The 71,316-nt window shown below is 42.3% G+C and overlaps 2 protein-coding genes across 8 annotated transcripts; one reads left to right on the forward strand and one right to left on the reverse strand.

Moving 5' to 3' along the window:
- Window positions 1-8,253: 8,253 nt before the first annotated feature.
- Hnrnpa3 (heterogeneous nuclear ribonucleoprotein A3) lies at window positions 8,254-18,604 on the forward strand. Of its 3 annotated transcripts, none has more exons than XM_052182753.1 (11): window positions 8,254-8,359; window positions 10,575-10,697; window positions 10,777-10,923; window positions 11,002-11,212; window positions 11,596-11,685; window positions 11,771-11,866; window positions 11,955-12,035; window positions 12,908-13,051; window positions 14,333-14,455; window positions 14,535-14,602; window positions 14,698-15,417. In XM_052182753.1, exons 1-10 carry the CDS (start codon window positions 8,354-8,356, stop codon window positions 14,585-14,587), a joined length of 1,074 nt encoding a protein of 357 aa, XP_052038713.1. In that variant the 5' UTR covers window positions 8,254-8,353; the 3' UTR covers window positions 14,588-14,602; window positions 14,698-15,417. The 3 variants fall into 3 exon arrangements, with proteins under 3 accessions (XP_052038713.1, XP_052038712.1, XP_052038711.1); XM_052182752.1 differs by lacking the exon at window positions 14,698-15,417 and adding an exon at window positions 17,295-18,604 and having other exon boundaries at window positions 8,291-8,425; XM_052182751.1 differs by having other exon boundaries at window positions 8,292-8,425.
- A 5,834-nt stretch (window positions 18,605-24,438) lies between these two features.
- On the reverse strand, window positions 24,439-51,078 carry Nfe2l2 (NFE2 like bZIP transcription factor 2). 5 transcript variants are annotated; one of them, XM_052182747.1, is made up of 5 exons: window positions 50,829-51,043; window positions 28,076-28,342; window positions 27,394-27,483; window positions 26,478-26,645; window positions 24,439-26,110 (listed from the first exon to the last, which is right to left on the reverse strand). In XM_052182747.1, exons 1-5 carry the CDS (start codon window positions 50,871-50,873, stop codon window positions 24,887-24,889), a joined length of 1,794 nt encoding a protein of 597 aa, XP_052038707.1. In that variant the 5' UTR covers window positions 50,874-51,043; the 3' UTR covers window positions 24,439-24,886. The 5 variants fall into 5 exon arrangements, with proteins under 5 accessions (XP_052038707.1, XP_052038705.1, XP_052038709.1 ...); XM_052182745.1 differs by having other exon boundaries at window positions 26,478-26,666; window positions 50,829-51,042; XM_052182749.1 differs by lacking the exon at window positions 50,829-51,043 and adding an exon at window positions 49,829-49,924 and having other exon boundaries at window positions 26,478-26,666.
- Window positions 51,079-71,316: the final 20,238 nt, after the last annotated feature.

The raw sequence follows: 71,316 nt of genomic DNA on the forward strand, positions 1-71,316 counted from the left end.
AACGTACATAAACACTTTTAACTAAGGGTAGGGTCACCTCCATCTTTTAAATAGAATTGGAAATAAGAAACCACACCGTTCCTACATTGTTATCTTTGTTGCTTAGATAATTCAAACTCACAACACAGCAAAGAGTACAGAATCTAATGCTGGAATTGACGGAAAGCCAAGAAGGGAAGGCGGCTGCCTTAGCTGCTCTGGGAATCACTCAACTTGAGAAAAACAAGTTCTAGAAGGGACAAGAAAAAGATTTAATTTTAGTTATGTTTTCAAAATACATTCCACTATCTAGAAATTTGGCCTTTAACAGTTTTTAGAGACAGTCCTTGCCTCTACCGTCACATTAGAAGAGTCTTGGGAGGAATGTGACATTCTTGGCACCTAGAATGCCTGCTGGCATTGGCCTGCTTGCTGTCCTTTGCACGGCTCTGCAAGCAGCTCCTCTCACTTGGGAAAGGTGTACGGTCATAAAAATATGTACAAGACTGACTGACGTGTTTGTCACAGATTTTAGCTTCAGACATATTTTGGGTAGGGGCTGTCTGTTTTTGGTTGGTTTGTTGGGTGGGGTTGGGGGGACCTACTTGAGGTTTGCTAATAAAGACATGGAAAAATCTGTAGAGTGTGATGCTGTTGGCTTTTGTGCTGTGGTAGTCCTTCAGCTAGCCAGCTAAACTTAAGCCAACTTCCCTGCCACGTGTCCCCACCATGTGGCTCTCTCTCTTTACTTCCTGGTTCTGGTTCTGTTCCTGTCCATGCTTCTGGCCTCTGCCCTTCTGCCCAGTTTTTCTACTACTACATTTTTTTTTTTTATCAAAAAACACATTACTTTTTTCTTTCTTTCTTTCTTTTTTACCCCCAAGACAGGGTTTCTCTGTGTAGCCTTGGCTGTCCTGGAACTCACTCTGTATACCAGGCTGGCCTCAAACTCAGAAATCCGCCTGCCTCTGTCTATGACCTTCTGTGACCTCCATGGCAGCTTGCTTTTTGACGTTGTAATCTCAGAGAATCCTCTTTGGGGGCTGCTGAGGAAGTGACAAACATTTATGTATCCTGCAGCACTTGGCTTTGCTGGCAAAGCACATAATGATTAAGAGTACAGGGGCAGCCGGGCGTGGTGGCGCACCCCTGTAATCCCAGCACTTGGGAGGCAGAGGCAGGCAGATTTCTGAGTTCGAGGCCAGCCTGGTCTACAGAGTGAGTTCCAGGACAGCCAGGACTACACAGAAAAACCCTGTCTCAAAAAACCAAAAAAAAAAAAAAAGTACAGGGGCACAGTTTTATAGCCAGTTGATTCAAAATGTGTGGGGGTAAGTTACCTCAACAGGTTTGCTTTGATGTGGTTTTATTCAGTTGTTTTGTTTTGTGGTTTTGTTTGTTTATTTGTTTTTTGAAATGTGGCCTCTCTATGTAGCCCTAGCTGTCCTAGAATTCACTATGCAGATGGGGCTGGTTTAGATCTCACAGGGATCCTCCTGTCTATGCTTCCCAAATGCTGGAATTAAGGGTGTGTGCCACCACACCCAACTTTCAGCACTTTTTTCTAATAGTGACATGTCTTATTCAAGACAGCACTTCAATATTTGATGACAATATTGTAGAAATAAATCATTTGCTATCAAATAACATGAAGAGTGAAACATAAAAGCTTTCTACCATAAAAATTTCACTCCACACCAGGCAGTGGTGGCACATGCCTTTAATCCCAACACTTGGGAGGCAGAAGCAGGTGGATTTCTGAGTCTGAGGCCAACCTGGACTACAGAGTGAGTTTCAGGTCAGCCATGGCTACACAGAGACACCCTGTCTTGAAAAACAAAAAATAAAAACACACACAAAAAAATTCAGTCCAGCAGTGATGGCTAATACCTTTAATCCAAGCACTCAAGAGGGAGACAGAGGCACATTACAACAACAATATGAAATAATGGACAGGTATGGAACAAAATGGCTACTGCTATGCTTCAGGGACAGACTTCAACAGCTATATTTAATATCAAATTTATTATTTAATGCTTTGCTGATACTAAAGAGAATCAGCTCAAAGTTGATTGTTTCCTATAGCAGAAAGCATACACACTTGGCCACCCAAGTATAAATTAAAATGAAAATGTAAACAAAGTGAAAATGTATCTTAACCAGATATTCAGGGAATGATTATGGTATGTCTTAGTTTGGTTACTGTTGTTGTGATAAAATATATTGACATAAAGCAACTTAGGTGAGGCTGGGTAGTGATGGGCCTTTGATCCCAGCACTTGGGAGGCAGAGGCAGGCAGATTTCTGAGTTCGAGGTCAGCCTGGTCTACAGAGTGAGTTCAAGGACAGCCAGGGCTGTACAGAGAAACCCTGTCTCGAAAAAACAAAAAACAAAAACAAAAACAAAAACAAAAAAAACAAAAACAAAAACAAAAAAAAAAAAGAGTGAGTCTGAGGTCCCCTTGGTCAATCCACTCAACTTCCCTTAGGTTACTTATCTAAAAGGAATGAGAATATTAACAGAATTTACCTCTTAAAGTGGTTATAAGAGTTAGATTTGGGGGGGGGGGGTAGCTCAATCGTACAATAGGGTGCTGTTGAGTATACACAAGCTCTGAGCTATGACTGAGGCATCCTAATGACTGCTGTAGACCAGACTCTAGAGCCGACGCATGCGTCTGTACACCAGGTGCCCAGGATTTATGTACACAGGCTGGTGCTGTCTATAAAGGAGAACAGGGCTGAATGGATAAAGTTCCTGATGTGCTGAACTCCATGAAATAGTCTTCGAGTTTGTTAAGATTATGTCACGGCAGTTTCTTTTCTCTCTCTCTCTCTCTTTTTTTGTTTTTGTTTTTTTTGTTTTTTTTGTTTTTTTTTTTTTTGGATTTGTTTTTTCTGAGACAGGGTTTCTCTGTATAGCCCTGGCTGTCCTGGAACTCACTCTGTAGACCAGGCTGGCTTCAAACTCAGAAATCCGCCTGCCTCTGCCTCCCAGAGTGCTGGGATCACAGGCGTGCACCACCACCGCCCGGCTGACAGTACCCTTTTAATGACATTTAGATTGTTTGTTGTCAGTGCAAATAAATTCTGAAAGCTAGAGTTTTGATATAAATTTAAGATACAATTTTTGGGGCAGGGTTTCAAGTAGCCCAGGCTGGCCTTGAATTTACCATGTAGCCAGGAATGATCTCTTTATCTTTACCGCACAAGTACTAGGATTATAGGTGTGCTGATACATGTCTGGCTCAATGTAGAATATTAATATAAAATTCCAATTGGGTTTAAAACCCATTTGCATTGTCATATGAAATGACATTACATTTGTCAATAAAAGAAAGAGTTGTTTGATTCTTTAGATATAATTATAATTGTAAATTTGAATGGCTATGTAAAATGGTTTTAAATATTTTATTACCCACTTATGTGATCACAGTCCCTCAATGATAATGAGTATTCAGAATATGAGGAACTCATCATTAAAAAGTCTGAATCAAAAGCTGCATAAAGCCATTTCAACCATAAAACCCAATACTAAAATATAGTCACAGGATGAAGTTCAAAGTGATCATTAAAAAAAATGGGAATTTTTATTTGAAAGTTTTATGCAAATTCCATGGGTAATAGAGTCCCTAATAATTTGCATCTTATTTTTTAATCACAATTATATATAAAGAAAATGTTATGGAAAATTTAAATCAGCCATCACTTAGATGGCTCCAAATCTCTTGCGCTTACTCTAGTTTGCTTTAAAAAAAAAAGAGATTTTCTAAGGTTCAGGGTCACCCTCAGTTACACAACGAGTTCAAGACCATAACTCTTGGCTGCATAAAATCTTATCTTAAACTATATTTGTTGTTAATTACTTTCTAGGTTAGGCTTGGTGGCACATACCCTTAATATCAGCACTCTAGAGGGACTGGGAGATGGATCTTTTTTAGTTCTAGGCCAATTTGGTCTACATAATGAGAGCCTGTCTCAAAAACAAAAACAAAACAAAAACAAAAAAACCTTTTTTCTATACCTTGTGAAATGTTGAAAGAACCTTACATAAAGTCTATAGGTGGGCTGGAGAGATGGCTCAGTGGCTAAAAGCACTGAGTGTTCTTCCGGAGGTCCTGAGTTCAAATCCCAGAAACTGCATGGTGGCTCACAATGAGATCCAATGCCCTCTTTTGGAGTGTCTGAAGACATCTACAGTGTACTTACATAATAAATAAATAAATCTTTAAAAAAAAAAAGTCTATAGGTCAACCATCCCACCCTAGCATCCCTAAATTCTGGCTCTACACCCAACCTTACACACCTTCATTTCAAAGTTAGGGCTACAAGGATGGACAGAAGACAAAGTCTGACAAGGTTTGAGTGTGTGTTTTATAAAATCAAGAGCTGAAGCAGGGCTACTTATGTCTAGGATATATTGGGCCCTATACTGGAGGCACTTTTAGGGAAAAAAAAAAAGAAAAAAGGCAGAAAAGTGATGGGCATGATAGGTCACTCAGAGCAGAGCTGTTTTGTTGGACTTCAGTGGGAGATGTGCCTAGCCCAGCAGAGACTTGATGTGCTAGGGTGAGTTGGTACCCAGTGGGGGCCTCCCCCTTCTCAGAGAAGGGGAGAAGTGGGAGAACTGGGAGATGAGAAGGAACTTTGATCAGAATGTAAAGTGAATAAATAAAGGAGAAAAAACATTGTCCTTCTTGTTATCTCAGAATGTTAATGAGTCCATTAAAGTCACCTTGTAAGGAGGAACCCAAGTATAACACACAAAAACACAAGTTCTACCTTTTCTATCAGGCAGAAATGAAAAACAACCAGTGGCACTCATATAAAAAGGAAATTCATTCCTTAACACACAAACCCACAAATCTGACCTTTCTGCTCTATCAGGCAGAAAGAAGAAACAACCAGAAAGTGGCGTTCATACAAGAAAGCAACAAACAAAAAGGCCTCTTCCCTAAACACAAACCCCACAAATCTGACCTTTCCACTCTATCAGGCAGAAACGGGAAAGAACTAGAAGGTGTTTGTCATACACAAGAAAAGAAACTCATCCCTTCCTCCTAGGCAAGAAGAGACAAAAGCAATCAAACTGGTGCAGTGCCCTTAGCCCTCTGAGCCCACGCCCACTCCACTGGGGCTCAGGGCTTCTGGCCCTGTGTGGCCATGATCCCCTGAAACATATATGTTAACTGCATCTTGGCCACAGATAGAAATTCAAGGCCTTCCCCCTCCCCATCAACAGATTTTCAGATGTGGTACCACTCAGAGTTTACGAACAAAGAACAGCACAGACCACGCTCTGTAGAACCAAATAACAGTGCAGACTAGGTGGACAGATTTAGCGTACACACAGGAAACAGAAAGCTTATCATAGCACTACAAACACATATATAGGCAGACCTAGACTGGATTTGCCAGCATCACCCTCTAGATTGGTGGTTCTGAAAGACATGAGGAACCTCTAGGCCCATGCACCAAAATGTAGTACCAAGGAAGTATTCAAGAACCCGGAAAGACCAGTCAGGAGCAGATCCAATGCAATCACACCAGAGCCTTTATTCACAAGCTCAAGCTTGGGGCTTGACACACTGCAGACCCGCAGGACAGTTCTGTCAGAGAGAAGCCCCCAACACTCATTAAGACAAGGTTTTATAGAAAATGGCAAGCCAGCAGCGTGTGTTTCTAGTCTGGAAAGTATCTAATTGGGGTGATACCACGGCCTTTAGCATAATAGGCTGGTGCTAGGAGCCAAACCATAAACTTGACTTGTTTTCTTTTTAATTGGAGGTTATTAGGCAGGGGTGGGCTTGTAACCTGGAGGTGTAGATTTGTTGGGCAATAACCTGGAAACCGGTGCTAGTCACTGGATTTGTTGGGGAACTCACCTAGAGAGGCAGGTCTTTGTTGGGGGAAGCCTGGAAACTGAAGCCAGGTAGTGGCCTGTTAGGTTAAGTTTAAACTTAGGTCAGGTTTTTCTAAGATGGACTCTAAACCCAAAAATTTGGTCTCTCAAAACTATCTTGGAAAAACCAAGGATCAAGAGAGAGAGAGAGAAAGAGAGAGAGAAAGAGAGAGAGAGAGAGAGAGAGAGAGAGAGAGAGAGAGAGAGAGAGAGAGAGGTGAGAGAGAGGTGTCCGAGCACGGGCCAGAGAGCAAGGCAGCCAAAGGTTGGCTGCAGTTTCTGCTTCACTTCCTGCCCTGATTTCCTCCAGTGACCATGACCACCTGGAGGTATCCTCTTCTAAGTTGGTTTTCGTCAGGGCGTTTATTACAGCAGCAGAAAGCAACTAAAACCAGGGTGTTATGTAGCCCAGGGTGGTCTCACACCCCAAGGACGTTGTAGCTGTGAATGTCCTTGAGCTTTTTTGAGACAGGGTCTCTGTGTCCTAGAGCTAGCTGCAGATCAGGCTGGCCTGGTACTCCCAGAGATCCTTTTGCATCTGCCTCCCGATTGCTATTATTGAAGTCCTGAGGCACCACACTTAGCTGCCCTGATTTTTTTTCCCTATCTCCCACCTCCACTCCCCAAGCTCTCTGGGTTTGAGGGAATAGGAGCTGTGTCAAGGGCCAGGTTTGCAGAGATGAGGGACCCAGGCCAAGGTCTCATGACTGAGTGCTGGGATTAAAGGTGTGTGCCACCTTCTGAAACCATTTCTAATCTTTCACAGGGAGGGACAGATAAATTGCAAAGGAGTTTGTTATGCAGAATGTTAAAATATGCAATTAGTTGCAGGAAAAGGAGGCTCGTCAATTGTGCTTCTCCTCTCCCCAACCCCCTCCCAATAACTTTTAGAGATCTCTGCTTTTCTTCTTTTTCTTTTGAGAGAGGGTCTCACTGGGTCCCCGAAACTCCACATAGGCCAGAGAAGCATCGGCCTCGGCCTTCAGAGTAGGCTAGCGGTATCCCATACTATGCCTGGCAAATCTGTAGATTGTTAATTTACAGTTGTTATGGTGAGAAGGCTAGGCTAATTCCGAAACAAGCTTCAAATTAGCAGCAGTTAGGGAGACTAGGCCTAAAAACCCAGGCTTCAGGCAGCTAGTTAGAAACTGCCCCACCACCTGGCCAGAAACAAGGACAATGGGTCAGCAGTTTCCAGCCAACCCCCACGCCCCAGTAATGGACTTTCCTTAGAGATAGTGTAAGACACAGCCTACCTACCCTAGGATGCCTCAGCAACAGTTTCCGGCCACCACACCCTAGTAATGAATGGTTCTGGAATACCTAGAGAAAGAGTAAGAAAAAGCCCACCTACACCAGGATTCCACTAAGGTGCTTTAAATTGGGCCTTCCAGCTCGTTTCAGGCTCCATTCAGGTCCATTGGGTAATGAGACCCAAGCATGCTGAACTTCTGCAGGATAAGACACTCTTTGGGTTTACATGAGTCCGGGGTGTCATTTTTCATCGAAATGATGGACCCTTACAATGGGTGTTTCAAGACTACCTAATCCTATGTTCGTTTTTATTTGATAAACTAAAGCCCAAATAATTACGAATCCCTTTGCTAAGCAAAAGAAAAAGAAAAAAAAAAAGATTCGTCTTATTTCGTTCATATGCTGCACAATAAAACTTGAAACGGATGACCACATTAAATAAACAAATCTCTAACCACCAGGAAAGTGGCCTATGTGGCCAGAAGCCTTTTAGAAACTTTGGAAACCGTTCATTTCTCTACATTCTGTTCCCAAGAGGTTCTGCTTCTTCCTCTCAGACTGTCTTTAAATGTGCAAACTGCCTAAGGTGAAAATCTCTTTGACTCGGCCGCATTTTGCGGCCAGTGAGACGTGCCCGGCTGCAACTTGCAGTGTGGGTCTCCCAAGGCGGCGGCGCAGTCGCATTTTCCAAACGTCGGCTCTTAACATTTAGGCACCCGCGAGGGAGGCGAAGGGGCCAATCGGCTTTCTTAGAACCTTAAGTTTCAAGTCGGAAAAGCCTGACTTTCCATCTGACACTGGAGTGGGGTGAACTCGGAAATGGAGCCCAACAAGCGCGCGGGGGAGGGGCGAGAGACGCTAGAAGAAAGGGAAAGGCCTTTCTCTAGGCTGACGCGCGGTCACGCGGCTTTCTCCCGACGTGGGCGCTTGCCATTGGTCGAGCTGCAGCCGACGTAATCGTAGCTGCCGGGCGCGAATCGCGGCGAGGGCGGTGCTACGTTGGAAGTTGGCGAGCGCGCGCGCTCCCGCTGGCGACCCAATCCCCGCTTTCCACTTTCGGCCCGCCAACCCACTCGACCAGTCGCGCTCCGCTTCGACATGACTCCGCCCCCGATGGGCGGGCGGCGCGCGGATAGCACATCACGTGATTACTAGCCCCGCCTCTTCCTCTCGGTCCCATATTGAACTCGAGTTGGAAGAGGCGAGTCCGGTCTCAAAATGGAGGTAAAACCGCCGCCCGGTCGCCCCCAGCCTGACTCCGGCCGTCGCCGCCGCCGCCGGGGGGAGGAGGTATTAGGGGGAGAGCGGGGGGTTGCTGGGTAGTTGCCGGCATGGGGGGGCTTTGGCTCGATGGGAGTGGGGAGGCCGGGGGAAACCGGGACGATCGTCCCGCGCTTTGCGCTGAGGGCGGTGGGAGGGGGGAGGGGAGCGGGCCGGGTGGCCTCATCCAGCCCCTTCGTCGGCCTGGTCCTCTCGGTCGGCCGCACTAGCAGCCCTCGAAGACGCGGCACGGCCGGGGAGTGGGTCCGCGGCCGGGTGAGGAGCCCTCGGGCTGCGCGGCCTGACTAGCGAGGCCGCGGGCGGCATGGCGGGCCTCCGCGGGAGCGGTTGGGAGGAGGCGGTGGGGGAGGGGAGGAGCACATCCGGGCGAGCGAGCAGGCGGGCGGCGGCCACATTGACATTGATCCGACGCCGCGTTACGAAATGGCGCATTGGCCCGCAATGGCCGCCGCCTGGCTACGCCGCCAAGAGGGAGTGCGCGGGATTGGAGGGAACGGCGGGAGGCGGCTGGGCATTTCTGCCGCAGATGGCCTCCAGGCTCCGGGCGGGGTGCTTTCCGCTGGGGTGCTGCCGACGCGGATCTAGGCCTTGGCGGGCCTTCTGGGTGATGACAATCCGCGCAGTACTCTGGCCGGATTTTCTCAGCGCTCATTTGGGGATACATTACTGAAAAGCTTGCTGCTTTAAGGTGCTTCCTAACCCGCTGCTTGTGCTCAAGTATTTGGAATGAGAGTATTTACGGCGTCCTATGGTTGAAGTCTTAACCATTTCAGTGTAGTTGTGTTTATATGGAGCTTAATATTTTTATTGATCTAATTTCTCATACTTCGGATTAACCCGGATTTTGGTTTCCTGGATTTTGGTTTTAGAGAACTGCGACCACATTCGTAAATACCACGATTACGAGGGTTTTGTGTGTATAGGGATGTTGTTTTTGTGTATTGTCAAATTCATTTATGCTAGGCTTGATTAAATGGGACTAAGTGAATTATTTGGGTAGTTGATCATTTAACGGGTTTCTGGTATGTGGCTGTCTTTTATATTGAATGTTCTAACACTAATTCCTAGAAGATGGAAGACTTTTTAAGTGTAAAAGTGAGCCCCCCCCCCCCCCCCGTTAAGGACTTATGTTGAATTGTATTAACGCATTCATTAAAAGCGGTTCACTCAAAAGTAAAACTTTAAAAAAGAAAACGACAGGCTAGATATTTTCTAAGTCTCTAAGTTACGGTTTTGTTCCTAATTCCTCTTGTCAGTCAGTATATGCTATACCTTGTACCCAAAATTACATGCTTGTGAATGTAGGCATCAATTGGAAATATGTAAAACTATGTGATGTAAATAGATATAACAAAGCTAAATTGATTACAGGTAGCTAAGTAGTGGAACCAGGTGTGAATGGTGTGTGCACACCTGTTTTCTTAGTATTTGAAAGGCTATTGGACTGCTTCAAGTTCAAGGATAGTTTAATCTGCCTTTCCTTGAGAGCCGGCCTCAAAACCCCCACCCACCCTCTTGGTTCCACCTCCCACCCCCTGCAAAGTATCACGGGGTGGTTTTAAGTCTTGGCTGTGTTTTGTTTGTGGGATATGACTAATTTGCTTAGGAATGTCTTTTAATAACTGATTAGCTGGAAATCTGAATTTCTCTTAATTTGCCATTGTAAGCTTTTTAAGTTGAATTTCATAGATCATGTTTTAAAATTTACAGGTTTGTTGGTGTTGCTGAGGATAGTGGAGATGGCACGGGTTGAATAATGCAGAGCATTTGGGGTTTAGTTTTCTAGTGAATGACTTGTTACAAACATCTGAAATATTCTAGACTGTTTAGTTGAGGCTTGAAAAAAGTTTTTAAAAGTCTGGGACCATTTGGGGATTCAGTTTTTAAAGTTTAAAGTGGCCCTGGATACCATTTTAGTGTGTGTGGGGGGGTGTTTTTAAGGCAACTTACTCATGTACCTCATGCTGGCCTTGAAGAACTGGATTTGTAGTCTGGGCCAGCCTCTCTCCCAAACGCTGAGATTAACTGGTGTGTACTATCATGCCCAGCGTGGAGCAGAGTTTTTGATCGGACAGAGTATTGATGTTACAGATTTTGAGACACACAGAACTTAAAGTTCATTTTCTCCAAGAAATAACTATTGATCTTTTTTCCCCAGGGCCATGATCCAAAGGAACCAGAACAGCTGAGAAAGCTGTTTATTGGTGGTCTGAGCTTTGAAACCACAGATGATAGCTTAAGAGAACATTTTGAGAAATGGGGCACACTTACAGACTGTGTGGTGAGTTCTTGGGGGTAAAAATGGTTTAAGGGATGGGGACTTAGAAAACTATTTAATACTTTGGACTATTTATTTGTAGGTGATGAGAGATCCTCAAACAAAACGTTCCCGAGGCTTTGGTTTTGTAACCTACTCTTGTGTTGAAGAGGTGGATGCTGCAATGTGTGCTCGGCCACACAAGGTTGATGGACGTGTGGTGGAACCCAAGAGAGCTGTTTCTAGAGAGGTATTTTAATAACATGTTGTACAATACTTGGAAATGTTTCAGTTTGGTTTTTTTGACTTAAAATTATTTTATTCATAGGATTCTGTAAAGCCTGGAGCCCATTTAACAGTGAAGAAAATTTTTGTTGGTGGTATTAAAGAGGATACAGAAGAATATAATCTGAGAGACTACTTTGAAAAGTATGGCAAGATTGAAACCATAGAAGTTATGGAAGATAGGCAGAGTGGGAAAAAGAGAGGATTTGCTTTTGTAACTTTTGATGATCATGACACAGTTGATAAGATTGTTGGTAAGTAACAATTTACCAACTTGTTAAAAATTTTTGAAAGGATATGATTTTAGTTCTCCTAAGTCATCTAAGTCTGGTTCTCAACCTTCTTAATGCTGTGATTCTTAATTCAGATTCTCATGTTATGAACCCAACCATAAAATTATTTCCATTGTTGCTTCATAACTAATTTTGCTAGTTATAAGTCATGTATATATCTGATGAAGGATGTCTGGTGTGATTCAACCTATAGGTTGAGAACTGTTCATCTTAAGTCAGGAACCATTTCTAGAATATCCCCTCATTCTTTTAACAATATTTTAATTGCATGGTGATGAAAGGTTCACTTTTACATGGTTTTCCAAACAAAAAATAACTTCTCTGTTTTTGACTTAAAAAACTAGTTCAGAAATACCACACTATTAATGGGCACAATTGTGAAGTGAAAAAGGCCCTTTCTAAACAAGAGATGCAGTCTGCTGGATCACAGAGAGGTGAGTAGGATTAGATACACTTAATAGTAGGCCTTGCACAGTTGTGGGAAGATTTTTGAAGTTTTCACTCCAACCCATATTACAGGTCGTGGAGGTGGGTCTGGCAACTTTATGGGTCGTGGAGGAAACTTTGGAGGTGGTGGAGGAAACTTTGGTCGTGGAGGAAACTTTGGTGGAAGAGGTAAGGTGTGCTCATTATATGTGCTGATATATCAAATTTACTAGTAAATTGAAAATACGATTTTAATCCAAATCTTGCTTTTCCTCAGGAGGCTATGGTGGTGGAGGTGGTGGCAGCAGAGGTAGTTACGGAGGTGGTGATGGTGGATATAACGGATTTGGAGGTGATGGTGAGTCTTAAAATGTTGAACTTTGGTCTTTTTAATTTCTGTATTGCTGGGAATAATATCACACACATGGCCTCAAGTGCTAGGTGGTAGGACTTAAAATGAATGTGGTAGGTGACATATTTTGGTTTTAACAACCACATTAAAAATGTCACACCTTCTAATCCCTGAACTTTGAGTAGATGAAATAGTTTCTAACTAGTACCACAGAAAAGGAAACCTTGTAAGGATGGAAGTTAAAGTATTAACTAGTTGTCTTTGGTTAGTAGGATTTATTGTGCCATCAGAACACACATTTGCTTTGTGTCATGCTATTCTTATTTGTTTTTCTTTGTGTGTTTTTTTTTAATTTATTTTTTCAAGACAGGGTTTCTCTGTATAGCTGTCCTGGAACTCACTCTGTAGACCAGGCTGGCCTTAAACTCAGAGATCCTCAGAGGCCTGCATCTGCCTCTGCCTCCCAAGTGCTGGGATTAAAGGTGTGCGCCACTACTGCCTGGCTATATTTTTCAAGGTAAAATTGAAAACTGACTTTTCAAAGAAACAAAAACACCAATCATTTTAACAGCTGAGATAGCTCAGTGGTTAAGAGCACTGACTGCTCTTCCAGAGGTCCTGAGTTAAATTCCCAGCAACCATGTGGCTCATAGTCACCCATAATAGGATCTGATATGTCTGAAGGCAGCCACACAGTATATTCATGTATTTAAAAATAAATAAATCATTAAAAAAAAGATTTTAACAGTCAACTTGTGCTCTGTAACTAGATTCTAGAGTGTTCAATTAGATTGTTATTATTGCCATTTGCAGTATGTAGTGTAAAGCTAGAATTATTTGGTCCCCCTGAACAACTTTCTGTGTGGCTTTCCTTGCAGGTGGCAACTATGGTGGTGGTCCTGGTTACAGTAGTAGAGGAGGTTATGGAGGTGGTGGACCGGGGTATGGAAACCAAGGTGGTGGATATGGTGGTGGTGGAGGAGGATACGATGGTTACAATGAAGGAGGAAATTTTGGTGGAGGTAAGTTAATAGATTCTGGATTAAATGCAAACCAGCATTTAAATTAAAACTCTTGCAGTACTTGGAACTGCTTAAAGGATAAACTAGAAAAAGTTGTAACAGTTAAAGCTCTATTGCAACACAGGCTCATCCATGTAAAGTAAGTTTAACTTAAGCCTGACTAGCTATAACTTTATTTTTAAGTAGTGGAATATAAGCACTGCATAAATTTCACATTTAAAAAATCATTTTGAAGTTAAGAGTGCAGGGGAGGGTCTTTGAATTCCAAGTTAGTCTGGATGTTAAAAGAAAAGCAAAAGATTTCTAATGTACAATTCCATGTTTTTTTATATTTTAGATGATTTTTATGTGAGTACACTGTAGCTGTCTTTAGACAATACCATAAGACAACATCAGATTACATTATAGATGATTGCGAGCTTACCATGTAGTTGCTGGGAATTGAACGATCTCTGGAAGAGTAGTCAGTGCCCTTAACAACTGAGCTATCTCTCCAGCCCCCAACTCAATGCTTTTAAGCATATTCCCTATTCCCAGAACATTTTCATCATCCCAAATAGCACCTTTTAAAAAATTTATTTAAGAAGACTGCCTCACAGCTCAGCAAGCCTCTCACACTCTGTTGACCTCCCAAGTGCTGGGACTGTACAGATTTACCACACTGCTCATTTGGTTTTTAAAAAATGTTTTGCGGTGTCTATATAAATATGTAAATTGGCAAGCTTTACTATTTAGTGTAGTGAAGTGTACATTTACTAGTTTAGTAAATTACAAAGGAAGTTTTTAAATTTGGCTTAGTGCTGAGTTTTTCTTTAACTATTAGTACTTTTAAACTACAGTAAATGGGATGTGTAAATTGTTTGAATACTTAAAAGACTTAAGTAAATGACTAGGATGCGAAAAATTAGCTCTTGGAATAGTTTAGGTGTTACTGTAGGTATTAATAAATATTGGCTATACTAACTACCATGGACTGTACATGGATTGCATTGCATTTAGTGTTACAGGAGAAACTTAAACCTAATTGACTGATTAACAACATATCTTCTGTTAATCTTAGAAGTGTGCTTTTTCTGGACAGATTCCACTTACTGATTTTTTTTAACCTGTTTATTTTTTAACCTGTTCATTACATCAGTTAGGCTTCTGATGAATGTAGTTTAATATCTAAGATTGCAGTTAATGTTTGCATGAAAATACGTGTAATACTTGCTGCCATGAGTCTAAATAGTTACAGGGGTATTGTTTTGAAACTGCAAATAAAATCTTTTGTCGTTTCAGGTAACTATGGTGGTGGTGGGAACTATAATGACTTTGGAAATTATAGTGGACAGCAACAATCAAATTATGGACCCATGAAGGGGGGCAGTTTTGGTGGAAGAAGCTCAGGCAGTCCCTATGGTGGTAAGTTTTTGTAGTCAAAATTCTTTAAAGCCATCTTGGTTAACATAGTCCATGTATTTAGAACTCTTGTTATTTCCAGGTGGCTATGGATCTGGAGGTGGAAGTGGTGGATATGGTAGCAGAAGGTTTTAAAATAAAACAGAAACGGTACGTATCTTTACATTTTTAAAAATCATGATAAAAAGAATGTATGGAACTGTTCACTGAGTGTAATAATTTTTTTATCCTGTATTATTCAACAGGCTACAGTTCTTAGCAGGAGAGAGAGCGAGGAGTTGTCAGGAAAGCTGCAGGTTACTTTGAGACAGTCGTCCCAAATGCATTAGAGGAACTGTAAAAATCTGCCACAGAAGGAACGATGACCCATAGTCAGAAAAGTCACTGCAGCTTAAACAGGAAACCCTTCTTGTTCAGGACTGTCATAGCCACAGTTTGCAAAAAGTGCAGCTATTGATTAATGCAATGTAGTGTCAATTAGATGTACATTCCTGAGGTCTTTTATCTGTTGTAGCTTTGTCTTTTTCTTTTTCTTTTCATTACATCAGGTATATTGCCCTGTAAATTGTGGTAGTGGTACCAGGAATAAAAAATTAAGGAATTTTTAACTTTTCAATATTTGTGTAGTTCAGTTTTTCTACATTTTAGTACAGAAACTTTAACAAAATGCAGTTTTGAAGGTGTTTCCTTGTGAGTTAACAAGTAAAGAAGATCATTGTTAATTACTATTTTGTATGAATTTTGCTAAAGTTAACTGTAAAGAAACACCTACTGACTTGCAATTAAAGGGGAATCTATTCTCCCCATTTCCAAAACAATGAATGGGCGCTGACATGTGGAGAGAATAGATATTTGTATGTTTGCAATGTGTGTTTTAGATAATTAGAATTGGGTAATAAAAAATAGCATATTTGTGAATTCAATAGCATCAAGATTACCTTCAAATGAAAAAGATCTCAAAAGTTGCTGTTTGGTTTTGTGCATTTTCTTTCAAAATGTAATCATGATTTTAGTGTATTAGATTTACTGAGTCCTATTCATGTTAAGAACATCTCCATTCCACACTTAACCTGATCCCATTGAAACTGCTGCCAATAGTTGGGGTATAAAGTGTTTATACTGCCCTCTACTTACCAAGGTTGGTAGATGGATGCCATCTCCCAGTTTAACAGTCTTTACTTTTCATATAGAACCTCCAAGTCTGCTATGTCTGAGCAAACTGGTGGTAACTGGTTTTTGCTTTTAAAATTTAAGGTCTCAAAGCCCCATTGGTTTAGTCACTTTCCTTGGTTAAGTTTCACACACACAACTTTTCAGAGCAAAGGAATAAAAGTCACTCATTTGAACCCCTGACTGGCTGGCATGCTTTCCTGTTTACACCCTATCCATTTCACTGGATGATTAAACAAAGGATAGTAAGGTGTCGTCCAAACAAAGCAGCAGCAGATGTAGCACACACAGTTGGTCAGTGCAAGCACCTCAGTTCCCAAATACCTGAATTCACATTCGGAACATCTTGAATCTTCAAAGAACACATGGTTATTCTTTGTATATATCTCATTCTAAAACATGTCGGGTGTGACAATTTGTTTGGAGACCCTGTTTGAGAGGAGTTTTAGATACTAAGGTCATATATATATAAGTTGTCTACTGTTGCGCCAGCTAGTGCTGAACAATCTTCATTGAGTCCTAAGTATGTGCCCTGCTGTTACTTACTTTGGCAGTTGACCATTGAATTCAGATTTTTATTTGGTTTTTAAAGTATAAGCTAAACAAGCAATAAAAAGGGGAATGGGGCGTGCTAGTATTTCAATATGCTCTCTTGTTGCTCTACTTCTGTGCATTATTAATATTTGGATGCATGCAATGCTAGCATGGAACTTTGGTCTTCACAAATACTGCAGTTTTTCCAGAAAACACACCAATAAATGTAACAAGACAACATTCCATTTGTTAATGGGCATATGTGCATAAGCAGTGTAGAAAATAGGTTCATGTTAGAAACTGGTTACATCCTTCATAACTAAAAGTGTGGTTATATGAATGGACACTGTCAATGTTCATAGCTTAAACCTGGGTACCTGGTCAAAATGCTTAGGAACATTAAAATTGAGCTAAATTGTCTCAAGTCCTTTTATTCATATATATAATAAAGATCGAAGGAATGGGGGAGGCTGACATTTCCTGGTTTTGTTTGTGAAATTGTTGGACACAACCTTGACAGTATCCTTTAATGTAATGAGGTCAATTGTATTGTTAACCATATTTTTATGTTCTGGAATCTAGTATAATAGTGAAACATTTTCAGTAAGTTGATGTTTACAACCTATAATCAGGTGAAATCTGTATGTGACCTGTTTATAAGTTGTACTAAGTTAGTTTCTGTGAACTGTGGAAGAGTATAAGCCATGAGAGTGATTTAACCAGCTTTAAAGGACCTAAGCTGTGCTTTTTAAGCACTGGATCAAAGGAAAACCCACTAAGACAGGACTTCAGCAGCCATTTGAGTATGGACAAGTCAGCATAAATAAAGAATGAGAAGGCAGCAGCAGCAAGAGCTTCAACAACAGAAGTGGAGGCATAAGATACTATGGTGATAGTGAGCAACTTCCTAAAAGCTAGTTAAAGCTGCTTATTGCAACTGAGATGTCGGAAGAAAGTAGCAGGAAGGAGCTCCGCCCTTTGGAACATCAATGAGCTAGTTGCCACAGGCACTAGGTCTAGCATTTAGACCTGCAAGGAAGGGCAATAAGCAGTAGGTAAGGCTTGAATTTGAATTTTTTCACTAATTGAAGAGTACCTTTTTGTAAAGCAAGGTAAGAGTAATCTTTTTGATTTGCAGGTGAATGAGAACCCTACCTGCCTAACTGAGGAATGTCTTTCCCACCACCTTAAATACGAAGGTTTCTGGCTGGGTAAGGTTTGTAGCTCGAAGTAAAAACCGGTGACACCATTGGTTCCTCACAAATCAATGTTATAGTTAAGACATTACCCCCTCCCCCCAGTTCAGTTATTTTGATACCCCATTGAAAAAATTCTAAGACTTAGGCAGTTACATTCTCCAGTGTCATGAGTGTTTGTTATAAGCTAGATGTGGCCTCTTCATGTGTATAAAGTACTGTTAATAAGGTAAAGTCATGTTGACCTTTCAAAAGGTAATTTTGGGAAAACTAGGATCTTTCACAGTTGTCAGAATGATTGTCTTCCTTATAGTTCTCTAGCAAGTAAGTTTACTGTTGGGACAGTTAAGTGTTTAGTCTCCCCTAACCCATCACACAAATGGTCTCACTCTTGTCCTAGCCTGGAAGTCAATCTACCAGCCTGTCTCCCAAGTGTTGGGATTAAAGGGTGGTGCCTATATATAACAACTTTCCTTTCAAGCATCTAAAGAACAGTTGAGTTACTATTCAAATATGTTGCTGGTTGTTCATAAGGGCTATTTCTGCTGCCCTGAAAGGGCTTATTAGAAAATTGCTTAATTCAGGCTACTTTTTAGTATACCTTCAGGGGACAAATCTGCAAAATGTTTACCACACAGGGATATCCTGCATCAACAAGTTTGCTTGGCATTTAAGTCAGGACTAAATTCACAGAAACCACAGTTAACAATAAGGTGGCAATCTTTCAGTGGTGGTTAATAGAAAAGTACATTAAGGGCATTTACAGTTTATTTACTTTTTGAAATAAAGTTATTTTACTTATATGGTTCCACTGTCATTTCTGCAGAAACACTACCTGGGTAGAAAGGGTGAACATATAAACAAATGAGGCTGACTTTGGTTTTGTTGGACCTGTGGGATACTGCTCCTAATTGACATGTCTGAAAGCTGTGTTCACATTTGTGTCTAAATTAGGGAACACAATAAAAAAGTTCATACCACTATAGAGAAATGGGCTTGGTTCTTAAATTTAGAGTTATGTCACAATTTGAAACATTCCTGACAAATAGAATCAATAATTGGCATGGTAGCAAGCATGCAGATATGCAAGGTGCTGTGAGGATTGGTAGCCTGAGTATTCAGTTTTAAACTTTTAACATGTTTTCTGATCTTTATGACAGCAGAGGTGGTCTGTAATTCAGTTGTTTCATTTGTAGCATAATGAAATGTTACAGAAAGATGACCTTTTCATTAAAATATTTTTAGAAATGTGTGTGTGTGGTTTTATCACTTTGCAATATTTTGATTTGGTCTTATAGGTGGATATAGACACTATTAATGTTTGTTTTAAATAGGAAGTAGAAACAGCTGTACTGCCACATAGTACAAAGACAACATGGTTTTATGTTTCAGATTTTCTGGGTGGCGGGGAGATAGGCGAGTGAGAAGTCTAGGGGTAAACCAAATGACGTGTGGCATCTATAAGGCCACTCTGGTTAGGAACGTAAAAGAAGTGTCTTAAAGTTTGCCTAGTCTCCACCTGCAGTTTACCCCAGGTATGATGTAAGTAGTCACTTAGAATATTGAGTTAAGGGACTTTTACCTTTAGAGACTGAAGTAGCCCTCTTGTGCCTGAGAATTCATTTCCTTGGTTTCATTAAGCACTAAGTATGAAACTGCCTAGCCACACGACTCCAAGTGAGTTATTTGGTAAATTGAATCCAGGTGAGGAATCATGGTAAGTTTTGGGTTTTTGTCTTTATTTTTTTTTCCATGGTTTTTTGGGTTTGGTGTTTTTTTTGAGAGGGTTTCTCTAAAGTCCTGGCTGTCCTGGAACTTACTCTGTAGAACAGGCTGGCTTGGAACTAACTCAGAAATCCACCTGTCTCTGCCTCCTAGAGTGCTGGGATTACAGGCGTCTGCCCGGCTCTTGGTAGGATTTTAAGCACATGCTTTAAATTTTAATCCCACAATACTGGTTTTGTGTGGTATGAAATTAGCAGCTAATGAGACAGTTCACCTAATCCTGAGTGCCAAGGGTATGTCTCTGACACTTGCCTAGCATGTGCAAGATTCTGGGATTGGTTCCTCCCCTGAACACAGCTGCCTAGCATGAAGGGAAGATTAAAACCCTTGATGTACTTAATTTTCCTTAGCAAAATCAGGATCCTGTTAAGCAGTAAGTTGGTTTAGGTTTACTAAAGTGACAGTGGCTATCATGTTGAAAACAATGATAGGGTTATGCTAGCTTAGTGCTCACAAAGCCTCAATGGACAGTTCTGGGAACGAAACTTATTTCTGCTATTTAGTAGATCTAGAGATTGTCACTAAATGGTTACCACGTTATATATAGGGCAGTTTTAGTCTTTATTAAGGGATAGAGTTGAATACATTTAAGGTGGCAAATTAGTACTAATGAATACATTTAGTGTAGTAAATTAGTAATATTTAAGGGTTGTGTTTTGCCTTGGTGCACATAATGTGGGTATCTGGTGTCCTTAGAAGAGAAGCCCAGCACTCTGGGAGGCAGAAGCAGGTGTATTTCTGAGTTTGAGGCCAGTCTGTTCTACAGAGTGAGCTCCAGGACAGCTAGGGCTATACAGTGAAACCCTGTCTCTAAAAAACCAAGTCAAAAACTAGACGAGAACTTGATTACCCCAGCCAGAGTATTACTGTGCTGAAGATCAAAACTTTGTCCTTTTAAGCTAGGTGCTGTTAACAACTGAACCATCCCTTCTGCTCCCCCCCTTTGCTACTTTTATTTATTTTTAAAGATCTATTATATATAAGTACACTGTAGCTGTCTTCAGACACCAGAAAAGGGCATCAGATCTCATAACAGATGGTTGTGACCCACCATGTGGTTGCTAGGATTTGAACTCAGGACCTCAGGAAGAGCAGTCAGTGCTCTTACACTGAGCCATCTCTTCAGCTCCCTTTGCTACTTGTAATGGTGTCAAATATTGTTGGATCTATCTAGAGCTTATAATAGGCAATCTTTTAAAATAGAAATTGTGTTTTGCTGTGTAGTTATGGAAACATCCTTTAAGCTTTAGATAGGTTGCCTGCTGTGAATTTCAGCTGTCTCAGGTCCTCAATGTGTTAGGATGCAGTTAGGTTCTGTTTAGTGTTTAAGCCTTGCCTATCCAGTTTAGATTCTGAACTTAAATCATGTTGGGCTTGGAGAATTTATTTGAGGGCTATATTGTGCTTCCTTAACCATTTGGTAATACCAAGCTTAAAATAATTGGGTCTAGGGTTTAGTGGCTATGGGTATGTTACTTTTCCAGAGTACTTAGGTTTGATTCCCAGCACAACAAATGGAGCAGAGCAACTCAACTATCCGTACTTCTCGACCCAGGGGATCAAGTGCCCTCTTCTGGCTTTTGGAAGCACACAGTGAATGCAGGCATGTTTACAAAACACCCTCCAGACATACATTTGTAAAAATGTCTGGCTGGGAACTCTGGTACATGCCTTTCATCCCAATAGTTAGGAAGCAGGTGCGGGTAAGACCTTTGTCCGTTCGAGGTCAGCCAGGGTTGTATGGTGACGCCCTGCCTTTAAAAAAATGTTTGTTCAGAGATCACCTAATCTGGCTTCCATCTGCTGGCTAACACCTCAAATTCTGAAATTAAGTTCTTGAACATATTAATGTTTGCTCATGCTTAAATGTGGACAGTTTATATATAACCTTGACAGTCTTAAATCAGAGTCTGGAAAGCTGGTTCAGTGGTTAAGTACACTGGCTGTTCTTCTAGAGGTTCTGAGTATCTGGCTCAGCACTAGGTGCTGTATACAGTAAATCTTCATTCGATGGGTCTTAGATCTTTCTTTGAAGTTACTGCCCAAGGAGCGTTTGACTTTCCATTATCAATACTATCATATCAAGGATATGAAAGGAAATGTTACCAAAATTAACTTTTTCATTAAAATCTTGGTACCAGTTGAGATGGCCAATCATAAGAGCTGTTGCTGTGCATGCAAGCATGAGGACCTCAGTTTGAATCTTTAGCATCAATGGAAAAAGCCAGGGTGATCACATATGCCCACTGGGGCTTGTTGGCTGCTAGCCTGGCTCCAGGTTCAGCGGAGAGACCCATGTTTCAAGGGTAAGGTATAATCTTCTGGCTACATGTGCATATATAATACATAAGGAGATCCCAAGACCTAAATTTATCCGTTAAGAGCTATGCAAATATGGAGAGTATTGCATGAAGTGTAAAGATTGGCTAAAACAGGTGCCTATCTAAATAGTGCTTTTGGTAGTTAACATATCCTGAAAGCATACTTAAAATCTAATGAGTGGCTAATAAAGTCAGGATCTTGAGTTTTTTCTTTCCTTTTTCCTCCCGAGTATAGTTCTATCAATTGAAACTGTCTTTTAAAGTGGAATGAATGATACATGCCTCCCTCCCCCCCAAAAAAAATTTGAAACAGGGTATCACAGTGCAGTCCTGGCTGTTGAGTGCTAGGACCAAGCTATGTACTGTTACACAGCTTCATAATCTATAAATTAAAAGTGTGGCAGTACATTTGAGTAGCATCTTCCCATTCACTTGAAAACTCAGATGGAAAAATCTTAGATGTATTTTAAGATTTTTTAATATAAGGGGCTGGAGAGATGGCACAGTGACTTAAGAACATTTGTTGCTTTTCGGGTTTCAGTTCCAAATGGTAGCTTATAACCATTCATAACTGGTTTCAGAGGGCATACACGCAGGCAAAACCTTCATACACATATAATCTTAAGGGGGGCATGGAGAGATGACTTGGTTAAGAGCAAGCAGTTTTGTAGAGGACTAGAGCTCAGTTCCAGCACTCAGGTTAGATGGCTCACAGATCTCTGCGCCAGAGAATCCCATCTCCTTCTTGTGGTCTCCATAGACAATCGGACATAAATAGACACACTCAGATAAACAGTCATACACATAATTAGACGTTAAAAAAATTTAGAAAACAATGTTGGGGGCTGGAGAGTTGGCTCAGCAGTTAAGAGCACTGACTGCTCTTCTAGAGATCGTGAGTTCAAATCCCAGCAACCACATGGTGTCTCACAAGCATCCATAATGAGATCTGACACCTACCCTCAGATCTGAAGATGGCAACAGTGTGCTTAATTTTTTTTTTTTTTTTTTTTTTGGCTTTTTGAGACAGGGTTTCTCTGTGTAGCCCTGACTGTCCTGGAACCCACTCTGTAGACCATGCTGGCCTTGAACTCAGAAATCCACCTGCCTCTGCCTCCCAGAGTGCTGGGATTACAGGTGTGCACCATTGCCCAGCTCATATAATCTTTTTTGTTTTCCCAGAATGCTGGGATTACAGGTGTGCACCACCACCACCTGGCTTCTCGTATAATAAATCTTAAAAAACAAACAAACAAACAAAAAACCCTGGAAGTGGTGGTGCATGCCTGTAATCCCAGGTCATAGGTCATATTCTCTTACTAGTTTTTCATGTTACCAAAAATAAGTTTTGAAGGCGAATCCACTTATGGGAGTTTCCATCTTACAGAGAGAAGGCTGAGAGCTCAAGTAAGTGACTAGAGGCCATTGTCTAGGAAATGACTGGCAACAGGTTCAGTCTAGTGCCAGGCCTGGGAAATACATGATTGGTCCTAGTGTAGTGTCTCTTGGAGGATCATACACAAGCCCATGCTTATTGACATACACAACTCTCAATTACATCTCCAGGGCCTCTTTCCTCAAATACTGTTAGGTAGCCCTGGGACTTTGGAGGCTGGGTTTGAATGTGGGTTAACACTTCTTCCAGAGTGCACCACCATACCTAGTACCCAACTATGACAACGGCAGAAAGCCCTCCAGTGGTGACAGAAACTGGTGTTCTGAAGGGTTTCTAAGAATGCTCACTGTCCAATTTTAGGGTCTTTGTTTTTTACATGTCTATTCAGTCTCAACCTATCCACACATGTGAGCCAGGTTTTCCACCATTACAAAATGGTAGAGCACACCTTTAATCCCAGCTCTCAGGTGAAGGCAGGGCAGATCTTGGAGTTCAAAGCCAGTCTTCTGGGTGACTTCTAGGATAGCCAGGGCTACAAAGAGAATCCCTGCCTTGAAAACCAAGAGGGGGGTTGGTAAGAGATGTATATATGACCCTCACAACTGGTCTCTCTTCCCACCCCTTCCGTTCTAGTCTGCCCAGGTTCAGGTTCACTACTAACCAGAGGGTACAGTCTCACATCCCACTTCAACCTGAGCTGCCCCTTTCTACAGACAGCCCGCTCTATGCTTTTTATAGTACTGTTCTTCCCATCATTTCCAGCCACTAAACCTCTTGCTCAGCCGTGGTCTGTGGAGTTGGTTAGCATACAACACTCTTCAGATGTTGCAAGCTCCTCCAAGTTGTGATGCTTTTTACTAGAATTTATTTGGATTTTTTTTTTTAACACACGCTTTCTTTCTACATAACTCTGATTATCCTAGAAAACTCTATGTGGACCAGGCTGAGAACCAACTCACAGATTTGCCAGTCTCTGCACCATACTTCACAGCCAGTCTTGTTTAGAGTTCTGCAATTGAAAATGTAAGCCATTATGCCCAGGATTTTGTTTTTTGTATACCTGCCTCTGCCTCCCAAGTGCTGGAATTAAAGGTGTTTGCCACCACTGCCTGGCCTTTTTCTTTTTTTTACACTGGCTTTCTCAATCTTTTTTTCTTTCTTAGTATGCTTCCTAGCCCTCTTAGAATGCCATGCCACTTCTAAGAAACAGGGAGATTACTGGTTTTGGTCTTTGTGCTACAGTACTGCATAGCAGGCATACCATTGTGGATAAACAAATTTTCATTGTGATATGTACCATTTCCTTGGTACGACAATCCTAGTAACATTTAGTATAAAAAGGTTTTTTGTCTTTTTTTTTTTAAAAGACAGGTTCTCATTATGTAGCCTTGGCTGTCCTGAGCACAGAGACCTGCCTGCTTCTGCCTCCTGAATGTTAGAATAAAGAGCATGTACCACCATGCATGACTATAAAATGCTTCTGTATTTTCAAAACCATTTTGGAAATGTAGAATAACCAAATGTGGTAAATGGGTAATTGCCCTATGGAAAATATTGTGAATAAAATTAAACAATCCAAAGCAATTTAGGTCATGATATTCCTTTATTAGTGCTAGCCCCTTTTAATTTTTATGAGCTAAACAATTTAATATAAAAATGTCATTTCTTGTTCATACAGTATATAAAAAAGTATAGTGGTCTGGTTAGTTTTTTTTCCATAGTTTACTTTTAGCCAGATGTCCTATAAGTCTATGACTGTAACAAATGTGAACAGTATAAATAAGTTCTGTAGTATTTACACTTACACAGAAACTAGCCCAAATGGTGCCTAAGAAATTAACTTGAGAGTTAAAATGAAACTGATTCAACATTGAGACTTTAATGCTTTGTAAAGTTTCATATTATTTCTACGCTAGCTTTGGCTATAATTCTGCATAGTTACTTATAAAGTGTTTCTGCATTTCACATCACAGTAGGAAGTTTTAGCAGTACAAAACAAACTAGCTCAGAAAAGGCTCCATTCCTCCCGATCCTAGTTTTTCTTTGTATCTGGCTTCTTGCTTTTGGGAACAAGGAATACATTGCCATCTCTGGTTTGCTGCAGAGAGTATTCACTGGGAGAGTAAGGCTTTCCATTCTCATCACGTAACATGCTGAAGACTTCAAGATACAAAGTGCTAAGCTGCCTTTTCAGTAGATGGAGGTTTCTGTCGTTTTCTCCCTTTTCTCTGAGTAGTTTTTCTCTCTCATCTTTTAAGTGGCCCAAGTCTTGCTCCAGCTCCACGATGTTCTCCAGCTTCCTTTTCCTACAGTTCTGAGCGGCGACTTTATTCTTACCTCTCCTGCGTATATCTCGGATTAATGCAAGCTGAGCTTCATTGAATTGCTCCTTGGACATCATTTCATTGAAGTCATCAACAGGGAGGTTAATGATTTTTTCGACAGGGAATGGAATATGGAGAGCTTTTGCCCTAAGCTCATCTCTTGTGAGATGAGCCTCTAAGCGGCTTGAATGTTTGTCTTTTGTGAATGGGACCTTTTGATGACCAGGACTCACAGGTACTTCTTTTTTGGTTGTATTTTCACATTGGGACTCATGCACAGAAGCACTGTGCCCTTGAGCTGGTGACAGAGGCTGTACTGTATCCCCAGAAGAATGTGTTGGCTGTGCTTTAGGACCATTCTGTTTGACACTTCCAGGGGCACTATCTAGCTCTTCCATTTCTGAGTCACTGAACCCAGGCGGAGGGTCTCCATATATGGAAGACTCCACAGAGTGCTCTGGGGATGCTCGGCAGGGACTCGTGTTCAGTGAAATGCCGGAGTCAGAGTCATTGAATTCTGCTGTGCCTTCAGTGTGTTTCTGGTTGAAAGCTTTACACAGCGACAGATCACAGCCTTCAATAGTCCCATCCAGAAGTTCAGAGAGTGACTGATTGATGGCAGCAGAGGAAGGCATGCTGCCACTGTCACTGGGCTCTGCTATGAAAGTAGAATAAAATTCATCTCCGAAATCTGTGTTTAAGGTGGGATTTGAGTCTAAGGAGGTCAGCTGGCTGGCATCATCAGTGGAGAGGATGCTGCTGAAAGAATCCTCAAAACCATGAAGGAAATGTGGACCACAGTTGCCCATTTCTTTTTCCATTGAGGGGATAGATGAATAAAAATGGTAATTGCTGTCCATTTCTGTCAGTGTGGCTTCTGGGCTGGGGACAGCGGTAGTCTCAGCCAGCTGCTTGTTTTCGGTATTAAGACACTAGAAAAGAAGGTCACATGGTATGAACAGAGGCTAGGTGCATTCTAGATCAATTCCCCACTCCCAAATCCAAGGTGTTCTTTTCAATAATTCCTACAACTCCCATTTTCAATAGGTAAGTATTTTATTTTTGTCAGAACTCTAAATTAGCTTTTAGTCTGAGAATGAATTTATCCAGAAATATTCAGTCTGATTAACTAAAAACTGTGTGTGTTTGTGTGTTAAGTGAGCCTGGGAAGTTCTCATGAGTAATTTAAATGTACCATCAATTTCTTCCTTTGAGTAGGTAGCTTGTAAATAATGAATAAGGAGGATGACTAATTTAAAAGGGCCCACAGAAAACAGCACGCTCATAGAGCTCTCTTACCTGTAATTCGGGAATGGAAAACAGTTCCTGCCAAACTTGTTCCATGTCCTGTTGTATGCTGCTTAAATCAGTCATGGCTGCCTCCAGAGAGCTATCAAGTGACTGAGCCTGATCAGGGGTGGTGAAGACTGAGCTTTCAACATGGCTGGGAATATCCAGGGCAAGTGACTGAAATGTAGGGGAAGAAACCTAAGATTGACAAGACATTTCCATCAGTGAGAGCCCAGGCATGGAGAACAGAAAGCAGCAGGGGCTACAGCTCTCAGATTCCTTACTAATGGTTGCTTTTATAAAATGAAACATTTCTTCCTCCCCAATGACTCTACATTATACACTACTAGGTTATTTCATCCCATGTTATGTAAAGGTAGACTTCAAAATAGATAAAAAACATTCATTAGGACTTAATTTGTACCGTACCCATAATATCTAGCAGAATGCTTCAAACAATAGATTAAGATTTTTAATCCAAGTGCTGATTAATAGCTGTTCTTTACTAGTCAAAATATTTTATATACCTATATCCATTTTCCAGGGAAAAGTATCCTGATTCATGTTTCTAACTATACAGTAATGAACTTGTGGTTTAGTTTTTGTATACAGGTCTTATTTTTAACATTGTATAGATATACAGTTTTACTTAACAACCTTAACAACTTTTTTTTTCCCTCTGTGTAGCCCTGGCTGTCTGAGAACTTACTCTGTAGACCAGGCTGTCCTTGAACTCAGAAATCCGTCTGCCTCTGCCTCCCAAGTGCTGAGATTAAAGGCGTGCACCACCACAGCCCAGCCACTTAACAATTTCTTTGATCAATTTTTTTCCTTCTAAAATTTTCTTTTATTCCCTTAATTGGAGACACATGAAAGGGACTAATACCAGATAAAGGAGTTTGTTGTTAAGCAGACATTTTTATACCTCATGGTCATCTACAAATGGGAATGTCTCTGCCAAAAGCTGCATACAGTCTTCAAAGTACAAAGCATCTTGTTTGGGAATGTGGGCAACCTGGAGTAAGGGGAAAGAAAGGCACAGAGAAACACCACTCATTAAATGTTCTACGTTATGACTAGCATTAAGAGTTGTTCATAAAATAACCTATGATCTCATTCCAGAAATCGATTTGTTGTATAGATTCAAACAAGTTCAGATTGTTACTCATAAACAGTGTTGGGAGACTGACCCTGGGGGCTCTGAGCTAGGCAATAACCTCCCCTCATTTTTGAGTGATCTGGACCAATGCTTGAGTTGTGCGAATCATACTTAACACAGTTAAGTCAGTTCCTTATACAATTTGGGTCATGCCTACCATGACAATGAGCCATGCCTGTTCCTCCGACTACCCACAGTGCTTCTGTCATGTTTCTCCCAACAGGATAGAACACACAAACAACAGGAACTCATAAAGTACTCCCTGTGACCAGTGTCCTGATTATCAAAGAATTCTCAAAGGAACTCAGGTACTCAACTCATCAGGAAGCTAAGCTTGGGAACTTATCCTCCTCACCAAAGATATAGTAAATGGCAGACCAAGAACTCAAGTCCAGAGAGTCTGCTTTCTCAGTAGCGTTTTCTTAGGTCCCACCAGAACTAAGTGTACCTGGGAGTAGCTGGCCGATCCACTAGTGTCTGTCTGGATGTGCTGGGCTGGCTGAACTGGGAGGAATTCTCCCGTTTCTTCATCCAGTTGTAACTGAGCAAAAAAGGCCTTCTCCTGTTCCTTCTGAAGTTGTTCTTGTCTCTCCTTTTCGAGTTTTTTCTGTTTTTCCAGCTCATAGTCCTTCTGTCGCTGACTAAAGTCAAACACTTCTCGACTTACCCCAAGATCTATGTCTTGCCTCCAAAGGATGTCAATCAAATCCATGTCCTAGGTTTAAAACAGACAAGGAAGGAGAAACCATGATTAAAATGGTCCACACGGGTTAATCCACTGCATTACCATCACTGATGGGGAAGAATACAAACTGAATGAGAATACAGATCGAAAGATTTTTTTTTTTTTTTTGGTTTTTTTGGATTTCGTTTTTTTCGAGACAGGGTTTCTCTGTGTAGCCCTGGCTGTCCTGGAACTCTGTAAGCCAGGCTGGCCTCAAACTCAGAAATTTACCTGCCTCTCCCTCCCAGAGTGCTGGGATTACAGGCACGCACCACTACTGCCTGGCCAGATCGAAGAATCTTAGAAGATTGTTAATTCCATTCACTCAATATATATTTGCTAAAAGCAACAAGATCTATAGCTACCCATTTGACTCAGTTTGGATCACTAATGACTGCATAACAACAGAAATAGCCAAACGTATGCACATTGGTGTACTTTTAAGAATCCCACCCCCTCCCCTCTCTTTCTTGCATTTTTAATTTTTTTAAACAGGGTTTCCTGTAGCCCAGGCTGGTCACAGCCTCATGTACCAAAAAAAGATAGCCTTGACTCGATCTTGCCTGCATCTCCCTAGTGCTGAGATTGCAGGTGTAGGCCACCCATACCTGGCTGTCATCTAATTGTTACCAGGGAACATTCAGTGTGATCACTATGTGGCACCTACAGGGGCTTCAAAGAGTCCCAGGAAGTTCTTTGTTCTCTGCACTTTCAGACTTGTGCTTCAAAGTGTGCAAAAGAAAAAGAAAACTGCTTTTTAAAAACTAGCCGATGGGAGGGCTCAGCAGTGAGATCATGCACTGCCTGAAGAACCTGGCACCCAGGTGAGTTTGCTCATAACTGCCTGCAACTCCAGCTCTAGATATCTGACACACACACACACACACACACACACACACACACACACACACACGACTTCAACGTAAGTTTTAAAAAGTAAAAAAAGCTGATTTTAAGCAACTTTTATACTTTGGATTCCTAAACAGCACATTTTCCCATCAGAGTACAAGCTAGGGCTGATTCTGCTTAGCATCAAAACAGCCTGTGTTCAGAGTGATAAGGTCGTAGGCCTGAATGCAGACATTCTGATCCGAATGCAGCAACAGTGAATTCTACTTGTGCCTAATGTATTTTGCTGTTCTAGATTTCCACACAAGTTTCAGAAGGAAAATGTCTGAAATTTGGTTTTGATTTTTTTTTTGGTCTTAAGACAAAGTTTCATAGTGAAGCCCAAGATGGCCTCAAGCTCACAGCAATCCTCCTGCGCCAGCTTTCTAAAGCTAGCGTTACAAGTGTGTGCCACGATGACCTAGCTTCAGATACTGGATGAAACTGTATGAAACAAAGCATTACACTGGAAAGAAATATTGTACACAAATCTGTAACCCACAGCAGTGCCTGGGAGGCCCACAGCACAGTGCTATTCTCTGTAATGAAGAAAGCACTCAGCATTTCCTGTAAGGAACCCTGTGACTGGCGCATGACTTAGACCACAAAGACCTATCCCCGGCCCACTGTGCTGTGAAACTGGAACATCATCCCAGAGGAAATACTAGGGTGGAGCCCTTAACAAGCGAGAACATGACAGCAGACAGCGGGGAAGAGAAGTGTCTAAGGAGAACTAGCACTGCTCAAAGCCAAAGCTTTGAAAAGCAGCTAGCTGTCTGACCCCCAACACTGTGGGTCTCCCAGGAGGAAAGGCCACATAAACAGTCTGGGGAAGAAACCAAAAGCAGGGAACAGCTAGCACAGCATCCCAACAGGTATCTTCTTAGACTGGAAAAAGCTGCCTAAGGGTAACGTAAGTGCCAGGTGAGCCTTGTGACATACGGGGCAAATGCTGCCTGCCACTTATGGATTCCTGAGTGTGTTCCAAGTTCTGCTACAAACTTAGCTTATGTAAGAAGCAGTAAGAAGCAAAATGTTGGACAAATCATGTTCTATCACCATCTGCTCCAACAAAAAGTTACATTCAAAATGTGTAATAATTATTTGCTGTCTGGGTGATCCATTACAGACCTCGTCGACTGGTACAGTTTGACAATAAAGTCATGCCATTTTGAAATAAACATCTCTGCACAACGATAAACAGAGACCTTGAACACTGAAGCCATATTGTGTTTCAAGCCAGTCTTAGTTCTTCGAACAAATATTTAGCAGAAGATTTTAAAATTATTCCCATCCTACACTAAAGCGATTCAGGAAACTGAGATCTTGGCATATTATTGAAATTAAAATTGTATCTTTTTTGTTTTGTTTTTGGTTTTTTTCAAGACAAGTTTCTTTGTGTAGCCATGGCTGTCCTGGAACTCACTTTTGTAGACCAGGCTGTCCTGGAACTCAGAAATCCACCTGCCTCTCTGCCTCCCAAGTGTTGGGATTAAAGGCGTGTGCCACCCCCCTACCCCCCACTCTAAAATTGTAAGATTTTTATTCCTTTTGATTGGGGTGACAGCAGGAGGTGGGGGAACCAGACACAACACGTGCCAGAGTATGAATAGAGGTCAGAGGACAGCCTGCAGGAGCCGTTTCCCTCTCTACCGTGAGGGTCTCAGACACGAAGGCCAGCAGCTGGAGCAGGCACCTCTACCCATTATGCCATCTTTCCACTGCCACAAAAACAGTAGCACAAAAAGCCGCTAAAAATAAGAAACTGTACTTGTCATTTAGCACAGAATAAAAACTGGTTTTTTCTTCTAACTTCAAAGTAAAGCTTGTTCTACCTGTCTTAATTGAGGATCTCACTATGGAGGTCATGCTGACCCCTCCTCCCCCTCCTCCTCCTCCCCTAACCTCCCAAATGCTGGGGTTACATACAGGCATATGTATACACACTCTGAAATACCCACCTTAGTTTAACCTTTGTTTCTTTACATTCTCTTTTTCATATACACATTAGTTACTAGAACATCTAGAGTGAGGAACACTTGGCTACACTGTCCATCGTATATCTCACTATGACATACAACTGGATATATATTATTCACCTAGAAGGTAAACCTAGTTTAGCTCCCCTCCCCATAGACAATGAACAAACTTTTTTTTGTTGTTGTTTTGTTTTTGTTTTTCGAGACAGGGTTTCTCTGTGTAGTCCTGGCTGTCCTGGAACTCACTCTGTAGACCAGGTTGGCCTCAAACTCAGAAATCCACCTGCCTCTGCCTCCCAAGTGCTGGGATTACAGGCGTGTGCCACCACGCCCAGCTCACAAACATTTTTTAATAAAACCAGATAGAAAACATCACTCCTGTTCTACAATCTGGAAGTTACCTGGGGGAGAGCCATCAGGTTTTGTAAGTGCAATGAGGGAATGCCCAAATCTTAACAACCAAGTGAACAGCTGTGCCATTAACTTTTATTTACAGGGTCCTACTCTGTGGTCATACTGCCTAATAAATATTTATTTATTAATACTTGTAGTATTACTTGTAGTAATAAATGACTCCACGCAGATATGTTTTTTAAATCTATCTTACTTATGACTGTTGTATTTCTAAATATTTGCCCATTTACTTCTCTAAGGTTCCTGTCCCACAATGCATTACGGGGGGTAGACTATTGTCTTTTCAACAAAGATTCCAGAGGCAGAAGATGACACACAGTCCACTGTAGTTAGCCCCACACTAGGCTCTTTTGGTTTTCATGGCTTAATTTTCTAATTCTTCCTGTTACTAATATGAAATAGGTGATTAAAATATGTACAATAATTAAAATACAGACTAGTGTGGGGTCGCAGAGGGCCTTACAGCCATCTAATCAGGTAAAGATAGTATTGCTCATGTCTGTCACCTCAGCAATATCAGAAAGACCTGGTTAAACAACGTGTATAGACTCGGCAGATGCTTTCTTAACACTCAACACTAACCAACCTGAAGTTTTTCTCCTTCAGAAATCCTTCCTCAATAGTCAACAACTAGAGATTTTTCAGCACAAAAAAAATTCCTGAATTCATACCAAATACAAATCACTCCCAAGGTGAAAGCCTCAATCACAAGCGTACCGTTCCCGAGGCCGTGGAGACATCCTCCACTGTGGTCAGGCTAGCAAGTGCCTGCTTCCTCAGCCCGGCAGCAGGCTACCAGTTACCATGCACAGAAACCTTCATGGGCTGCTTCCTGTTCTCATGCAAGGTTCCTAGCAATGACTCACTCAATCTAAGAAATATGATCCAGCTGGCTTACTGGAACTCTCGCCCTCTACGCAGTTCATAACCTGCAACACATGATGCAAGACACCGCAAGGCCGGAAAGTGAAGGCAGTCAGAGCCCCGACTTTCTCCAGAGGCAGAGCTGTTATGTGGTCATTCCCTTTCTAAAACTAGGTAACCCCACCTATCTGGTGGAGAAACCACCAAGCTCTGACTTCACCACAAGAAGTTTCACACTTGACTTTCAAGAGTTACAATATGGCTGTGCTAGTGCAGGACAGGGCTAGGGTTTATAGAGGTTACAGAAGGGTGGCCCCTACTCCGTTCAGAGACTAGTAATTTTTAGGATATAGTTGTCTAATTCTCTCCATTCTGAGTGAGCGAGAGAAGCACTTGACCACTTTTCAGTCACTGTCAAAACAACATGCAGACACCATTACATCATTGCCCAAAGAACCTTCAGGAACACTGCTTTCATCTTCCTAATCTACTTCACCTGAGTGGACACAAACCAGGAGACTAGGCAGGCAACCCAGTGCCTTGCAGTCTCCACCCTTGACCTCTCTGATGAGGTCAGTTCAAGGAGGGAGGCCTCAGATCACTGAGGCTCTTCACAGAAAGCACTGATGCTTCTCAAGGCTTTGAGCTCCTTTATCCATTTTTAGGGTTCCCAAACTAAATTATTTAGTTTAATATTCAAGGTGATTTTTAGATCTAACCAATTAACAACAAACGAAAAATAGCAACAATCAAGACAGTCCACCTAGGTCTGAGGGATAGGTAGGAACTGTTGCAGTCAGACAAAGACCCTGGATCTTGAAACACGGCTACGTCGGTATCAGTGGTGCTGAGGAGTTTTATATATGAACTTAATGTACTGAATTATATTTAGGCCATAGAGAACACTTAACAAAACTTTTTAAGGGGCTGGAGAGATGGCTCAGCGGTTAAGAGCATTGACTGCTCTTCAGAAGGTCCTGAGTTCAAATCCCAGAAACTACATGGTGGCTCACAACCATCCTTAATGAGATCCAATGCCCTCTTCAGAGGTGTCTGAAGACAGCTACAGTGTGCTTACACATAATAAATAATCTTAAAAAAAAGTTGGAAAAAAAAAACAAAACTTTTTAAATGAATCACAGGCAGTTTTAGGGTACTTTCTAAAGGGTCTACTAACTTTTTCAAATTGTGAACTTTTTTAGTATGATTTTTTTCTACCTGAGACAAGGTTTTTTGGTATAACCCTAGCTGTCCTTGAACTTGGGAGATCCACCTGACAGTGCCTCCAGAGTGCCAGATTAAAGGTGTGTGACACCACCCAGCAAGTATGTTGGGGGGGGGGCATATTCTGTGAAATATAAGGAAATCCTCACAAATTTTCACATTGTCACTGTACAAGGGCATGCTAACATCTGTGTCCAATTTTCCTGCACGTGCTGAGGACAGCGAGAGCAAGCAATATTTCTTAAACTAATATGCACTAATGCCTAAAACTCTTGTCAAAAAGTGGTAGCTCCAAAAATGGTAGTCAAGAACAACATTAGTGTACAGTCTAATCCAAGTGGATCATTAGTTTATGAACCATTGAATAATACATTCACACAAGACACAGAAACAGTGCAAGGTGCCAGGGATGCCAGGACAAACAGGCAGTCTCTGACTGTCAGGAGACATGGGCAGCATAGAAGAGCCACTGAGTCCGCAGAGACACAGCAGAAGCAGTAGCTGCCACCACATACCACAGACACAACCATCAACACCCTGAACATAAACAAGGGTTAAGTCTGGCCTCCCAAGGACTGACTCAGTGACGCAACAGGTATCAGGCATGGTGGCACACAGCTATAATCACAGTACTCAGGTGGCTGGAGTAAAGACAGTTCGGAGTTCAAGGTCAGCACGAATCAGAGTAAGAACGTGGTGCGAGCCACCACACCTGATGTGCTTTTATGTTTTTAAAAAGCTTTTTCATGGTTTTGTGTGTAGGTGCATATGCCAACACACGGAAGCAGAGGCCAGAGGAAAGTGTCCTCATCACCTGGTCTTAGCACTTTTAGTCAGGGTCCCTCCTTGAATCTGGAGTTCATAGTTTTTGGCCAGGATAGCAGCCAGAGAGCTCTGATAATCCTCTCCCAAGACCCTGGGGTTACAGGCATGCATGAGACCTTGCCAGTTTGTTATGAGTGCTGGATTCCAAGCTCAGGCCCACTGTGCAACAATCACTCTTCATCACTGAGCCATCTCTCCAGCCCCCCAGATTCATGGTTTATGGAGACTGGAGAGTTAGCTCAGCAGTTAAGAGTACCCACTGTTTTTCCAGAAGACCCAGGTTTGGGTTTTTTTTGTTGTTGTTTTAAATTTATTTATGTATGAGTGTTCTGTGTGCATATATGGTGCATGCCAGGAGAGGGCATCAGATCCCATTACAGATGGTTGTGAACCACCATGTGATTGCTGGGAACTGAGCTCAGAACCTCTGAAAGAACAGCAGCACCCTTAACTGCTGAGCCATCTCTCCAGTCTGACCTTGAGTCTATGCCCACCAATGCTCTAGCCAGGCTCCTGTTCAGGGGCCTGCACATCCACAGGGATAAAATCCAGAGGATGTAGTGTCCAAAGGTTAGAGTAGGTGGGTAAAGTCTTATCAGCAGCAACACTCCAGCACAGCAAGCACAAGCAAGTCTCAGACTGCTGAGAGGACACAGAAGAAACGAGACAAGTCCTGCCAGGCTGACCCATCCACTAGCTCTTTTTTTTCCCTCCCGAGACAGTGTTTCTCTGTGTAGCCCTGGCTGTCCTGGAACTCACTCTGTAGACCTAGCTGGCCTCGAACTCAGAAATCCGCCTGCCTCTGCCTCCCAAGTGCTTGGATTATAGGTGTTCGCCACCGCCCAGCCATCCACTAGCTCTTGAAAGTCTAGGGATGCTGGGCAGTGGTGGCTCATGCCTTTAATCCCAGCACTTGGGAGGCAGAGACAGGCAGATTTCTGAGTTCGAGGCCAGCCTGGTCTACAGAGTGAGTTCTAGGTCATTTCTCCAGCCCCTCCATTACAGTTTCTTCTACTAAGAAAAATCACCAACTTTTATGGACTTCTCTGAACACTGACACTGATAATACTGGTGCCAGGTTACTAGCACACACCTCATCATCTTGCGCTCAGAATGTAGGAGCAGAAAGAAGTATTGCTGGTAAATTGGAAGCCAGCCTGAGCTACAGAGCAAGACTCAGTCCAATCAAAGTAGGTCAAAAGCAAAAGCAAAAAAACAACAACAAAAAAAAACCCAACCAAACAAAAAAACAAATAACAAAACCCTGCTATGTGAACTTATGTGTGAAGCTAAATTAACAGCCTGTGAAATCCTGTTATCAAAAACCCAGCTGACATTTGACCAAACAGGGCCTCCAGAGACCGACCCTGCACCCTTCCACAGAGACATGCCTTCCCCACCAGCAGTTCTGAATAGCATGCTTAATACAGAAGCACTTCCCAGCCCTCAGCCCCTGCCACAGCCTTTCTAGGGCCTGGCCTCTAGGGTAACCTACCAAAAACAAAAAGCCTGAATCTAGTGTGGACTCAAAAAGGCCCGAATTGGACAATGCAGGCCACACACCCACCAAAAGCAACACAAAGCTGACTGTTCATACCTCAACTTCCCAAGACTGGGGAGCTGGGCAATAGTCTTGTCGTCCTTGAGAGAGATAGTTTTTGGGCAGTGGCTCTGACATTCAAGTGTCTAAAGGTCACAAAACATTCACTTGCATCTCCATGTCATGTAACTCCTATGCCTCTGTGTTAAGGTTACATGAGAAAGAAGACATAGACACGCAGACTGTCTGCAGCTCGAGTTGCCTACCTCCATGCCTGAGGGCTTCTTCATGGATATCAAGTTGGGCCTGGAAAATCAGAACAACACAAAAAGGCCTAAACTTTTATCTCAGTCAAATTCTTTCTTTTTCCTTAAGGACACAAGCTTTGGGTCTGCTTTTAAAGTGTGTTTGTTGTTTGTTTTTAAATCTGTGTCTTTGAGTTGAGCATCCCCTGTTCAAAACCTTTAATTCTAGCATGCAGTAGGCAAAGACAGGTGGATCTCTGAATTTGAAGCCAGCCTGGTCTACAGAGCATATTCCAGGACAGCCAAGTCTACTTAAGAGAAACCCTGTCTCAAAAAACCAAAACAGCTGGGTGGTGGTGGCAGATGCCTGTAATCCCAGCACTCTGGGAGGCAGAGGCAGGCAGATTTCTGAGTTCGAGGCCTGCCTAGTCTACAGAGTGAGCTTCAGGACAGCCAGGGCTATACAGAGAAACCCTGTCTCAAAAAAACCAAAAACCAAAACAAACAAACAAAAACCCCAAAACAAAACATCTCTAGCTTTGCAAGGAAAAGACTGAAGTTCAAGTAGGAAAATCAGTATGGAGTCTTCCAACATGAATGACCACACAAGGTATGGGAATATGAACATTACTGTTGTCAAAGTGTTATTACGTTGCCCAGGAATGACACACACAGTGAACACCTACTGAACACACTCTTTCCACTGGCAGGGGGGACAGCAGCCACATTCCTTTCCACCCGCAATGGTGTTTTTTCTAAGGACTAATTTTCTGTTTGTAACAGGAAGAAGATGAAGCTCTGGCCTCCTGTGTTGCCAAGTCACTGTAGAGATGACCAGATTCCAGGCCCTACCTGGCACTGGGCACCATGAATTTACAGAAACCTTTAACCTTGCTTTCTGCACCTGAAAGAGGGTGGGATTGGATTGGAAGATTTCTAAAACCTCTAAGTATTTCTGACTTTATGATGTCCAAACTACACTGAAAATTCATTTTAATGTAAAAATACACACTAATTTTAGATTACAGAATGCTCTAAAGGAACGTTATAAAAAACATAATGTGAACAACATAAGTAATAATATTGTTTGCAGCTCAGACTCAGTAACAAAAACAACACAGTGAATTTAATTTGAACAGTGCATTTAATCCAATTTGGTCCAATAGTATTTTAACATGTTAATAGGAATTGCTATGATATTAAAGGTGACAAGTACACTGAAGCACATGACAATAATTTTTTCTTTTTTGGTTTTTTGGATTTGGTTTTTTCGAGACAGGGTTTCTCTGTATAGCCCTGGCTGTCCTTGAACTCAGAAATCCACCTGCCTCTGCCTCCCAAGTGCTGGGATCTTACCCAACAAGACAGCATGCAATGTTGTCCTACAAAGGACACTTGGGTTCCTACTAGGAACCCCAAGCCCCAACTCCTGGGCTACGGAGGACTGCCTAAGGCATATTAAACAGCAAAGTAGTTTCTGCTCTTCGTAGATGTCAAGTTCATTAAAACTAAAGCTCCAGTCTCTTGATTTCACTCATCACATTACAGGACTGCAAGGTGGCTAGTGGCTGCCGCTGTGGGCAGCACAGCCCTGCAGTGGCCTCCATCATGGGCCCATGCCCTCCTCAGGAGTCCTCTAAGCAGATGCTTCTGTGTGGCTAGCGACTGTGGACATCAGTCCTTCTAAAACTACTCTAGGTATCGATTAGCAATTTCCCCAAAGGGATGGTGCGAATCTGAATCACAAATTGGGCTCTTAATGACTAAACTCAATAGTTTTTATATTATTCTGTAATAGCATAATTTACAAATGAGATGATTACCATGGCTACTAAACACATCATGTGAAGGACAGAAATAAGGGGTTCTGTGTTCCCAATACAGATATAAATTAACCCTGAGCCTGGAAATCATATTTCAAATACTTTCATATGTATGTATCTGAAAATGCATCATGGAACTCACTATTGTTGATGAATGCTACATAGCAATTTGAGTCTATTAAAAAGGATTATTAGGGACTGGAGGGATGGCTAAACCAGTGGTTAAGAGCACTGACTGCTCTTCCAAAGGTCCTGAGTTCAATTCCCAGCAACCACATGGTGGCTCACAACCATCTATAATGAGATATGATGCCCTCGTCTGGTGTGTCTGAAGATAGCTATAGTGTACTTACACATAATAATAAATAATTTTTAAAAAAAAAAAAAGCACTCACTGCTCTTATAGAGCAGTTGGGTTCTGTTCACAGAAGCTATATGGCAACTCACAACTATCTGTAATCAGATCTGTTCTGGACTCTGAAGGCATCAGGCACACATGTGGTACATAGAAATACATACAGGCAAAATAAACACACACACAGTACATTAAAAACCCACTATATACTTATGTGAGACACTGGTCACACTGAGTTCTGAGAACGGAAGGTTACAATGCGGATAGTCTAAGTCCAGATAAAGTAGACATTACACTGCAACAACAGCCACCACTGATCACATACTTTCTACGTGCTCAAAAAACTTCTTCCAAAACTTGTACCGCCTCATCTGGATGCACAGCAATCCCCCAAGTGGGCAGTAAGTCGTCATCATTCTGGAGTAAGGAAGCGGAAGCACGAAGAGCGTTAGTACTTTTGCCAGCAAACACCCAGCACGTTGTGACAGCGAGAGCCACAGCAGGCACGGTGACCTTGCAGAGCTTGAGTTCTCACCCACTCTAGGACACAGACTCCTCAGCCTCCCCCTCTGGGGAAGCTGTGTGAACAATGGACAGCACACCACAGCTTGGAAGGCTTCAGCAACTTTGCTGTGAACCGGGTGGGTGATGATGCCCACTCGCTACCCTCACAATGGATTTGAATTCAACAGAAAGCCAAGATAACACCAGTACTCAGAATGATCTTTCACATAAAGAAAGTGTGTAAGTACGTCTTTAAAATATAAAGGAGCAAGCTGGGGTGTGGCAGCAACACTATTAATAAATCTATCTCCTGTAGCAAATGTCAGCGACTGTGAAAGCAGCTACTTTTTCTGGGTTTAGCCACTGCATGAAAAATAGAAGGTGAGGCCATAACTTATGTATCCAGCACCTGCACAGCAACAAACAGTGGCAAACGCAAATGCCTTTCAGCTGTGACAGCGCTCTTCCAGGGTCCCAGGAGGTCTTCCCTTTCTTCACTGCTCAGCTAACTTTAAAAGCCAAAGTTATTTTGGAAGAGATATTATAAAACAATTCTTTAAAACCTTGAAAGAAGGGGTGGGGTGGGGTGAGGAAAGGACAAGGAGATAGGCTGGTTCGGTTTGCATTTGGATTTAGCCTTCCTCCAAACTCAAGACACTCGCCAAACTTCTCTATCCAGTTGTACTGACAGGACCCTAGGTTCCTAGGCCTGAGTCGCTGAATAAGAAATTCTTGTGCAAGTGAAGAGACAGGCCTGGAAGTCATTCTACTCAATGGTTTATCAACCCACTTAATGACAAGGGATCCAGCAACAGGTTGGGAGGGTCCCCAGGAGAACCTAAGCAGTGTATGTGGCCTTTGTTGGGCTGAGATTCACAGAAGGCCTGGCCAGGAGACTTCAGTTTCCAGGCAGGCAGCATATAATAACATTGGGAGTGTTTAAGAAAGACCCCACAAAAACAGGACGTTTATGGCAAAGAACACAACAGAGCAGCAAGTCTGAGTTCTGATGAGGCTACAAATGAACAAGGAATTCTGTTTTCAAGTGTCCAATGGCAACCTCACATTGCTATATATCCAAATTCTCTGCAGCATGACAACTGGAGGTACCACTTGTTGAATATCTGTGTGTTTACTGATACATCACAGACCAAATGTACAATAAAAACCCAGTAAACCCCACTTTAACAGTCTATCTATAAGGTCTCTCGCTAAGCCTCAGTTCTTTAGTAAAAGGAAGCTCCTTCCATCACAGGGTGCAATAGAATTGTGCCCAACAAAAGTACTTTGTTAAAGCACACAGCACCATGCCCTGTGCTGGGGAGAGCACAAGACACTACAGCTGAGGGCGGGATATTTTCTGTTTTCATTTTTCCTTTGGTGAATACTAATAATTAGTATGTCTGGAAGCCAAGGGAGGGATTGCTACAGACAAAACACTAACCTCAGTGGCACTCCTTCCATGCCATTTCAGGGAAGAAAAGAACGTATTCTGAAAGCAAAAGACCAAGTCTGACTGGGTTCCCCTGACCTTCGTCAATGGAACTAAGCATACTGGCAGAGGAGTTCCTACCAGAACATGCAAACACAGGCCCTGGGAGGCTAAGCACAGCTGGTTTTGTGCTGTAACCTACGAAGGAAATCTACTCCCTTTAAAAAGGTTGTTGTTGTTGTTGGTGGTGGTGGTGGTGGTGGTGGTGTGTGTGTGTGTGTGTATGTGTGTAAGTCTGAGGGGGTAGGAATCAAGGTCTTATATAGCTCAAGCTAGACTCAAACATGCTGCGTAACTCAGGCTAGCCTTGACTTCTTGGTCTTCCTGTCTCCACCTCCCATGTGCTGAAAAAGTACAACTTAGCTACAATTATAGATCCTTAGTACATGGGCTGGTGGCAAATGAACCAAGTCGTGAGAATGTTCACATGTACTGTACAACAGGGGCCTCTCACTCTCCCCTGCAGCCTCTAACCTGCCCATCTTCTGACTTGCCACAGAATTTGCATGTCCACAGCCAATCCAGATACTCTGCCCTTTCTAAAACCTTTCAAAACTTCCAGGCACTCTGTGATGCAGGTGCAGTGTAGTGCAGGTGCACAGGAGAATGGAGCCCTCTATCTCACCCCACAGTTAACCCTAAAGGGCCTCGAAGCTGAAAACAAATGAAATCTCTAGGCTAGTTCAAAAGCCTAGCGAAAATGCTACCCTCTTTCTTGACATCCTAAGTACCCCAGGCAGAATGGACAGTGCTATAATGGTCAGTCACTCAAGCTACTAAGGGTAGGTAAGAGAATCCCTTTCCAAGTTTCCTGAGCAACTATTAAACAAAAGCAAAGCATTTTAAGAATCTACAACCTGGAAGAACAGGCTGCATTAATGAAATCACACTAACCACCATATAAAACACACCCTGTAATTCAGAAGTACCAAGAGTCAAAGGGTTAGAGTAATTAGAAAGGGCAATTTCAGAATCCCACGGCCCTGAAGAACAACTGCTGTACTATCTCCAAGATTAACGCAATCTTCATGCCATGCAAGTCCGGATGTAGACCTCATAAATATTTGTGAAATGAGTATGTACACATTATTTAGTCTCAGGATTCAATATTTTCATTGTAAATCATAGGTATCTGAGGTTATACCTCAAAGTACCAAAGCAACAAAGGCACATTTTTCCATATGATTTATGATCAAATACCAGCCATAGAAAAATTATTTAGATCTATTCCTGTATCAATACTTGGACATTATGAACACAAAAAGCACTGTATCTTACAGATATTAGCACACACTCTTCTCAAGATAAAAACATCTTTTAGGAGGAGTAGGGGATGTTACTGACATTGAACCCTGGGCCTTGTGCACACTAGGCAAGTGCTTTGGTTTTTTTTGTTTGTTTGTTTTTTTGGATTTGGTTTTTTCAAGACAGGGTTTCTCTGTATAGCCCTGGCTGTCCTGGAACTCACTCTGTAGACCTGGCTGGCCTCGAACTCAGAAATTCACCTGCCTCTGCCTCGCAGAGTGCTGGGATTACAGGTGGGTGCCATCACCACCTGGCCAACTCTGGTTTTTAAAGGAGAACAAATATGGCTATATCTTGAAATCTTCACAAAAAGAATTCTGTAATCTGGATGCTGGCCGCCTGGTGCAGACCTGGAACCTCTGCATTCAGGAGGAGGCCAAACGACTCGAGGCTGTCCTGGACTTCACAGGTGTTCAAGGCTAACTCCGCCACCATGGCTAGTCTGTTTAAAAAGCAAAGTCAGACATTTACAATCCAGGGAGGCAGTAAAAACTAATTAATCCATCAATCTAATTGCTGACTAGGTGTATTTTCTTTGACATGAGCTGTTTCCCTCACAATGGTCAGAAAAGATGAATTTGCACCCACAGGCTAGCCTTCTCTAAAGCACTAAGCTATTCCCTAGGCATCACAACCTAGCCAGCCACTCACAGCTTTCCACACTCTAACCTCATTATTCAGACTTCTGCAGGTGAAAAGAACATGAGGAGAAACAAATACGGCACGGTTTTAAACTCTGCCTTCAAATACACTAGACAAGAATAATATGAAGTCATCTTTTTAGGGCCAACTCCTTACAGCAACAGACTCCTGTATCAGTGTTCCAACATACGAGGCAACACTGTCCTTGGTGGGGAAGGATTTGGGCAAGTTACTCTAAAGTCAAGAAAATGTGTGGGGTCTCTAGACCTGTCTATGAGCTCTCTCCCTTTGCCTCCATTCCTTGAGAATAAAGGTACAAGCAGGTCACTAAGTTTGTTTCCCTACAAACAAGACAGTAATTATCTCTCAAGGTTCTGCAGCCAGGAGACTTGTATGGGAAGCAAGGGGTGGGGCCTTCTGGTACCACAGGCCTGCTCTCCATGGAGAAGCCAGGCCGCAGGCGCACACAGCTCCCCTTTGGCAGGAACTCTCAAGCACTCTGTAAAGAGTTCTTCATTCTCCAACAGCTAACAAAAGAAGACCCTTTCACTTTTAGAGGAGGAGGCAGAGCAGGGATCAGGGAAATTTGGTTCCCTGTTCTGTTACATGCAAACTGTGATCCTCCCAATAGCTTTTGTCAACTATAATGGGATCTCCACAGACTTAGTACTGTTATATGGTGTGTATACGTGGAGGTTAAGGACAGCTTTGTGGAGTTAGTTCTCTCCCTCTACCTTTACATGGGTTCGAGATATTGAACTCAAGATGTCAGGTTTACAAGAAGCAGAACATGTCTAGGGTCTGCCACTAGCAGAACTTCAACAACTTGAGTTCCATTTGCTGTCCTAGAAACTGCCAGTGCCACTGGGTTGTTGGCCCTCCAAATCCAATAGTTTCACATTGTCAGTTCAAGCAACCCTCTACTCTACTGAAAGAATTCTTTAAGTTGTCTCTCACTATGTATGCTTTATTACCCTCAACAATATAACTCTTTATGAAGCATTTACATTGCATCAGGTAGTATTGGGGAATTAAGGATGACTTACAGAGTAAAAGCTATGCGTATTTTACAAGGAAGATTTGAGCACCTGAGGGGCTCAGCACCCACAGGTTCTAAAACAACAGTCCCTGACACACTGGGACACCAGAGATTGCCTACCTTCAGAGGTAGAAGGGTGAGGTGTAACAGAAATACAAGATTGTCTCTTCTTTCTGTTATTTTCTTTTGCAGCAACGTACCCAACACTTTACAGTCACAGCCTTATCGAAGGAACTTTGAACAACTGAAGCACACAAGACACAGACTTATTGAACTTTGGACTTTCTGCAGCGCCAGGACAGGAGAAAACCAGGTCTGTTCCTAGAGGAGCCATTTTGACCCACATCTCTGGAGACAGAGGACTGTACTTGTCAAGGTCAATGAGACACAGTTAAAGTGCCTAGCCACGCCTGCCCCACTACATAGCAGGGACTGGACCCTGGATTAGTCAGAAGCAACTGCTTCAGGCCAGGTAGAGATTTTCTAGGGACTGTCCCTAGAGCAGGCCCACTCTCAGCCTGGGAACAAGTAGGAACAACATGAGTTGGTGCAGGCTCCCCCCACGCAGCAGCACGAAGTCAAACAGACTTTTGAGGGTGGCTTTCAATGTGTATTTCACTGTTTCATCGAGAACTGCCACCAGCAAAAATAAAACCTCAAAACTTGGCAGTTTTTTCTACTACAGATAAAAATGGTGAATGTCCTGATTTTCATCACCAAGATTAAAATGGTTTAACAACAACAAAAGTTCATGATTCTTCAACACTCTATTCACAGAATCAAGATTCTGTGCCTTGCTAGGCATGGTGAGCTCACACCTGTAAACCCAGCACTAGAGAAGCTAAAGTAGGACCTGGATTTTAATAAGTTTAAGAACAATGTGGGCTAGTAAGAGATCCTGTCTCTAGAAAAAAAAAAAAAACCAAAACAACCAAACAACAATAACAACCTCCCCCCGCCCCCCAAATCCCTGGGTCCATCCAGTTCTACAAAACAAACCTGGTCACTCCCAAGAACCACAACAGCAGAGTGATTCCATCAGGGAGTCAGTCAGCCCTGCATGCCTCTGCTCACAGGAACCACTAACCACAATCACTTCCCCTCCAACCTAAGGCCTTGGGCTGGACAGAGGTTAGCTGCTGCTTCCACGTGCAATGCTACAAATTCCTTCTACAGCAGAGCAGAAAGACTGTCAGATCTGACACACAGGAAAATTCCAACTCCCCCTTTTCAGTGTGCCAGTCGCTTAGTCACGCAATCACACGGTCCTAACATTCATGGCCTTCCTTGAAACAAATATGGCAGGTATTAACCCACAACAAATCTCAAGTCTTTTAAGAACAAAAATAAGATACTATTCTTCAATATTATAAAAGCAACAGGAGACAAACTTTTACTAACTTCCAGACAGGTGACTAAATTATAGCCCACTAAGCGGCGATGGGAATGCCTAGGGTAGTGCCAACCAGCTCTGCCTGGCAGCCCTGAGCAGGGAAGGCAGAAGTGTGCCAGGCAATGGCAGAGGTCAGCTGCAGAGGTCACACTCAGTAGCGCCCACAAGCAGTGTACCCATCAACAAGTCAGCCTCCCATTCCAAATGTGTAAATCAGAAAATTATTCTGGGCAACATCAGTACTGATTACTGTGGTCAGAACTATAAAGTTGCCTCTAACAGGCACAACTAAAAAGTGGAGTTGGAGATGCCAGGGTTTTCTTTGGAGAAAAGAAACAAAGCACAGGAATGAAGAATGTGCAGGAATCCACATTCACCACCCACCGCACGCAGCAGGAGAGTCCATTCCTCCTGTCTGTTTGGAGATGGGGTTCTATGCCACAGGCCAGGCCATCCTCCAACTGCCTGCAATCCTCCCCAGGAGCAATCCACCACACACCCGGCTCACTGCCTTTTAAAATGTTAAGTGTGGGTATACAGCTAGTACACACAGGTGCCAGGGGAGGTCAGAGACCTCAGGTCCTCTGGTGCTGGGGTGATAGGCAGTCGTAAGCCACCTGACATAGGTGCTAGGACTTGAACTCTGATCTTCAAGAGCAGCAAGCACTCTTAAACACCTTAGCCATCTTTCTAGCCCCCACCTCACAGCCTTTTTAATATGTCATTTCTAAATAATCTCATCTCAAGTTATCCACACTCCTGAAAAAGTCATGGAAAAGTTCTACTGGTTCTTTGAGGGAAAGCCTGTTGATAACAGGGTCTTCAACTGAATCTTCATTAGGTATTAAACATTTACTGGGGCTGGAGAGATGGCTCAGCGGTTAAGAGCACTGATTGCTCTCCAAAGGTCTTGAGTTCAAATCCCAGCAACCACATGGTGGCTCACAACCATCTGTAATGAGATCTGACGGCCTATTCTGGAGTGTCTGAAGACAGCTATATGTACACACATAGAATAAATAAATAAATCTTTAAAAAAAAAAAAAACATTTACTGCAGACAGGATATCTCCAAAGTGCACCAGGCATTGATCCCTAAGGTACTAGGTGTCAACCCTCTTTGGAACCCAGTGGGATGCCTTAACACATAGCACTAATGCCTAAAGCCATCCCTAGAGATTTTGACTGAGTATAGAATACAGCCTGGGTACCGATAGTTGACATACTGGTGGTGAGCCTAATAAACAACAAAGTTTGGAAGAATAAAAAGTAGAAATAACTCAAATGTTCCCCAATTTGAAATGTGATATGCCTACATAGTGGAGTAATATTCAGCAGTCCAAAGGAATAACGATACAAGATACCTGATGTAACAAGGTGAATCTTCAAAGCATCCTGCCAATCATAAAATGGCTCCATTTCTATGAAATGTCTAGCATGGACAAATCCAGAAGGAAAAAACAGGTTAACTGAGTGGTTATTAGGGGTCTGGAACTTGGAGAAAATAAGAAATGGTTACCAGTATGTCCAGGGTTTCCTTTGAGAGCGGTAAAAACTGACTATAGGAGTGGTTGCATAAGTATAAACGCATGGACTGCTAAATGAGTTTAAATGGAGAACTGTGTGGAGGGTGGGCTAGATTTCACTTAACAGATTCTTCAGAAGGCAGCTGTTGCTGGACTACAACGATACGAGTGAGTCAGTCATCAAAGGGGCCTGGCTAAGATGGCTGGGTGCTCAGAATCCAGCCTAGGCCCTGGATTTGTCTTCACACCACAATGGTCTGACTAAATGTGCTGACATTCTAGAACAGAGGGCCTTTCAGAGCTGAGGAAGTAAGCTGAGGAAGGTAGAGTTCACTTATGCGAGGGCCGGGGTCTATCCCTAGCCCCCCAACCACCCATTCACATTCACCCCCCCCAGAGAAAATAATCTAACACAGGGCTCTGTGACATCAGTATTATTGTTCATATGCTTAAAAAAAAAGACAAATTAACATTGTGCTGCTTCCTGCTGATATAATTATTCAAATTCTTAACATTATTATAGCAAGGCATTGTAGGAAGCCCAATATAGGAGTCTGTTTTGTTTTATTCTAAGGGACAAACTCTCATAAGAATGCACTTGTATTTTCCATAAACTTAAACACGTTTTTGCTTTCCAGCCTATTAAACCTACCATTGTCAACGGTCGAAGTCTTTGCTTCTTTCCCCTCCTTCCTAAATGCTGTTGGCACTTATGGCAATGCAATTTCAGTACCTTCTGGACATCACATGGTCAAAATAAACTCTTCTGTATGTCACAGCAATAAGATTCCTTTTATAGCCACGGATGGAGCAAAATAGGGTAATCATTATCAAACTCACCTCCACCCAAGTGTTTTTAGCACATTCTGAAGTGGGTGACCCAGCCAAGTATGTGGACTTACATACAGAAAACTCTGGTAAATAATCCGATTAACCCTAAAGGTCCTTTGAAGTATATTTAATTCAGAAAAATCAGACAATAATCCCCCCCCAAAATTTAACAGCAAAGACCAGGAAATAAAGTAGTTAACCTTCAAATGTACTAGTCTCAAAGCTCCCGGTAAACCAGAGAGCCTTGAGTCCTTATAATGCTGCTTTCAACCAAGGCAGGGGCTTTGAGTTTAGTTTGAGCGAACAGATTTCTGCTAGGTGTGTTCAACTCACTGGCCCCCAACCCCAAATCTACTTTCCTTCAAACTTCTTACCCTGTTGTTCACACTGTACAACAAACCCTTACTAAACATAACTTTGATCATCACAACAAAATAATACAAGAGACCATATGAAAAACAAGACAAAGATACCCACAGCTAAAAGATTTAAAAGGGTAAATGTTCACTGGGAAGTGTGAAGCAGACTCTCAGACACTGCTTTAAAAACGATTATTACAGGAAAAAAACATCCTGTCTCTCCAAATGCAAGTCGCCTGGGCCTGCCTCTGTCTTCCTGGACAGGACCACAGGCACCAGCCCACTGCTGGGTTACTCATTCTTGCTGTAATTGAAAGGATCCGCTCCCTCTCACAGTTATTAACAACCTAGGTAAGTGCAAAGGGTGGAGAGCCCAGCCTTCATCATCCCAGTCTGTCCTCCTGGATCCTCCCTACTGCCCCCCCACCTACCAAGTTAAAAGGGAACAGCTACCAAGTTGTGGTTCTGCTTTAAATTCCCTTTGGTCCAGTTTGGAAGTAAAGACTCAAAGCCCTTGGAGTTAGACTAAATTTGAATTCTATCTTTAAGACAAAAAAGTTGGGTTGTCTGGTGTATTGCCCTCTCCGAGTGCTTCAGTCCTATCTGGAAAGGGAATATAAAAAGTCTTGCGGGGGAGGAGGTTAACTGAAAAATTATACATTCGAGGCAATTATAATATTGTTTGACTTGCAAGGGAGTGTCCACTAACCTTAAGAACTCTCGAACATGTAAGTTCTTAGTCTTTCCTGCATCCTCAAGCTAGCCCTGGTTCAAGACAAAATTAATAAGGATGTTATTTATGAAAATCTTTTAACTATGCTGGATCACGATGGAGGAAATGTCTAGAAATAAGGTTAACTACCCAAATGTTGCCTTTTCCTCCAGCTTTGCTGAGCATGACGCATCCTAAATAAAATACATATTAAGAAAAACCACACATCTGGCTTTCAACTCTTCCTGCTAATCCTAAAAGAGGGCTGTTCCTCAGCACTGTTTTCAAGGACTGCTGTTAATACAAATGGAATTTCAAAATGGCCCTCGTTATTTTTAAGCTACCTCGACTGAGGTAGCTGTGTTTATCCACCTATGCTCGGCTTCTGTAATGTCTCAGAGATTCTGAGATGTTCCACATATTTAGAAAGTCAAGTTTTTCTTAAGTTGTTCTTTCTTCCTTCATTCTGGAGAGGCCAATCTCATGTATCTTTAAAAAATAATCTATGTCCTATTCAAGATCAACTTCATCTCCTGTCTTCAACAAAAGTATTTTATCTTTCCATGACATCAGTGGAAAAGTAATGGATGGTTTCCCCCTGAATTGAGGAATCATTGTGTCTACTATGAGCACAGTTAGTATCATGCTACAATCACACAACTGGGTAACTTCTCTAACCATTTGTTCAAATCTGTAACTCAATTCAAATTCTTCTGGACTATCAAACAATGCTTTTAAGACGAATTATGATCTTAAATTATTTCTTCAAAGTCTTCAAATATTTAAATCAATGTCTGGAAAGAACTAGAAATGTCTTTGGCAAACAAAGCTTTCACACGGAAGCAAAAGCAGTGCAGCTGCCATTTCTGTAAATGAAATGTTATTCTACACAGGAAAGAGAAAAAAACTTTACAGTCAAAGTTCATTTACACCGTGTATCCTGTGGCCAGAAAGCATTCCTTTTGATTACTAATGAAGAGCAGAAATCATAAAGTACAGTTTACTTATTCATCGTAATGAAAACCAGGCTACAACCCCAATTATTTCTGGGGCCAAGTTCAAGGGAGAAGTAAATTAATGCACTGTCAGTAACTTAAAAACTTACACCAGGGCCGTCCAAGTCAGCAGAAGACTTTACATTTAAACTAACTTACTGTTTACCGTGTTATACATCCCCTTGAGCTAAATGGTTTCTTTTTCTAATGATCCAATTCCACTTTTTTTTTTTGTTTTGTTTTGGCAACATAAGCATTTACTTCTTTAAAAGTGCCTGAAGTATAACCAGAAACTGGTTTTCACTTACATAACAATCTTCAAAACTTAGCAAGAAAGTGTTATGAAACGCAAACGTCCCATTCTGTCTTTACAAAAGTGTGCAACATGCTACGAAAATTGAGGCAGAATCTCAAACAGCAAAGAAAAATGTATTAAAGACACAAGGGAGGGAATAGATAATGGCTAAAAGCATAACTTCTGCAACAGTATAAAAAGCAACAAATTCTAATCTATTACTCTTACCCTTGACGGCAAGGAACAGAATATCCTGCCTTATACATTTTGGTATTACAACTCTGTAATGCTAAATCCAAAGACAAAGCCGCCCAGGGGAAAATAACAATTGCGCAACTGATCAACAGCTCCAACTTGTCCCTTGGCCCCAGAGCAGCGAGGTTTGCACGCTATAGAGCAGGAAAGGGCCAACCGAGGGCCTCTGTGACTGCCAACTGGCCGTTGTGAGCCAGCCGGAGGCCACAGCCACGCACACTACGCGGGGCCCCGCGAGTCGCGATACTCAGAACACAGAACCCCGCAAGGGGCCGACTCGGACCTCGGAGCCCGCCGCTCAGGACTGCACGTCCTTGCCCCGCGGCGCGAGGCCATCCCCGTGTTCCCAGGCCGAGGGAGCGTGTGGGGCCCTGCCGGCAGGCCGCCCGTCGGGGCGCCAGAGCACGAGGGCCACCTGGTGACTTTCTCCTCCGCCCCCGGAGGGCTGGGCTTTTCTAGATCAAGACGGACAGGCGTGATCTTACAGCCCAGCATTCCGGCCGAGGCCACGGACAGCCGAGCGGCACCCCGTCGTAGGACGGGGGTTAGGGATGGCTTCGGGCTGACGCCAAGGAGAAACCTCAGCTCCCCCGAGCGCGGCCCCGTGACTAGGCACATTTTTACCGGCACCGAATGTGGGAAACTACGCTGCCCCGGAAAAGGCCGGGCGGCGCCGGTTTAGACCGCCAGCATGCACCCCCCCCTTCCCGCCTCCCACCCAGCGAGGTGGTGGTGTCGCTGCCTGGCTCCGCGAAGTCAGAACTTCCTCCACACTCCAACTCTGCCGCCCCTGGGGACCTCAGACACCGATCCCACTCTCATCGCGACCCCAACATCCTCCGTTGCCCTCCCAGCTCGGCGGGGCAGTTCCCAGGCCTGCCGTCGTAGTCCCTCCCTCCCCGGGAACACTGTCCCCCTCCAGTTCCTGCCCGCTTCTTGGCACAGCCGAGGGGCCCGAAGGCTGGGGCAGCACCTGCTGGGACTGTAGTCCTGGCGGTGGCAACTCCAAGTCCATCATGCTGAGGGCGGACGCTGCGGTAGGGCTCCCCGACGGCGAGGCTACTAGCAGCAGTGGTAAGGCGGCGGCAATGGCTAGTCCGAGCTGCCGGGAACCAGCAGATAGCCTGCTCGCCGGAGTGGCAAGCCAGCCTTAGTCCGCCCCGCCCCCGCCCCCTGGGGGCGGAACGAGGACCTAGGGACCGGACAAGAACTTAGAGGCGGAGGAAGGGCTAGGGCAAGAGGCAAGGGCCAGAGGCGGGACAAGGGCATGGGGGCGGGGCAAGGGGCGGGGCAAGAGCTTGGAACCCCATACAAGGGCCAGGGGGCAGGGCAAGGACCCGAGGACCCCGCAAAGGCCTAGGGTGGGGCAAGGGTGGGGGGTGGACAAGACGGGGGCCAGGGGGAGGAGCAAGAGCCTGGGGGCGGGGCAGGGACATGAGGGCTTCCGGCCGGAGTTCCCGCGTTCCCCTCGGCCTCCACTGTTGACCCTCCTCTGGCGGTCAGTCCGGGGCATTGCGGAGTCAGGTGGGCTCAAGTCCCACGGGGGCGGGGCGCGAGCGGGAGGCCTTCGGCTCCCCAGTCCTCTCCAGGACAGCACCCCCTTGCTAGAGATTAGCAGCTGTTTGCCGAAGGTCGCTCCGGCCCTGGCTCTTGGAAGCAGTTTAAACAGTTGGAGCAAACACACCGGGAGCCCCGGCCCCTGCGCTGCTATCGGAGCTGCGCCTCCCTGATTTGGACCCGCAGAACCTTGCCCGTTTTATCTCGCTCCACCGGCTGACTGTGGCGCCAGTCCGGGGGTTGGGGCTCTGAGCTAGGACCCAGAATTTGCAAGAAGCCAACTGCTCTCTGGCCCCAGGTCCCGCTCAATTGCTGGTGCCCAACACCTCTGCCCCAGGGAGATGGATGAGTCCATGCTGCAAACTCGTGCTCACTTACTCAAGGGCCCTCCACTTCTCCCACGTGCCCCGGGCTACGGGCCCAAGCGGTCACTCAAGTGTCACTTCACCCACCCAGAACCCAGCAAGCAGGACAGCTCAAATAGAATCACTGAGTTGTATTCTAAGACCCATACGGTTCCTTTCCATGTACTTATTTTACGTGGGGATGTTGAGATAGGGTCTCATAAGCCTCCACCTCTGAAGAGCTGGTATTTGAGCAGCGTTTCTCAACCTTTCTAATGCTGTGACCCTTTAATATAATTCATGTTGTGGTGACCTCCAACTACAAAATTATTTTTGCTGCTCTTCATAACTAATTTTGTTGCTATAAATCATAATGTAAGTATCCGGTATGCAAAATATCTGAGATGCTTTGGGTGGTTATCTACAGTACTATAGAATCTACCACTAGGTTTTGGTTGTAGTGGTGGTGGTGGTAGTGACTGTCTTCACAACGTCCATTCCCAAACATACTTCCCTAACTGCCCCCGGAAAAAAAAAATCAATTTCTAAAATAATTACATGGGCTTAGAAAAAATCGAGGGGTGTTTTAATGTGTTAATAGTTGAACACCCAGAGTATTTTTTTTTATCTTTCTCTTTGTTGTTTTAAGTATGTTTGAACACGAATATCTTCTTTTGAAATGTATTTTAAAAACCATTACCCTATTATGGGCCTGGGGTCAGTTAGAGATTCACCAATCTGACCATTAACACATTTTACAAAGAAGAGTCTCTTACTCAGATACTAGTACTAGTTCTACAGCTGGGTAGAATCTACTCAGGATTCCTGAATGCACTACCCAGCCATTTGTCTCTTGCAAACAGAAGCTCCTCTCTAGCAAAACAAGCTTGTTTATAGAAACAGAAACAGCAGTAAAAAATTTTAACCCTTAACGGCCCTTAACATTTGGAGGTATAATTTTGCTTTATAGTTCTCTTTAGCACAGAAAATTTAAACTTTTAAAAAAGTTTAAAATAAAGTTAGCCATCAGCATATTACTGTCCCATTCCCCACCCCCTCTCCCCTGAACTAAATCCTTCACGCTGTGGTGTGTACCTGTTCATATTGAGACTTAATTGTCACCGGCTTAATGGTTCCTAAGTGGCAATTTACATATCTGGTTAAGGCATTAATGATGCAGGGGCCAACCTAAATCTGTAGGAGCAGGAAAGCTAAGGGCCTTGTGACAACTGAAAGCAGAGTTACCAGGAAGAATCTAAGAAAATGGGAGTCCTTACCTTCCTCCTTGTAGGGCCTTTTCCCTCTCTGTGTGAGGCTTTTTTCCCCCAAAGCCAAACTATACTGAATAGTTTGCTTAGTAGTTTGCATAGAAACAGCAAGTTTCCCCAAGGTCATACAGTAAATCTCCTTGTTGTGCATAAAGCAGATCAAGTGCCCTACCAAGTTGTTAGACAACCTCAGGTAATGAATCGACCTGTCCTTCTAATTTTACAGTAGACTTTTCTAATGCATATAAATCCTGGGTTATCTGACATCTTAAGTTTTTGTAACTGACATCGAGCCATTGTTGTACCCGTTGCCAGAAGAAGGGCCGCAGCTGTTAGGATGGCAGCTGCCAATCCTACTCTGAAGGGTAGAAGGAGAGGAACTGCATGTTTCTGCTCCGGGGGCTGGAAAGATGTGCAAAACCAAGTCAGACAAAACGTTGTTAGTCTATAACTAATACATTATGTGGCAGCTACACAGGCGTCTTATCTTTAAGGGATCTTCTCAGGCCTTCTCAGGCTCCATTTTTCTGCTGCAGGGTCATCATCCCCTGTGACAACTCAACTGAAAGAGATGTATCCAGGTGTGGCTATGGTCTTCCTTGACAGCAGCAGGGTGGTAAGGATGATGGGCCTTCCAGTGGAGTTCCAGTTTCCATTAGACCTAACATTCCAGCCTTTTGTTGAGGACCAGGGGAGACGTACTCTCCCCTGTAACTGCTTCTCAGCTGAAATTGGAGTGTTTTCAAGGCCCTGGAAGGCTGTAATGCCAGTCAAAGGCCAAGGGGTGGGGCTGTAGACAGGAGCTGAAAGACAGGAAGCAATCACATTAGCTGTATAGGTTCATACCAGCTCTCTGCCAGCTCACAGGTATTTGGAGCAGTTTGTGGTCTGCAGCTGATCCTGGGTGGTGTCAGCCAAGTGGACAGAAGTTAAACTTTAAGAACTTAAAGGGAAATCTTACATTTAGCTCTCCCCACCTCTGGAGTAAGCCATAGGTGGGGAGCTTAGGCTGTTGATTGACAGGAGTCCTTATCTGGAGTCCATTTGATCTGCCACAGGTGAATTCAAGTCTCAACTCCCTCAAGTGTACATGAATTTAAAATTTACAGAAAGATAAAAGTTTTAGATATATTAGCATTACCACTGTTTGGTAATAATCTGTACAGAAATCCACATTGTAGAAACAGCAGCAGACCTATACCTTTGAATCATACTAAAAGCTTTGGGACCTAAAAACTTATTTTGAGTTAAAAGCATTAATACATTTTCCTCTGTCCAGAGGACTGAATTACACACACACACACACACACACACACACACACACACACACACACACACACGAGAACATGACAGATGTTTTTAGCACAAGAAAGTACCTTTTAGTCTATATTTAGAAAACAACCAAAGGAAATTATAAAGTTTGAGCTTGTGACTGTAATAGTAGTCAGTGATTTACAAGAGTCAATCAGAATGCCATTGATTAAAACTCTAAACCTTTATAGTATTATCATCCTATATCAGCTCTAAGTTTTATTATTATTTTCTCAGACCCTTATAACTTATATAAACCTCAAACCTTTTCCATTTAACTATTTGCCATAAGACACGGTGGTTGATTACCAAGAGCAGTCATTACAATGCAAGTTCTTTAAGTAGAGGAATTGTAAAGGCTATGTGGAAACCTGTTTTGTGAGTGTTTCTTTTTCAAACCAGGAGACCCAATAGCTCTAGAAAAGGCAAGGCCTGATCTTCATATATGAAATTCATGGACCAGGCAGCTGCTGCTAAACTGATAAAACTATATTTAGCCATCAACACCATCAGAGATTGGAGAAGGATAAATTTGAACAGGCCGTATTAACCAAATGGCTTAATAAAATGACCGGTACTTACCTGCTGCCTGGATGATTACTGTAGGCTCCTCCTCAGCAGTCTGCATGGATGCAGAATGGTTTTAGCCTCCAGCCGTCACACTAGACACCATAACTCTGACTGCCACACAGGGCAGCATCTGCCTTCAGCTGCCAGTCACAAAAGAGATTTTCCTGTGGGTTAGAAAATTGAAAGGCTGGCCTACCTCGATGAGGCAATGAGGGACCGTCAATTTTCCAGTCCAAGCACCATAGTCTCAGCAGTGTCCTGGAGATGAATGAAACATGGGGCAGTTTAATCCATTGGTTAGTGTTACCACAATTCAGGTGGAGTCATCTTTGGAGGCGATATTAGAGTTGCCTCTAGAAGCTGGATTTTTTTTTCTTAACACAGGAAGACTTTACCATATTCAGTATATCTCTGAAAACTTGAAGTGTATCTATTACGTACATCTGACTTAAACAAACTTTACTTTTGTAAATTTGTTTTTATAGTTATTTGTTTTAGGCTTGAAAGCATATAAAGACGTTTAAACAGAACTTATCCCTGTTGATGAATTATATTTGTTCTGACCATGTTGAAAAATTTGGTCATTTATGAAGTGATTGACTATTAACCTGCATGTCCTATGTCAGCTTATATTTTTCAAAACTTACTTTAATATGTGTATTTCAATGCTTTAACATCCCTTCTAGCCCACCACCCACCAAAAATAGTGGAAAGGAAAGGTTAATAGGGCAAAGGAGGATGTGAGCCTGTTTAGAAATAATTCTTTGAAGCAAATCCATTCTGCATCGTCAGGATATCAATGGTTCATTCAGTTCACATGAATCAGCAGCAGTAACTCAATCCACTGGCAAACACCATTCAGGGAAACAGCAATGGCATTTTGATCTAGAAGAAACTATGAGGCTCTGCCAATCAGCTTGAGTCAGGGAAAGCATCAAGAAGCCTCCAGAATACCACTAGAAGTTCTTTGGTGTGTTTCTTTCTATGAAGTTGTGACAAATAATGAACAGCAAAGAGTGGCAAGGTGAACCAATGCCACACAGTGTTGTTGTTGTTGTTGTTGTTGTTGTTGTCATCATCATCATCCACTGTCTGCTGGGTTATATTTATACCCTTTTTAAACATCACATGTTCTCTCAAGTGTCCACTCTAGAAAAATATCACATGCCCTCTTTTTCTAGCAGCTTCCAGAAAAACACCACGTATGTTCTCAGTAAAACCTTTTCCCATGTGTCTGCTTCAGCAAAAACATTCTCTCATACAACAGCTTCCAGAAAAACATCACATGATATAACTGAGTCTCCAAAGAAACCAGAAATTTCCACTTCAGTTATACTTACAACCTTAAAATTTTACAAATTTTGAGTTGAAGCTCCTTTAGTACCAAAATAAAGCTTCAAATCATAAATCTATCCCATAGAGACTGTGAATCTTTATTTTTGATCTTTTTATAGTGCATCATTATAGAATATTAGTGTCTTTTATGAATCAGTTTATCCAAATAGCTAAATCTCAACAAAGTCAGCAGAGAGAAGGAGGTCAGATACACATTTTCAAGTCAGTTTCTGTTAGATTTAGGTAAGGAGAGATATTCCATAGGTTCTTCCAAACTGCTTAGAACAACGTCTTGCTGCTTTGTAAGACAGGAATATCTCAGTTTCTGTTGCTCAGAAGCTGTGGCCCTAAGTCCTGAGCTTTACATCTCCTTCCCCATGGGTTTTTCTTTTACCCCTTTTCATCCCAGTCCACCCTGTTTCCTGAGCCTCTGTTATTCTTTATCTAGAATAATACAGATCTCTACATCTCACTCAGTCTGTCCAAAACCCTGGCCAGATCCTATTTCATGACTTCAAACCTCTGCTGGTCTTTTTGTGTCTTATTTTTAACCAGAAGATCAAACTAGGGATGCTGGATACTGTCAGGTTGGCATCAAAATCTGGCCAGAGGCAAGTAGACCCTAAGCCAGGAGGCCTGGACTGATTGATTGATTGATTGATGATTGATTTTTGAGACAGCTTCCTTTCTGGAGCTTTCCTACTTATTCCTGTTTCTGGAAACAATTTCTCTCTTAGCCTCTTTAAGTGGATTTCTCAGGCCTAATCCTCTGGGTCCTGAGCTAGTGAATACTATTAGCTCAGGTACATATCTGGCTATAGCCCTCCATTTAAAATAAAAACTAGAATTGGCAAAATTACTAGAATAATCTTTGCATATATCAAAACACTGATGCTTACAGACTCAATGAATTTTGAGAACATACAAGGACAAACATTTTGGCTTAACCCATGACATTGTTCTGAGATAAAGCTGACTTGTTATTTAGCCACATTTTTTCAAAAGAGCAAAGAGTTGGGGGCTGGAGAGATGGCTCAGCGGTTAAGAGCACTGACTGCTCTTCTGAAGGTCCTGAGTTCAAATCCCAGCAACCACATGGTGGCTCACAACCATCTGTAATGGGATCCGGTGCCCTCTTCTGGTGTGTCTGAGGACAACGATGGTGTATTCATATAAATAAAGTAAATCTTTAAAAAAAAAAATTTGAGCAAAGAGTACTGTAAATGAAACTTCATTCATGTTGCTTTGATTGAGGAATAAAGCTTAGTATATTTTTAACCATTCTAGCCTTTCTAGCCATTCAGTGTTGTTTCCCAATTTTTTAAATAAACCTTGTTTTCCTGATTTTCTTCCTCAACTGTTATTCTTATTCTCAGGACAAGAATCACCACACAAAAATCCACCCCAACCTAAAATATCTTAGCAACCCACTGTTATCTAAAGCATCCATTTCTTTAAAACAAGAGACAAATCCAAGTTACACATACAGTAGGGAGAAATAAATTAAGGTTACTTATGTATAGATTTCAATCTTCAACTCCAATGCTATAAGTTTTAACCTTTTGTTAAATATTTTACAGTTCTTTAACCATACCCAATAAACTTATAAATCTTGAGCTATACATATTAGTCTTACAAATCTTCAGGTAAGATTCAAATATTAGCAAACATTTGGTTAAACCAAAACCAAAAAGAGGATGGGATAAGGAACAATAATCCCCACTGGGAACAATCTGACCTTTTATTCTGTTTTGCTCCCCTTTCTCTGCCACATAAGTCAGGTGGCTTGCCTGACATGGGACAGAGATTTTGGAGAAAACCTTTAGACCTTTAAACACGTTTGAGCCTGGAGGAGTAAGCGCCATCTCCCAACTTAATACAATTTAATATTACTGGTACCTAAAAGACACCTGAATCTTTAGAAAATTGAATCCAGTGACCAGGGGCGGAAACAGAGTAAGCTGGGAGCAAAGAAGGCTTAGAGATAAGATTTATTTATTTATTTATTTTTAAAAGCATATGCAATATAACAAACACAATCTAAGCAACACAAAACAGACTGACAAAGCTCTACAATTTGGTGGGCACCCAGACAAACCAAAATTAAACAAGGGCCACTGTGAGGCATCCCAGCAGTCCCTCTGACTTGGGAATCAGCACTGTGTCCACAAGTCTCACAAATGCACACTACAAACAGGATCCTTACCCCTGCCATTGGAAGTTTTCTGATGCCTCTTTTCTCACAAGTGTTAAGAACCTGCTGGTGGTTCCCTCCAAATGCAAGGCTATCTGATTTCTTGGTTCCTAGAAGGCCAGGAGCCACCTGGTTTCCAGGGCCAGCCAAAAAAGAGAAGGTAGATCCAGCTGGATGCCCAAATCTTAGACAAGATCCCAAATGTTACAGGTCTGGAGTTGCTCAGAGATTCACCAGTCTGACCATTAATACATTTTAACAAAGAAGAGGCTTTTATTCAGACACTGGCACCAAGTCTATACCTGGACTAGGAATTCCCAAATGCAATGCCCAGCCAGCTCAGTCAAAGGTTTATAAAGGCAAAGAATACAAAATGACAATTTATTCTCTTGCAAGCAGAAGATTCTCTCATGTAAAACAAAATTGATTATGAAGCAGAAATAGCAGTAAAAAAATTTTACCCTTAATACCCCTTAACATCATTAAGGTCTAATTTTGCTTTATAGTTCTCTTAAGCACGAAGATTTTAAACTTTTAAACATAAAGTTAGCTATTAATTTGTTAGCTATCACAACCCTAAGTGAGGCATGGTTGCACATGTCATTAAGTCCAGCATTTGGGAGGCAAAAGCAGGTGGATCTCTGAGTTCAAGACTAGCCTGGTCTAGAGAGTGATTTTGAGGATAGCCAGGGCTACACAGAAAACCCTGCCTTAGAAAAACAAAACAAACATCATCAACAACAAAAAAATAAAAGCATTACCCACACTGCACGGTGCCAGACTTTAGTCCCAGTGTTGTGTGACGTGGGTAACCCCAGACAGGGAGCCCATGGCAAACCAAATCAAATCTGGTGAACCAATACATTTTATTGGGATTAGTCTCAGGAATATGGCTAAAAGGTTACTTACTGTTAAGCTGGCATCCATGTTACTGCTATAGCTCCCACTGTATTGTAAAGCACCTCCCTTACCCAGACAGCACCAAAACCTAGTTCTGGGTAGCGACAGCCCCCTTCCTAAATGACCACCAGGCACTCAAAACAGGGTCATATATATATATTCCAGCTTTTACCTGACATTTCACCCTTGCCCTTACCAGGGATTATAATAACTGTTTAACTTGGGTCCTGAGTGTGATTTCTCTGCCCCTTCCTTGGGACTGGTGAGCCTTGCCAGAGAGCTGTGCCAATAAACCTGAGCTTGTTTTCTGCCAATTTAGTCTCATCTAGAGAAACGTGGTCATTTCACGTTGCTCTAAAGCCTCTCACTTACCAAGGCAGAAATGACTCAAAAGCAATTCCACTCCAGCATAGGAGACAGCTTACAAGGCTGGGAACCTGGAGCACACAGTATAGCCTGCAGACAATGCAAAATTCCAGGCACCTCAGTTAGTCTAAATGTTTTTGGGAAGCTTGAGTGATTTCAGAAGCCTCCAGGCAGCTAGTCTAGTCTCGGGAATCTTCTTTACAGCTTGGCTTTTCCTGAGGGGTTTTCTCGCCTTTTCTGTTTACTCTGGCAGGGAGGGGCCTAGTGAATGGGGTCAGTTTCAGGAACTTCCGGAAACTATTTTGAGTTGTTTACCTTCCTGCCTAAGGAATTTTCCTCAGGCAGGATGGAATGTTTATCAGTCTGGGAAGAAACTTAAACAACACTTAGCACTTGGACAGATGTAGGTGGTTCTATGAATTGAAATGAGCCTGATCTATACAAAATGAGTTCCTTCTTAGCCAGAGACAAATTGTGAGACCTTGTCTCAAAGAGTGGACAATCATCATTGCCTATAGAAAACACTAAGAATTTTAAAACATAATTTTAGCTCATAAATTCTTTTTTAAAGTATGTGTTTTCTGTTTTCTTTTATGCTTTAATAATCCAAGTCTTTAATATGACTTACAGTTTTTAACTCCTTGGAATTACTCAAAAACAATTTTACTGTTTCATTAAAAAACCTCAGAGAATGCACACTGACTAAGGCAGATTGACTCTCAAAAAAATTGCAGACCAGTTTTTCTCTTGGTTGCATAATTTGACACTCCCAGGATTTCTATGTAAACTTTATGTTCAAATACTCTTTGAGATAAATGGAGCCTAAATTCATCCCTTGTCATTGAAGCAAGATTCTTCAACATGAATTAAATCTTTCATCTGTCAGATGAAAAGCCTGCAAATGGTCTGCACAGTGAAAACAAGCTTAGGAGAAATTATTTACAAAGACCTTGACACAAAAGAGGCAGCGATGTAACAATAGTGAAATGACGTTTCTGCATCAAAGAGAGAGGGAAGTGTATAATGTTAACAATTCAGGTTACTTATTAAAACTGCTGCATCTGAAAAGATAAACACAGAGCCCAGGAGGTAGAGCATGCCAAAGTCCTGTGTGGCACAGCCACTGCCCTGAGGGACTTTATAAAGTAGTTTCATTTCCCTGTTAAGCAGTATTACCATTGAATTTAAGCAGAATAAGATAACCATTACCTTCACAAAATAAATGTATTTGGTATATATTATTTCAGGCAGCTGCAAAGCACATTCTTTCAAAGGGAGGAGAGGTGTATGATGAGAGCCTGAACCCATTAAAGAAAGAAAGACATCTAAATACGGGAAAAACTTGTCGGTGGTTTGGCTTAAGAAAATGGAACCTCAGTTTCAGACCACCCAAGTCAAGGAGGTTCCCAGTCTTTGCAGATGGAGAAATAAATTACCTTCACTGTGGCAATATAGTGCTAGGATCCAGCCCAGGGCCTTGGGCATGCCAGGCAAGTGCTCTATCACTGAACTATACACCTACTCTAGCTGTTCATCCTCACCCCAGATTGGCCCCAGTTAGTTCGAAATTCTGCTGATCCTTGTACATTTCCACAGATGTTTGAATTTCTTGTTGTTTTTGAAATGCCTAATCTCCGTGCATGCTTCAGATGTGTCTGCACTACTGCACCTCAATCCAGAGTTTTCCAGGAAGCGTCATCAAAGAAGACTTCTGAGGGCAACAGGATTGATTGGATACTGGTGTTGCTCTGGCCCCTTGATCTGCCCTCTCTCCAGCTAATCCTCCAAGTTTCAAGGCCTGAGGGATGAATCAGATGATTCACACTCCTCCCAGGCTTCAAGGCTTCTTCCTCTTACTGTTGGAGCTGGAAAGACCTCTAGACCCTTTTGGAATTACAATCGGAAAGTTCTTTAGTCTAGTAGGCTGAGTATTACGTCTGCAAAAACAGTCTGGTCTATGCAAGTTTCTGACCTTCCGGGCCTTCACAGAGAGACTTTGCTGCAAAAAAAGAAAAAAAAAGGGGGGGGGGGATGGGGGGGGGAAACACAGAGGAAAGAAAGGAAGAAATGAGGTGGACAAGATGGTTCAGAGGAGTCCTGCAAATTGTCTTCTGACCTCTGACCTCTACATTTGTTCTGTAGGATTTATGGCAGGCGGATTTCTGAGTTCCAGGCCAGCCTGGTCTACAGTGTGAGTTCCAGGACAGCCAGGGCTATACAGAGAAACCCTATCTTGAAAAAAACAAATCCAAAAAACAAACAAACAACCTCCCCCCCCCAAAAAAAAGAAGAAAAAAAGGAACAAACTGCCTGGGCCCTTGGACCTTCCACGCCTGCCATCTCAAGCCCTAGAGAATTCTAGTCCTAGGCACAAGGAGACTGCTGCCAGGTAACAGAAGACTGCCTGTTTGGACCTCCTCAATCCCACAGACCTGAGACAGATTATATAAATCACTTCCAACTACTAAGCATTAGGTAGTTTGTTTCGTAACAGTAGGTGATCTGATGAGCATACGCTGAGCCTCAGAGACAGTGTGCCTCCTGGGTGTCTTGTTTAATAACTGCCACTGAGAACACGCGCAGGGACCGCTCTAGTGAAAGCGTCAGACCCTCAGAAAAGAATTTACTTTTCTAAGAATGAGGAAAGTATTTTTCCTATAATATATATCTATTGCTACCAACAGAGTAAATGACCTCATCATACCAGCCAGGCCTTACTTTCTGTCCAATAGATGCTGGCGAGACACTCTCATTAAACACACAGAGCACAGACACCCTCAGCTTAGTACTAGACAGTGATGCAAATGCATACCCAGATACTGACCCTGCCTGACCTCATTTACACCAGTTATACAACATGCTTGTGAATAGCTACTAAGGAAATTAGAACCTGAGGAGCCACCTGCCCAGTAATAAACTGAACTACAGTACATCAGGGTTGAGAGTAAATGATGTGTTAACTTCCAAACACACCCATAACCTTGGTTCTTGGACTTAGATACCTCACTGTGCAAACTCTAGGCTCAAAGCGCTGAAAGTCTACAAAGCCAGTTCCAACCAGTCTAGTTTCCTGTTCCCCACTGAAACAGAGCCCTGCAGGGGGAGTGGTGCTGGAGGAAGCAAAGAGAACAGAAGTTTGAAAGCCTTAGAACTGCACCTGCCGACCTCCACAAAAATAGACACACACAAACAGAATAAATATCTCCCAAAATGGCTACTGATTAGGCCTGTCTGCTGGAGACTGATAACTGTATTCTTCTTGGCTTTGCCTGTCTACAGTTTCCTGAGTAAATTACTTTCATAAGAAAAAAATTATAGGGCTGGAGATGGCTAGGACTGACTACTCTTCCAGAGTTCAATTCCCAGCAATCGCATAGTGGCTCACAACCATCTGTAACAGGATCCAATGCCCTCTTCTGATGTGTCTGAAGACAGCGACAGTGTACTTGTCATTTATACAAAATAAATAAATGAAATCTTAAAAAGAAAAATGTATGCGCGTGGGGGAGGGTAGGAAGCAGAGTTGAGGAGGATATTGCTTCCATTTGTCCTATTTTATTTTCAAATTGGATTTTTTAATGTATTTTTATTTTATTTTATTTTATTTTATTTTATTTTATTTTATTTTATTTTATTTTATTTTATTTTTGCAAGTCAAGGTTTCTCTGTGTAGCTCTGGCTGTCTTGGATTTCACTCTTTAGACCAGGCTCCTCCTGGAACTCAGAGATCTGCCAGCCTCTGCCTCCAGAGCACTGGGATTAAAGGTGTGCCCCACCATACCACTGCCTGGCATCTTTTCTTTTCTTTCCTTTTCCTTTCTTTTCAGACTGGATTTTAATCACAGACTTTGCAAGTATATTTAGTGTGAGTTTTCTCATGCAGAACCGATTGACTGGATTATGTCTTGAATTGGGGTTATAACGAGAGCCGTAAAGAGCCTTTCTTCTCTCAATAGACTCTGTAAAGTTTTGTGCAGCAGAGTAGGAATTCTCAAACATGGAGGCTTATGAGGCAAAGAACTGAGTCTTCAGAGTGAGGTGCAAAGCATCCCATGTGTAACACTGTTATATGGGGAAGATTAGCAAGATATATAGGCCTAAACTGATGTCTGCCTTGCTGTTCTGCAGAAATTAACAATGGAGGAGAAAACTAAATACTCTTCATTTTCATTTTACATTTTAATTAATTAATTAATGTTTGCATGTGTGCATGTGTGTGCCTGCCATGGTGTGGGTGTGGAGATCAGAGGACAGCTCGTAGGAATTGGTTCTTTCCTTCTACTATATAGGTTTCAGGCATTAACAACAACATCTTTATTGGATGAGCCATCTTGCTGGCCTTCGTTTTTGTCTTCTTCTATGTCCAGATTTTTATGGGAAACAATTTTAGAATAAAGGGAAACGTAGTTAAACAGCTTTCGTTTTGCACAAGCAGACGGGATGCGGTGAGAGCGGTGTGTCCCTGTGAGCCAGCTGTGCAGAGAGGGCACACAGTGGAGAGGACGCATGCGTGTCTGCTGGGAGGGCTGTCGGCCTTTATCCGCCACGGGCTTTGAAAAGGCTTCTGCCCTTTGAATGATGTTAAAATTAAAAGAAATCTTAGGCATCTTGTGGCTCAGTAATGATCAGTTTCTCTTTCTTTCTTTTTTTTATTCCTTTTTTGTCTCCTTTCCTTCTGTCTGGCTCTCCTTTCCTTCCTTCCTTCCTTCCTTCCTTCCTTCCTTCCTTCCTTCCTTTATATTTTTTTGTAACAGGATCTTGCTATGTACCCAAGGCTGGCCCTGAATTCACCATAGTCATCCTCCATCAACCTCACCAGTGCTGGGATTATTGTATTTATTCAGTATTCTAAAGAAAGTAGGTTTCATTTAGATTGTCAATTCAAAGCTGTTACACAGTGGCTCCCAACAATGCTCTATTGAGCATTCAGAAGCAGTTATCCAATGTTTCTACGTGAAGCCCCCTTAACCCCCCTACCTCTGTGTTTAATATCAAATCCAGAACCTCACAAACCAGGCAATCATTATACTACACACTATACAGCTCTCAGCTTCCTAGCTTCTCAATTTGGTGTAAAGATCAGTAACTGATTATTAATGTCCACAATGGCACAAAAATTACAGGCCATTTTTTAGGTATATTTTCTGGTCAACCATTTACTTTTATATTTGAGGAGACTGAGGGGTCAACTGATTACTAGTGATCACCCACCTGCTGTGGACAGAATCAGAAAGAGAGTGACATTTCTCAGCTCTTAGTCTTCTGTTTATCCCACACAAACAAGCTGAGTTCTCCTTTGAAGGCCATGCTTAACTGAGCCATACTGAACCATACTTAAGTGATCAGAAGTATTATTTACATATTAAAATTTGAATTTTGAGAGGGATTAATATAACCTAGGTTATTGAGGATACGTTATTGTATTTATTTTTATAAATACTCCCTACAAATCTAGGAGATGTAATTGGGTCTAATATAAATTAGACAATGGCAGTCTATTTTTTAAGTACCTGGCTGAAAATTCAAGAAAAATTGATACTGAAAATGGTTGGTTCCAAAGCCCAGGCTTAGTCCACGGGAGGTCAGGGCTGTGGAGTCTCTTGGCTCAAGCTGTATTTACTGAGCTCACACATAGCAGAGTTCCCTGAAGATTCCACTTTTCCACATTCTGTTTAATTAGTTCCCCAAGGACGGAGCAACAAAGTGTTTTTCACTAGAGAAAGCATGCAAACAAATGCAAGAAGAGGATTTCTACATGGAGGAACTCTGAAGTGGAGGGCAGAGAGTGAGTGGCAGGTCTTCATTTTCCTGTCCGTGAAGAGGTCAAAGGACAAGGTATAGCATATGCTGACAAGACCACAAGCTGCAGGACCCCTTCCAATTGTTCTAATAAACCACATTCCTCCAGTTGCACGCTTCTAGAGAGCCTAGCCATCAGGTGACCTTTAATATCAGCCTGGAATGGCTCCTTCCTCCGGGGAAGAAGTTTAGGTCACACTGCCTGTCATGTTCCCTCTCTTCTAGTGAAAGTCTGTGGAGCTCATTAACTAAAAAGTTTGTGTCCGAGATGTAATAATTCACTTGCTAACTGGATATGAGGACAGGAGGTTTTCTATTTCAGCATACACTGTGTGTTTGCTATGTATGCTGACAGTTTCTTAGACTGTATTTAAGAACTTTAAGGATTCTTTTTTTTTAATAACATACTGGACCTTCTAGGCAGTGGTGGCACACACCTTTAGTCCCAGCACTTGGGAGGCAGAGGCAGGCAGCTCTCTGAGTTTGAAACCAGTCTGGTCTACAGAGTGAGTTCCAGGACAGCCAGGGCTATACAGAGAAACCCCGTCTCAAAAAACCAAAACAGAAGAAGAGGAAGAGGAAGAGGAAGCAGAAGCAGCAGCAGCAGCAGCAGCAGCAGCAGCAGCAGCAGCCGCAGAAGAAGAAGAAGAAGAAGAAGAAGAAGAAGAAGAAGAAGAAGAAGAAGAAGAAGAAGAAGAAGAAGAAGAAGAAGAAGAAGTAATGAAGACCCTCAGGGCAGAGTTTCCTCTTTATTTTATGCAAAATTGACATGATTTCTTTCTTTCCTCTTGTTTTAGGTTCTAGGAACTAAACTTGGAGCCTTACCTATGCAAGGCACCTTTTTTTTTTTTTAATTGAGACCTATCTGACATACAATAAATGGCACTTATTTAAAGTACATAATTTGGTAAATACACATACATCCCCCCACACACTAATGAAGCCATTACCACAACCAAGGTAATGAACGATTGATTCCTCATTCCAGAGATGTGCTCTTCCTGAGCTGCTGGGGATCGAACTCGGGGCCTTCCAGCTGTCTCACAAGTACTATACCATTAAACTACATCCAGGATAAAACATTAGCTTTGGACTCAATTTTAATCCTGCTTCTTCCTGCCTTTCTTCCCTCCCAGGTATCTACTGGTCTACTTTAGGTAACTATAGTTTAATTTGATATTCTAGAATACCATAAACAGAATCATATAATATGGCCTCTCTTTAATCCGAGTCCTTTTACCTTGCATCATTGGGATTCAGCTATTTTGCTACATATGTCAATAGCTAACTCTTTTTTCATGTACTCAATGGTGAATATCTGAACATGTTTATCCATTCACCTGTTGACAGTTATTGTAAAAAAAACATTTTTTTATCAGATTGGCTCAAATTATCTTCTAACTACCCTACAATATCACTTCAGTATTATCTTATTTTACATTTTATATATTGTGTATGTGTGAGTTCATGTACATTTATTCACATTCATGTCACAATTTTTATGATTTATTCTATTGCGTGTGTGTGTGTCCATGTACACATATTCACATTCATGCCATGACATCACGTGAGACTAAATGACAACTTTCAGAAGTCAGTCCTCTCTGTCTGAAGAGCAAGTTCAGGTTGTCAGTCTTGGTGACAAACACATGTTGAGCCTTCTAGAAGGCCCAGTTTTATCTTTTTAAGACGGCCTTAAATATTGAATAGATAGGTAGATGTTTTCTGAGCTGGGCTTGCCGGCAAGTTGGACATCTGTGATTCCAGAACTTGAGAGGCTGAGCTAGGATGATGGCAAGTTGGAGGCCAGCCTTGTAAGACATGGTCCCAGTCACAACAAATTGCAACACGGGGTGTATGCTTTGTGACAATGCTGATTGACAAGGTAGGCATTTTCTGCCTGTCTTGTCCCTTTTTCTTTTTTCTTTTTGACTCTTCTGAAAAGGAACATTATAGAAGCATTTCTTACTAAAATTCACCCAATCCAGGCTATTGATGAGCGTGAGTTATAAGCAGCAGTAAATCTGTCTTTTCAGTTGCCCACTCCAGTTGCAAAGTCAGATACAAACAGCAGATCTTCTCATCCTCCTTGGGAAGGGTTCTCGAGAGACTTGACTTTCTTGGACCCTTTGACTAAATAAAGCTCAGCATCCTGATGCCTTGATTTGCCGTTAGTAATCTTTACAATGACCATTTCTAGGTGATAAAGTCTGGTTTGGTTTGATTAGGGGAACTTGGCCAAGGTCACATAGTTCTATGATTTGGTCACTCAGCTAAAGTGCCAAGGCAAGCTCTGCTCCTGTGCAGTCCCAGGCTAACTCATTCCAAAACACCTTTGCTCTTTTCACTGCATCAGGCTAGGCCACGAAATACATCCCAATGCTTTGTGAATAATTAAACACCATGGAGCTCATGATCTATACCATAATTTTGCCCCTTACCCTTTACTATATAACATAATTTGAAGGCTGAAGCATAATTCTGTGCTATTGAGTGTAATAAAGCCATAATAGCTGTATTTCTCATGTTGAAATTCAAATTAAGATGCTCATAAATTTACTTTTATTTCTTTTTCTTTTTCTCTGTGTTTTATTTATCTGTTTTTGTTTGTTTGTTTGTTTATTGTGGTAGGCACAGGAAGGGGAGCAGAAGAAGCCATATTGGTGGAGCCTCAAGACCTTGCTACTCTTATTCCTGACTTATTCTGCTTATCAGCCTCTGCCATTGACTCAAATCTGTAAATACATAATTGCGAATTATAGGGGCCTCTAAATCTCTGTATCTGATTGTTAGTGGTTCGTAGGTGAATTTGAAGAATATTGCTCTGAGGAACATGGTTCAATCTTCACAGTCTGGTTCCACAGTCCAAAGTCTTTAAAGCCAACATGGAGTTAACACCAGATTTGATCACAGCACTTTGCCCTCACTATCTCTTTTGCTAGGGATCAATTTCGTGTATCTGAAATGCCATATTTACATCCACTCTATGAATTGATAATTAACAAAAGAGCTAATGCCTTGGCTGGGTGTGGTGGTACACTCTTGTAATCCCAGTTCTCGATAAACTGAGGCAAGAGAGGATGGCACAATCCAGGCCTGCTTGGCCCAAATAATAATAATAAGAAACTTGTCTCAAAATAAATAGGTAAACAAACAGAGAAAAAAAGAGAAAAGAATGGACTGTTTCTCAGAAAGCTCTAGGAGAAGAGGTAAAAGAGAGAGAGAGTGCACTGTAAGGAAGACTCATCAGTATGGTTAAAGAACAACCAGGGGCAGGCGAGATGGCTGGGCAGGGGAAGTGCTCACCACGCAAGCACTGAGAACCTGGATTTAATCCTTGGTTTGATCTGCATTAAAAGCTAGAGCTGATAAATACTGGGAAGGCAGAGACAGGAGGACTGCTGGGTTTGCTGGCTAGCTAGCTTGGCTGAATACATGAAATTCGTGTCCAAACGAGAAGCAAAGACAACTGTCACCCACCTCTCATCTCCACATACCCTATTGGTAGTGTATACGCAAATACACACACACACACACACACACACACACACACATTGAGTGAGTGAGAGAGAGAGAGAGAGAGAGAGAGAGAGAGAGATGGACACACACAAAAGAACAATTGGGTACTTAAAAGTTATAATAATAATAAAACCTTATAGAGACATAACATACTTGGAATGGGCATGTAAAAGGTATGGAGCGGTAGGTAGTTCAAAGAAAAGATGAGGTTATAGGAACGTTTGAGAATAAAAGACAAATAGATATAATGAGAAAGTTAGAACTCCATTTAACGTAAGGTTTGGTAGCGGCTGGTGCTAACGGGACCCAAGGTCATCTGATCAGCCATATAGACCTCTGAACACATTGCATATACATTTATGGCATGGTTATCTCTGTGAAGCAAGTGAAGTTTTAACATTCAAATGAAAACTGTCCCAAGCAGTTCTTTACAAATTGCAATTAGTTTAATGTGTGTATGTGTAATTTTTATTTATTTTATGTGTATGAATATTTTGTCTGTATGCATGTTTGTGTGCTGTATGCACGTCTGTGTGCCATGTGCATGCCTGGTGCCTGAGGAAAGCAAAAGAAAGCTTCTAGAGTCTCCTGAGATGGTTGGTGGGTGGGTGGGAATCCAACCCAGGTCCCCTGGAAGGGCTGCCAGTGGTCTTAACACCCGAGCCATCTCTCTGTCCCCCGATTTATATTTTGAAACATCCTGCTGGGTGCTGTGGTGAAGTGAATGTAAGTGCAGTTCTGGGTTTAGTTCCTTGGCTGTGGGATCCTGGGAAAGTTGCCCAGTCTCACTGACAGGCTTCCTGAACCGTAAAATGGAAGCTGTCAGGAGGCTCAGAACGCATTAGACGTTACTTATAAAGAGGAAGAGTGGATACAAGTCCTGACATGACCATTCGAAAGCTGAACTGGGGCCAGTGAGATGGCTCACCATGTAAAGGAGCCAAACCTGACCACCTGAGTGTCATGCCTGGGACCTACTTAGTAGAAGGAGAGAACTGATTGCCAAAAGTTGTCCTCTGACTTCCATATGCATGCCATGACACATGTGTGCCCACACATGTGTGCATATACATATACACACAGAAACACAAAATAAATGCAAAATGAAAAGGAAGGGGGTGGGAAATAAAATCTTGCTCTGTAAAAAGTACTGATACAAACACTAGACCACTGCCAAACCCTAAATCCAAAATGTTTAGTTTCTTTTAAACAAATGCACGTTATCTGACATATTAAAAAGAAATACCCTTGGGATTGGAGGAGATCTCTCAACAATTAAGACTATTTGCAGAGGACCTGAGTTTAGTTCCCAGCACCCACATGGTCACAAGCACTTAGAAGCTCACAAGTCCTTGAGGATCTGTTACTCTCTTGTGGCCTCTGCAGGCACCCACAGGCATGTGTGCAGACACACACAGTCATACATACACAATTTAAAACATTTTATAACAAGATACTTATCCGAACTTGAGATATGTAATAACTCTTAAGATCAAAATAATGGAGTTGGCTAAGACTTCTACTCTTCAAGTTCAGGACACTGTCCATCATCTCACTAGCTTTCACTTTTCTTCATTTTTCAGGGGCACATTGGATGCGAGCTACTGAATTAGAGGATTCTATGAGTAAAGTGTCAACTTCTTAGGTCTCTCCTAACAACACGCCAACCTGTTAGGATGTGGGGAGCCTGCTGTGTAAACATAGCTTTGCTGCATTGGATTAGAGCAAAGGTTGTAAAATATCAACTGCTGGTTGGCAAGAGCCCTTGGTGTTTAGTTGAAATGAGGAGTTTGTGTATCTAATCTTGTGGGTCCTTTTGTTGATAAATATTTATAAACGCTCATTTTCCTACCCATTTTCTGATACAAAGAAGCTATGTCTGGAGATGGAGATGGTGGTGTGTGTGTGTGTGTGTGTGTGTGTGTGTGTGTGTTTTAAGCCAGAGTTTCTCTATATCATCGAAAGGATTCTAATCTCTATTTTTCATTTTTCGAGATTGCCTTCACCATGACTGTTCTTGGAAAAGTTTATCAAACACTAATAATATGATTAATGTTTCTTTTTTTATAGAAAGAAGGTAATTCAGTACACACTTCTGTACAACTTGTTTTTTCCAAAATTTATCGTAAATTTTTGAACTTATACTCATTAGTTATGGAGCATGGATGTGAAGGCCAGAGGATCAGAGGATGCCCGGGGCTTGGAGGACTCACTTCTCTCTTCTACCATGTGACCCCAAGAATTGAACTGGGCCACTGTGCTTAGCAGCAAGTGCCTTTTGCTGGTCCAAAGAAAGGT

The sequence above is a fragment of the Apodemus sylvaticus genome, chromosome 5 (genome assembly GCF_947179515.1).
Source record: "Apodemus sylvaticus chromosome 5, mApoSyl1.1, whole genome shotgun sequence".
Lineage (NCBI taxonomy): Eukaryota > Metazoa > Chordata > Mammalia > Rodentia > Muridae > Apodemus > Apodemus sylvaticus.

Excerpts from the sequence above, each read along its gene's own strand:
- Nfe2l2 (XM_052182745.1), bottom strand. The coding sequence starts at position 50,873 with ATGATGGACTTGGAGTTGCCACCGCCAGGACTACAGTCCCAGCAG. Across the intron at positions 27,484-28,075 it reads GATCGGCCAGCTACTCCCAG|GTTGCCCACATTCCCAAACA; the intron begins GTACACTTAGTT and ends CCCTTACTCCAG. Across the intron at positions 26,111-26,477 it reads TTTCCATTCCCGAATTACAG|TGTCTTAATACCGAAAACAA; the intron begins GTAAGAGAGCTC and ends CTTCTTTTCTAG.
- Hnrnpa3 (XM_052182752.1), top strand. The coding sequence starts at position 8,354 with ATGGAGGTAAAACCGCCGCCCGGTCGCCCCCAGCCTGACTCCGGCCGT. Across the intron at positions 8,426-10,574 it reads GCCGCCGCCGGGGGGAGGAG|GGCCATGATCCAAAGGAACC; the intron begins GTATTAGGGGGA and ends TTTTTTCCCCAG. Across the intron at positions 10,698-10,776 it reads GCACACTTACAGACTGTGTG|GTGATGAGAGATCCTCAAAC; the intron begins GTGAGTTCTTGG and ends ATTTATTTGTAG.